The sequence below is a fragment of the Argopecten irradians genome, chromosome 14 (genome assembly GCF_041381155.1).
Source record: "Argopecten irradians isolate NY chromosome 14, Ai_NY, whole genome shotgun sequence".
NCBI lineage: Eukaryota > Metazoa > Mollusca > Bivalvia > Pectinida > Pectinidae > Argopecten > Argopecten irradians.
The window spans coordinates 21,190,169-21,262,257 of NC_091147.1; the positions used below are offsets into that span (position 1 = coordinate 21,190,169).

The 72,089-nt window shown below is 33.4% G+C and overlaps 3 protein-coding genes across 7 annotated transcripts in view; 1 reads left to right on the plus strand and 2 right to left on the minus strand.

Moving 5' to 3' along the window:
* Positions 1–16,742: 16,742 nt before the first annotated feature.
* LOC138307470 (uncharacterized) lies at positions 16,743–55,297 on the minus strand. Of its 5 annotated transcripts, none has more exons than XM_069248241.1 (17): positions 51,986–52,080; positions 51,169–51,207; positions 27,997–28,060; positions 27,432–27,592; positions 26,274–26,598; positions 25,888–25,905; positions 25,485–25,588; positions 24,970–25,043; positions 24,542–24,786; positions 23,999–24,322; positions 23,155–23,478; positions 22,436–22,768; positions 21,762–21,865; positions 20,872–20,939; positions 20,461–20,663; positions 19,868–19,885; positions 16,743–18,921 (listed from the first exon to the last, which is right to left on the minus strand). In XM_069248241.1, exons 3-17 carry the CDS (start codon positions 28,019–28,021, stop codon positions 18,368–18,370), a joined length of 2,880 nt encoding a protein of 959 aa, XP_069104342.1. In that variant the 5' UTR covers positions 28,022–28,060; positions 51,169–51,207; positions 51,986–52,080; the 3' UTR covers positions 16,743–18,367. The 5 variants fall into 5 exon arrangements, with proteins under 5 accessions (XP_069104342.1, XP_069104341.1, XP_069104344.1 ...); XM_069248240.1 differs by having other exon boundaries at positions 51,169–51,215; positions 51,986–52,057; XM_069248243.1 differs by having other exon boundaries at positions 51,193–51,207; positions 51,986–52,042.
* Positions 55,298–59,083: 3,786 nt separating this feature from the next.
* Positions 59,084–62,586, plus strand: LOC138307936 (para-nitrobenzyl esterase-like). The gene is made up of 4 exons (XM_069248864.1): positions 59,084–59,199; positions 60,699–61,017; positions 61,355–61,426; positions 61,989–62,586. Exons 1-4 carry the CDS (start codon positions 59,131–59,133, stop codon positions 62,582–62,584), a joined length of 1,056 nt encoding a protein of 351 aa, XP_069104965.1. The 5' UTR covers positions 59,084–59,130; the 3' UTR covers positions 62,585–62,586.
* Positions 62,587–63,665: 1,079 nt separating this feature from the next.
* The window catches only part of LOC138307870 (uncharacterized), a 9,743-nt gene continuing 1,319 nt past the window's right edge, over positions 63,666–72,089 (minus strand). The window contains exons 4-14 of the mRNA XM_069248790.1: positions 70,842–70,856; positions 70,532–70,546; positions 70,307–70,345; positions 70,066–70,095; positions 69,813–69,848; positions 69,232–69,279; positions 68,238–68,571; positions 67,879–68,064; positions 67,331–67,614; positions 66,120–66,658; positions 63,666–64,790 (exon numbers count right to left, since the gene is read on the minus strand). Of these exons, the coding sequence (XP_069104891.1) occupies positions 64,480–64,790; positions 66,120–66,658; positions 67,331–67,614; positions 67,879–68,064; positions 68,238–68,571; positions 69,232–69,279; positions 69,813–69,848; positions 70,066–70,095; positions 70,307–70,345; positions 70,532–70,546; positions 70,842–70,856 (1,837 nt within the window). The 3' untranslated portion in view covers positions 63,666–64,479. The remainder of the gene's footprint in view (positions 64,791–66,119; positions 66,659–67,330; positions 67,615–67,878; positions 68,065–68,237; positions 68,572–69,231; positions 69,280–69,812; positions 69,849–70,065; positions 70,096–70,306; positions 70,346–70,531; positions 70,547–70,841; positions 70,857–72,089) is intronic.

Consider the following 72,089-nt stretch of genomic DNA (forward strand, 5'->3'; position numbering starts at 1 on the left):
GAAGGAACTGACTGTTTACGCCTTTGCTCCTTACGCTGGAGAGAATAACATTCAGACATAGTATGCCCTACTTTCTTGCAGTAATTACAAACAGGACCAGAAGGAGACCCCACACCTGCCCTATGATCTGTTTTAGAATCAGACTTAGTCTTATCACCTAATTTAGGTTTGTCGTTAGAAGGGCCACTAAAGGTTGGGTTCCTAGGCTGACCAAATTTACTAGTACCTGTGGTACTGTTTTTGTCTTGAGAACTGTTTTTAACAAATGAGCCTTTGTGGGTGAGAGCGTAATCATCAGCCATTGTAGCTGCTTCACTAAGTGTTTCAACTTTTCTCTCATCTAAATGAGTTTTTATGTTTGAGTGGACACAACATTTAAACTCCTCTATCAACAATAATTGCCTCAATTTACCGAAATCCTCATCAATTTCTTTAGAATCACACCACCTATTAAATAATTGTTCCTTTTCTCTGGCAAATTCTACATGAGTTTGTTCATCTCTCTTTCTCGAGTTTCGAAATTTCTGGCGGTAAGCCTCAGGAACTAACTCATAAGCTTTCAAAATAGCTTTCTTGACTACTTGGTAATTTGAAATATCATCAACAGATAAAGAAGAATAAATGTCTCTAGCTTTACCAATCAAGACACTCTGAAGAAGCATTGTAAGCTTATCTTCAGGCCATTTCATACTATCAGCTATTTTCTCAAAATGTAGAAAATACTTGTCAACTTCTTTCTCTTGAAAAGGAGGAACTAACCTAATATTTCTACTGACATCAAAACCTCTGTTTCCTTGTAAACCCCTAAAAGTTGGATTACTTGAACCGTCTTGAGAAGCTAGCTCTAATTCTTTAATTCTAAGTTCTGTTTCAGCTTGAATTTTCTGCTTCTCTAGTTCTAACATCTGATCTCTCTCGATCTCTTTTTCTTTTAATTTTCTTTCCATTTCTTTTTCTCTTAACTCTCTTTCTTTGTCTATTTCTTTTTCTCTTAACTCCTTTTCTATTTCTCTTTCTCTCATTTCTTTCTCTATTTGTTTCATTTTCATTTCATTCTCTATTTGTTTCATTTTCATTTCATGTTCAAGTTCCATTTGTCTAATTTGGATTTCTGAGCTGACTGTTTCCTCTATACTATCTAATGCACTAGAGTCAAATTTGCCATTGTCAACAAAATATCTTATAATTACATTCCTAATTTCAGCTTTCCTCAAATTAGTTTTGATAGTAAGGCCTAAATGTTTACCCAATAATAGTAAATCCTTCTTACTAACTTGCAAAAGAACTTCCAGGGATGGCGCTTTAACAAACTGTTCTACCTGCATAGTAGTCATATTTATCTAGCTGTTGGTTTCAAATGTAAACTCAAAGTTTGTACACACAAATTTTGAAAATTTCTTAATTAATTTTTCAAAGTTAGATTCCACAAATTGAATATCGATCCCGGACGAGCCCCCAATTTCTGTCACATGAACGAATAACAGAAAGGAGAAACCAGCAGCTAAATTCAAAACACAATTTAATTATATATACAATATTATACAGAGATGGTTTACGATATCTAAAGTAATTGGTGGTGGTACAAGACTAGTACGATGATTTAAAGTGTTACTTATCTGTATGCGAATGTCCTGGTATAATCCTTGATCCTTCCAGGTTTCAAATTAACAATAATCACAAATCCACAAGGAAAATTGAATGTCCACAGATGATTTGTAAAGTTCCAGGCAATATGAATAAATCCACACAAAGTGTTGTAATAATCCACAGATAAAGTCACAATAGCTCTCCCAATAGAATCTTATATGGCGCTGTACAATTCTTGATATGTCTTATTACAGGTCTCATTACAGTTCTGATTAGCCTTGGGCAGCTGGAGTATATATAGCTAAACCGTAATTCAAGAATATTGGAGAACCTCCTACTTCTAGAAATATCTAACTAAAAACAGTAAACAAGTAAACACACATAACTTTCTGGAAATAGATCATTCTAGATATCTACTTAAAATCAACATGTTTACAAACATATTTGTTTATACATGATTATATTCTAGAAAGTTCTATAACCTAAATCAATGATATGACCTTCATAGGATGTATTGATAAAAAAAGCTATAGGAGTTATCTCCCTTATCTCATAACTACATGTATTTAGTGTCATACATAACAAATGGTACTAGCTTTAATATGAAGGCTTCAGTGCCGATTTGTGTAAAATCCATTTCCATCCTCAATTTTGGTCGACTAATGGCTATGTGTTACGGAACATTAATCCTGAATCTATCTCACGGAATACCGTTAACACTATATTAATTCCCGAACACACGCCTCACAGCCCCATTATTTCCATTTGGTTTGGCGTTTTCAAATGTCATGTCGGTGTGGTCTGATTGTCGTTTTCATCACTACAACACATCACGTTGGAGGAGCCAGAGAGGGACACTAGGTTAAGTTACGTCAAGAAGAAAATCTCCTGTCGTTGATGTTAGATGTATTATCCAATCTTGTCCAATTTAGTCGTACTGTAGCTCGTTTCGTAATAGTCAAGGTCATGCTATGGAATCAAGAAGAGGCTATAACACTTCTATGGAAGCATGAAACGAAACAAATAAGGATCATCTTATGTATTTGCACGTTACAGAGTTATCTTACTTTGCTGGTCGGTATTGATTATGACATGATGCGTTAGAGAAAACGAGTTATATAATAATGACGTCATAATGGAAACCTAACCGCAAGGGAGGTTACTCTGTAATATGCAAAGACAGAATAGACAAGAGAAAAACAATACCGGCTTCAAGGTATTGAATCCATTAATATTGAAAGGCGAGACCTTTTCCTACTATTATAGATACATGCATGCACACGTGCAGTTACAAAGAATAAAGGAAATAAACTTTAGTTTTTTTAAAGGAAATACACGTTATTTTTGTATTTGTTTTATACCAAAACATTTTGTCTCCCTTTTTCTTGTTAAAACATTTATTTTAAGCATTTTTCCATATCACATGTTAATGTAGGATATAAAACGATTTTATTGCCACAGAACAAATAACAACTATAGTCAGTGATTAAAATAACATCTAAACAATGGGTAGTTTTAACTGCACAACATTAAAATTCTAAATGTTAAATGTCGTATATCGAGCTGTACAACATTCAAAAGCCCGTTACGTTCCAATTTGCCAGTTTTAGTTTATTTATGGAATATCATAAACTTAGTTAAAATGAAATTATTTATTTGAGCTTGTTCGGATCGTAACGAAAGAATAAACGAGGATTTTATGGATAAGATATTTCCTGGAACTCCTTACGCCAGTATTTTCTAGCACTTCATTAAAACTGCATCACCAACAGAAATAGACATGCTCAGAGTAAGACATTTCTCGTAATTTCAGAAGCCGAATTTATCTAAAACTCCTTAAATCCAAATTTCCAACTGAGACAGAGATGCTGAAAATGAGATAATTTCATTAAAACTGATTGGCTTTATCACCAACAGAAACAGAGTTGTTGGGAGTGAGATGATTTGGTTGAAAACATTTAATCCTTAATTTTGAAGCTGAAATTGAATTTATTTTTCGTTTCCGATCAATTTGGCCAAAAAAGGCATATCTGAATTTCAGGTTATTTTCATGTCAGGTTTACTGTCAAGGTCCTTTCCTGGTAAATGTTCCACTTGCATCATGGTGTGCCTTGACTTGTACCCATCTGAGAAAATATCAGGAGTTGCAATCACACCGCTGAGGAATGTTTAGTGATATATAATCATTTGTATCGATACAAGGAAACAGGAATTGTTTCAACGAAACAGAGTTGAGGGAATATTCATCAAAATGTAACCATTGATTTGGTTTTCTTTTTATAAACATAGAATCAATATGGCCACCCAAAAGTAGCAGAGGCGGTTTAACTACTTCTAAACCATGAACTTACTGGATATAAAAGACCGCATCCAGTTCAAAGCAAGGAGCCTATGGCCTTCAGCATTCCGAGGCTACTAGGTATTTTGAGAAATTACAGATAACAAGTTGTTCATCTGACAAAAGGTCACATTTTAACAAGTATTCTTCATTATAGAAAAAAGAAACAAAAGCGCATTTCCGAGAGAAGAAATGTTGCTGAGAATGGGGAGATGCTTAGTCTGCATACCCCGCAGACTTACATATTTGCCGATAATGTATCCCGGAATTCAGTATTACAAGGAGAAACAGAGAGGTTTAAGAATGAGATACAATGAGATGAGATGAGGACTCGGTACGGTTGACTCGGCTTTGATCGGGCTACCCAGTGTTTTATGCACTCAACTAGACATGTACGTGGCTCGGCTCGGTTGAACTTGGCCCACATCACCAGGAGAGAAACAGAGAGACTGGCAAAGAAATGCTTTAGAGGAACGGACTCTTTCATCAAAAGTATTGATAGGAAAAACAAACGTTGTGAACAAGATGACTTCACTCATTTCGTTGAAACGGAATATCCCAGAGAAAAAGAGAGATTGAGAAAGAGAAAATTTCCTAGAAATCCGTAATCCAATATTTTCTGGAACTTCATGCAGCCCGCATCGCCAACAGAAACATAGTTGCTGGCATTGGGACATTTCTTGAAACCCAATAAGCCGCTATTTTCTTAATATTCTAAGATCCGCATTGCCGGCTCAGACAGAGATTCTGAAAATGAAAAAAAATCTTTGAGCTTGTTTGGATCGTAACGAAGAATAAATGGGAATGCAGTGAATGAGGTATTTCCTGGAACTTCTGAATCCAATATTTTCAGGATCTTCATAACGACCGCATCACCAACAGAAACAGAGTTGCTTAGATAAGAGCGAGACATTTCTTGGAAGTTCGTGAGCCAATATTTTCTACATCTCCTTAAATCCGCATTGCCACCTGCAACAGAGATGCTGAAAATGAAATTATTTCTTTGAGATTGTGCGGATCATAACGAAAGAATAACGAGAATGTTATGGATAAGATATGTCCTGGTACTCCTTTAGCCAAGATTTTCTAGAACTCCATTAGAACTACATCACCAACAGAAATAGACATGCTCAGAGTAAGACATTTCTCGAAACTTCAGAAGCCGAAGTTTTCTAAACATCCTTAAATCCAAATTTTCAACTGAGACTGAGATGCTGAAAATGACATGATTTCGTTGATACTGTTTGGCTTCATCACCAACACAAACAGAGTTCTTGGAATTGAGATGATTTGATCAAAAACATTTAATCCTTCGTTTTGAAGCTAAAATTGAATATTTTTCTCGTTTCTGGAAAAAATCCAATGCTCGCAAATAAATTTAAGTGTGCAGAAATCGGAATAGTCGATTTCCGTAAATAATTTGTTAGAAGTCATACTGATAGCAGAGTATAATGGAAAGAAAAAAAAGATATTGAGATAAAATCCGTCATTGCACATAGTTCGCTTAGCCAACATATACATTACCAAAGAGGATTAATTTATGTAAATTATCGAGAAAATGCGAATTGATGCAGGTAAACATTCATCATGACAATTGTGGATAGAAATTAAATTCCTGTATAAGGTAGATAGTATTGTTACAGTCAAACATCATTAACTAGATTGTGTATACGCATCCGATGATGTTTTGTAAACCAAATGATGGTATAACAATAATTCTCTTTTGCAATTTTATATAATTTTCTTGTTGTTTTTACTGATTGACAGATTGTTTTCGTTTTCTGCGTACATGTATTGGATTATTTGGTCCTGATATGTATTTGTTGTTCTATTGTGGTCATTTTGATACCTCATTTGTCTACTTCGGTTGAAAAAATGTCAATGTTATGACTATTTTTCATTTTTCAGTGAAATTCGAGATGGCGGCCATCTTGATGACATCATAACCGGAAGTTCATCCCAACTTATGCAATGTTATCATTTTGATTTGTGATCAGTGGGTCATAAGGGTTAAGAAAAATATTGGTTCGGAGATTTTTTTTTTTTTTTTTTTTTTGGGGGGGGGGGGGGAGGGGGTGAATGTGGGACCCTCATAGCCCATGGCCTATATATGGTTTTTTAAAGACACACGCAAAATCGAGACTATTTAGTTTTCACATTAGATGTGACAATCGCTAACACATTACCCCGCGAAAACGACCGGCAGGACAGTAATTTAAAAGTACGTTTCGGGTCCATTTGATAAGTACGTGATTGCAAATGAATATACATATAACATATGCTATTTAGCATTAGTTAACTAAAGTCATATTTCCTTTTTGAATTAATTTTCTACGAAACAGTATACTTCTAATCATTTTCGGTCACAAGCCGTAATCAAGTTTAAATACTGGTGATAATTTCAACTTATGAGTCTTCAGATTATCAGCCTTTGGACTGTCATGCTTTCGGTTTCGATTGTCTGCCGTCTAGGTACGAGTCTTTAAAGCACCCGACATACATGTACATACCTCAATGTTCCAGGGGAGATAATCCTAGAGTGTCAAGTGTAAATACCAAATATTAGAAACAAAATTTCAATATGACATGCTTTCTTGAAAAACATGACTTGATTAAATAGAAACAAAAAATAACAATTCATTGAAAGCCCACTATCTTTCCGGAGCAATGCATAAAGGCTTCTTAAAAAACACAATAACAACATCAGAAAATATATAGCGATGGCCTAAGATGAGCTTACAGCACCAAACAGCACGAAGTGCGAAGCACTTCTAAGGTAACACATACATGAAAATATAAGAAAAAATTCAATCATCAAAATTCAATCCTACACACCGACAGCTTCAGTTTGCGGCCGCCATTCTTTACCCACTGTAAAAAATCCCATCAGCGTGAATGCGATGCTTTGATCATGCTTTGAAGTCAGTTCATTATATGATCCAACGAACGTAATCTTCATCCGGCAGAAGCTCAGTGCTATTGCTCTTTATTTACAGCGTTCAAGTGACAGACCATCTTTCAATATCTGTTACGGAAATAAAAAAGTCTTTCTTCTCTTACGTGGATTTCCTTCTCAAAGGTCGGTTTTGGGACAAGGATAGAGTGTGAATATATAAATAAAAAAATAATTCGGCCCCATTATTTCCATAAATTGAACTTTTTAACAGTTTATAATTAATGGTTGCTGAAACATCTGGCTGTGCCCTTTAAGGCCTTGCCTTCAGTCATATTATATAATAAGAGTGGGGGGTCATTTCGCTGTTTTGCCGACTGAGGTGACAGTCACGTACCGCACGGTATTTAGGACGACGCGGGAAAACTAGATGACCCGCGTTATCAAAATTAACATTTTATTTATTTTAATCAAATTGTTCAGAGGGTGGTGATACGTGTATTATTAAAGGTAAGTTCATAACCTTTGCTAACATAAATTATTTCGTTTTATATTACGTCGCTTAAAGATACAGAACCTAGCGACAGCCAACATAAAGTTGACAAAATAAAAAAAATAACAAACTTTGTTTTTTCAACAAGTCCAAAAAGTATTAAAGTTTCGTATTTTATGGAATTGAGAATTTAAACATCTGTCTTCGCAAAAAGATCTTCGTTGAGAGCAACAAGATAATCATGGAGTTTTAATTTAGATCATTGTACAAAAAGGTAAAGAATATCCTCAGACCGTTAGTACACATACTAGTTGGGCGACACCTGAAGGATTGTCGCGGATGAAATGAGACGAAGAGAAATGTGAGATAACTCTTGGTGTTACTCCTTAACGGGACCAATTTCAACAGGTTATGGAAAATATACCTTAGTTTGAAGTCATTTCAGGATTTTAGTCTATTTGTCCTCTGCGACCTTGAATAAAGGTCAATATTATTTATTTAAACAACTTGGTAGTTCATTATATAATATATACTGGCAGTTAACATGAAAGATACATTTTAATTGATTGTCTATAAGGAAGGTAATTAAAAATGAAAAATCCTTTTAAGCTACATCCTCAATACTCCTTGAGTTACTATCACTGACGTAATATCCACCTCTTGGCTTTCTTATAGAAAAAATTGGAGCCACTTCAGAAGAAAAAAACTGACCAATCACAGGCTTGCAGAAATCATGTTTAGCTACATTCTCAATATACTCCAGGGTTACTATCACTGACATAATATCCACCCAAGGCCCCTCCTTGTTTTATGTAACATTTCTACTTTTCTGTACATACCCTCCTTGATTTGTGTAACATTTCTGCTTTTCTGTATGTACCCTGCACCCTCCTTGATTTGTTTAACATTTCTACAATTCTGTATGTACCCTGCACCCTCCTTAATTTGTGTAACATTTCTACTTTTCTGTACATACCCTCCTTGATTTGTGTAACATTTCTACATTTCTGTATGTACCCTGCACCCTCCTTGATTTGTGTAACATTTCTACTTTTCTGTATGTACCCTGCACCCTACTTGATTTGTGTAACATTTCTACTTTTCTGTACATACCCTCCTTGATTTGTGTAACATTTCTACATTTCTGTATGTACCCTGCACTCTCCTTAATATGTGTAGCATTTCTATTTTTCTGTATGTAACGTTTACCCTCCTTGATGTGTGTAACATTTCTACATTTCTGTATGTACCGTGCATCCTCCTTGATTTGTGTAACATTTCTACATTTCTGTATGTACCCTGCACTCTCCTTGATTTGTGTAACATTTCTTACATTTCTGTATGTACCCTGCACTCTCCTTAATATGTGTAGCATTTCTATTTTTCTGTATGTAACGTTTACCCTCCTTGATGTGTGTAACATTTCTACATTTCTGTATGTACCGTGCATCCTCCTTGATTTGTGTAACATTTCTTTTCTGTATGTACCCTGCACCCTACTTGAGTTGTGTAACATTTCCTTTCAGTATGTACCGTGCATCCTTCTTGATGTGTGTAATATTTCTACTTTTCTGTATATACCGTGCACCACCCTTCTTGATTTGTGTAACATTACTACTTTTCTGTACGTACCGTGCACCACCTTCCTTGATTTGTGAAACATTTCTACTTATCTGTATGTACCCTGCATCCTTCTTGATTTGTGTAACATTTCTACTTTTCTGTACGTACCGTGCACCACCTTCCTTGATGTGTGTAACATTTCTACTTTTCTGTACGTACCGTGCACCACCTTCCTTGATGTGTGTAACATTTCTACTTTTCTGTATGTACCCTGCACCCTCCTTGATTTGTGTAACATTTCTACTGTTCTGTACGTACCGTGCACCACCTTCCTTGATGTGTGTAACATTTCTACTTTTCTGTAAGTACCGTGCACCACCCTTCTTGATGTGTGTAATATTTCTACTTTTCTGTATGTACCCTGCACCCTCCTTGATTTGTGTAACATTTCTACTTTTCTGTACATACCCTCCCTGATGTGTGTAACATTTCTACATTTCTGTATGTATTATGCACACTCCTTGATGTGTGTAACATTTCTACATTTCTGTATGTACCGTGCACCCTTCTTGATGTGTGTAACATTTCTACAATTCTGTATGTATTATGCGCACTCCTTGATGTGTGTAACATTTCTACTTTTCTGTACGTACCGTGCACCACCCTTCTTGATTTGTGTAACATTTCTACTTTTCTGTACGTACCGTGCACCACCTTCTTTGATGTGTGTAATATTTCTACTTTTCTGTACGTACCGTGCACCATCCTTCTTGATGTGTGTAATATTTCTACTTTTCTGTACATTGTATGTACCCTGCACCCTCCTTGATGTGTGTAACATTTCTACATTTCTGTATGTATTATGCACACTCCTTGATGTGTGTAACATTTCTACTTTTCTGTACGTACCGTGCACCACCCTTGATGTGTGTAATATTTCTACTTTTCTGTATGTACCGTGCACCCTTCTTGATGTGTGTAATATTTCTACTTTTCTGTACGTACCGTGCACCCTTCTTGATGTGTGTAACATTTCTACTTTTCTGTACGTACCGTGCACCCTTCTTGATGTGTGTAACATTTCTACTGTTCTGTACGTACCGTGCACCACCTTCCTTGATGTGTGTAACATTTCTACTTTTCTGTAAGTACCGTGCACCACCCTTCTTGATGTGTGTAATATTTCTACTTTTCTGTATGTACCCTGCACCCTCCTTGATGTGTGTAACATTTCTACATTTCTGTATGTATGTATGCACACTCCTTGATGTGTGTAACATTTCTACTTTTCTGTATGTACCGTGCACCCTTCTTGATGTGTGTAACATTTCTACTTTTCTGTACGTACCGTGCACCACCTTCTTTGATGTGTGTAATATTTCTACTTTTCTGTACGTACCGTGCACCATCCTTCTTGATGTGTGTAATATTTCTACTTTTCTGTACATTGTATGTACCCTGCACCCTCCTTGATGTGTGTAACATTTCTACATTTCTGTATGTATTATGCACACTCCTTGATGTGTGTAACATTTCTACTTTTCTGTACGTACCGTGCACCACCTTCTTGATGTGTGTAATATTTCTACTTTTCTGTATGTACCGTGCACCCTTCTTGATGTGTGTAATATTTCTACTTTTCTGTACGTACCGTGCACCCTTCTTGATGTGTGTAACATTTCTACTTTTCTGTACGTACCGTGCACCCTTCTTGATGTGTGTAACATTTCTACTTTTCTGTACGTACCGTGCACCACCTTCCTTGATGTGTGTAATATTTCTACTTTTCTGTACGTACCGTGCACCCCTTCTTGATGTGTGTAATATTTCTACTTTTCTGTACATTGTATGTACCGTGCACCCTTCTTGATGTGTGTAACATTTCTACTTTTCTGTACGTACCGTGCACACCTTCTTGATGTGTGTAACATTTCTTCTTTTCTGTATGTACCGTGCACCCTTCTTGATGTGTGTAATATTTCTACTTTTCTGTACGTACCGTGCACCCTTCTTGATGTGTGTAACATTTCTACTTTTCTGTACGTACCGTGCACCACCTTCCTTGATGTGTGTAATATTTCTACTTTTCTGTATGTACCCTGCACACTCCTTGATTTGTGTAACATTTCTACTTTTCTGTATGTACCCTGCACCCTCCTTGATTTGTGTAACATTTCTACTTTTCTGTACATACCCTTCCTGATGTGTGTAACATTTCTACATTTCTGTATGTATTATGCACACTCCTTGATGTGTGTAACATTTCTACAATTCTGTACGTACCGTGCACCACCCTTCTTGATGTGTGTAATATTTCTACTTTTCTGTATGTACCGTGCACCCTTCTTGATGTGTGTAATATTTCTACTTTTCTGTATGTACCGTGCACCCTTCTTGATGTGTGTAATATTTCTACTTTTCTGTACGTACCGTGCACCCTTCTTGATTTGTGTAACATTTCTACTTTTCTGTACGTACCGTGCACTCTTCTTGATGTGTGTAACATTTCTACTTTTCTGTATGTACCGTGCACCCTTCTTGATGTGTGTAACATTTCTTCTTTTCTGTATGTACCATGCACACTCCTTGATTTGTGTAACATTTCTACTTTTCTGTATGTACCGTGCACCCTTCTTGATGTGTGTAACATTTCTACTTTTCTGTACGTACCGTGCACCCTCTTGATGTGTGTAATATTTCTACTTTTCTGTACGTACCGTGCACCCTTCTGGATGTGTGTAACATTTCTACTTTTCTGTACGTACCGAGCACTACCTTCCTTGATGTGTGTAACATTTCTACTTTTCTGTATGTACCCTGCACCCTTCTTGATTGGTGTAATATTTCTACTTTTCTGTATGTACCCTGCACCCTTCTTGATGTGTGTAACATTTCTTCTTTTCTGTATGTACCCTGCACCCTCCTTGATTGGTGTAACATTTCTTCTTTTTTGTATGTACCATGCATCCTTCTTGATGTGTGTAACATTTCTACTTTTCTGTACGTACCACACTCCCTTATAGCTCAGCGGATTTGTGCACAAATACATAAGAAATGTGCTATTTTGGTTACAAGCATGAAACTTAGTATGCTTCTAGATAAATATATTATAGGTAAATTAAGATTAGGAGCCATCTGAAATCATGTCTGTTTTTAGCTTTAGGCGCCATTCAAGATGGCCGCCATTCAGAATTTTCGCTTAAATAGAAAGATCGATATAGGATTGTCAAATATCAGTTAAATGCTACAAAAGAGGTTCCAAAATGCAGGAAATGATGCGTGTGGTATGATAGAATTCAAAATGATTAAATTTAAATACCATCAAAATTCAAAATGGGCGCCAAAAAAGGTAAAATTAATTGCATTTTCCAAAATCAGTGTCCAATTTTCAACATAACCTATTTATTCAATTCTTTGGTGGCTTATTGTTTTCAACATGATCCCAGTATTATTCCACAATAGGCAAGATGATTTTAATATTGGACGCTTTTCCGGTTGTGCCATGGTCAAAATGGACGCCATATTGAATTTCCGCCAAAACTTTAAAATACCAGTAATTTATCGAACATTTTAAATAAGATGCTATTCGGAATTGTTTTTATCACGCCTAACAAGCATTATCTTAAAAATAACGAAGGTGGTCATTATTATGAAGATGTTTTAGAAACATATGCGCCATTTTAAATTGATGGGTACACAATATTTTAATAACCAAGATTTCTTTGATGTATTCTATCGATTGCATTCTTGTTAGCACGTGTACCTAGTTTATAAAGGGTAAATATGTGAAAAATATTTTGGTTGACGAAACTAGCTACATGGTTTTTTAGTCTAGATCACAAAATCTATGTGATATGGTTACTTGCCCATATAAAACATATGGTTGTACTATGAAAAATACATCCAGAAATAACAAAAGGAAACTTCGCAATGCACAAAACGGCCATTTTCGTCCATGGTAATGACCAGGTTCATGAGCAAACCAATGCTATAATCAAGAGCGAACGAGGTGTTTTTGAATTTATACCAAAGCCCTAAGCTTTGAGGCTTTGGATTGTTGCAGGACCAGAATTAGTCATAATCACAACAGAATTCGAAACATCCATTAAGAACCCCAACACAGATAAATAAATACATAAAACATTACAAGTCATCACAAACATACTCGAAACTTGGTTGATGTGTTAACTGGAATCCCTTCATGCAGTCGTGGTCTTGTAAGACTCGACACAAGGGATATAGCCGACTTGTTGATAGTCACACAGTTCAGAATATAGACAGTGAATGTAAAGGCAACCAGAAATTTTAGGCCTTTACTAAAGATTACCTCGTGGACAGGTCAAACGCAATTGCAGAGCCAATTAGAAAGAACAAACTGGCCAAATTCAGCCAACCATCCAAAAGAGAGACATCTTAAACAAGTTTGCAAATATCCTCATTGAAGAAATAATCGCTTTCCTTAAGACTTTATATCGCTTGCCAGTCAAGACCTAGCTGAGAATCACGCCTGTCCACCATCACTCTGTCATCTTAAGTAAGGCTTGAAATCTGATCCGATTACCTCCAGACGTATGTGGAACCTCTGAGAACAGAAGATTTGAAGGAACAGTTATAGTAAACATTCTCAGATTAGTTTGTTTTATAACATTCGAAAACTACGCACAATATGTTTTTCCTGTCTTATCTGAACAAGAACTTCTCTCGCCCTGCAATCATAAGGAAGGCAACGCGAGGATGATCCTCCATATGACAGATGCTGTTAACGAAGTGTATGAAAAAATTCCCATCCAAACAGTGGACAGACACCGAAGTTGTTGCCTTAGTAGTAGCAGCTGTTACCAAATTCAGCATAAGCGAAGTATGGGTGGCCTTTGGAACTAAGAATTATCGTAACATCCCTGCTCATGATACTGTCTCCGCTAGTGGCCCCGAGAAATCATTAGCCCTTCCATTATTCCATGCCTACACCGGGCGTGACCCTGTATCAGCATTAATACACAAGGCACGAAAACAGCTTGGGATACATGAAAGATATATGGAGAAGCAACTCAAGCATTTCTAGAATTATCACAGTGACCAGAAGAGATACCAAGTGAGGTTTTCAGTACATTAGAAAAATTTTCACTGCTCATGTATGCTAAAACTATGCTAAAACCACAGATGAGGCAATACTGAAACTGTTAACAGAGAAAGGCAGAACACTGGACATGATCCCGCCAACTACAGGTGCATTTGAGCAACACACAAAAAGTGCAACATATCAGGGAGTATGCAACCAAAGCGATCATGGATTCACTGAGTCCTGACAAATAGGGATGGGTCATTGAGGATGGTTGGAAGCCGAAGGACGATAGTACCGGTTTCATGTAAGAGTGAGGGTGTTAACTGTAATACGAACTGAAGGATTATCACGGCGACATATTGTCAACTCGAATTAGGTCTTTTCCTGGATGTGAAACCTGCGAGTGGTCTTTAGAGTAAGTGAAGACTGGTATATTAACATTTCACTTATTATAGACTGACAGAAAATGTTTGCATTGTGGTATTTGGAAGCGTGGTTGGTATTCTGCGGTCGTCTTTCACCTTTCAAATTCCACAATGATTCGCATTTCTGTGTCAGGAATGCTACTCCAATAACAAAACCAAACGCAAGCCCTTTCACGACTCGGGGTTTCTCTTTGTGATGTCGAATTAGGTTGAATTAAGCCTTGAATGTGGAATATGCAACTGGTGAAGTCAGCTAAGTTTTAACAGACAGACTGGCAGTAAATGCTTAAATTATTGTTTTGGGTACTTACTTGGTGATCTGCTGTCGCCTTTTCCCCTTCATAAACCACAATGATTCCTATAAATTTCTCTATGAATAATCTGCTAGAAATCCCTACAACCATCATGCATGTAAAATTATATATAATATTTTTCCATCAAAAATTGAAACCAGGGGTTTCTTATGTGAAGTTGATGACCCTATCTGAGTGTCTGAGTCCACCCTTTGTTTGAACTCGGCCATGATTCATATGGGTCCATTATATTTGACGGATATTCCAATCAAAAGTAAAGATATAATTATTGTGAATATATTATACAATCGGTCTTTATCAACTCATAACTTAAAATGTAAATATGGTCCTATTTTGCGTTTTGCTGACTCACTATTTTGTTGTTTTGATGTTTGATGACAATAATGCAAATCATTATTTGATAACATATTTTCGGTGTAAATTAATACGTTATTCGACCATTGTTTGGTATTTTTAATGAAAACGATAATGAAAAGGATCATATATTTGAAGGAAATTGATATTTTTAGTGTTTGTAGCGGCCATTTTGAAAAATGGCTGCCATATTTGTCTAGGAATTTTTTTCAAGTGGCTCCTTATCAGAAATCACTCAGAATATGTATCTTAACATATATGCCAAGTTTCATGCTTGTAACCATAATAGCACAATTATGTCACCAATCCGCCGGGCTATTATCAGTGATTACCTTTCTATGATAATGATTATGCAATTAAAATGATTTTTAACGTTAATTTTGAGTGTGCATTGAATATGTCTAGACTATCATTGCAAAAACACTGGTCGTATTTCAGCTGCCAGATCAATATTAACACCAGTAAACAATAAACGGACATTTAGACATTCCTTGATTGTTGTGATAACACTGGCCTGATCACTACAAATCAATGCAAGTGTGAATGCCAAGTCACGTTAAACTCCGTGTCGGTACATGTAGAACTGATAAAATAATATTCTATTGACAAAGCATTGTTGATATAGTTTGTTAATGAAAAAGGCAAATCAAAACAATAGTACTGATTTTGTGACCTGGATTCGGACATAATATATAAACACAACACATATTATAATACATTGTCGAATTATCTTAACATTTTTTTGACGATTTTGGAATAATGAATATGTTTCAAAATTATACGTCAACGTTCAAGGTACAACAAAACATATTCTGCACGCATGAAATCCATAATGTTATTTTACTTAAACCAAATATGTTTACACGATATACTATACACGAATACTTTAAAAAAGATAACTTTTTTATCCTATTAAATTTTAAGTAAATAGAACCATAAACTTAAAAATGCGCCTTCCTCTTTTCATGCATCGAAATGTTAAAAGAATTATCGTCGACCTCAGGTCATTTAAGGACTCCTGTATGCAATGTGTTGCAGTGTATGAATTCCTTGTGCGGTAGTTGGATGTTTTTCTCCGGGTACTCCGACTTTCCTCCACCGACAAACCTGGCACGTCCTTACATAAATCTAGCTGTTAATAGGACACTCAACAGATAAAACCCAAACCCATGTGTGAATATCTGTATGTTTTGGAAGCTGCCGTATATTTGTTTTGTGTATCATTTTTAATAGTACAAACTCTTGCCTTTTTAGCGATAAATCATTGAATCATACCGCCGAAGTTACCAAACACACATATTATACTGACAACAGACACATACCTGTTACCTATCTTTTTGATAAAAGCTTAGCAAGAGCAGAAACTCCATTATATAGTCTATGGGGTAGAACCCAGTACCGTCCTCAAAATGACGAGCGCTCAGTTATCTAAAGTCAAAGTGAGGCCGCCTCAAGTAAGGTGTTAGGAATAAAAAAAAAGTCAATTACGAAGAAGGTCAAAGATAATATCCAATTATTAGCTGCCTTTTATAATCTAGCACCAGAAACTTTGCTAACGCGCTACCACCAGGGCATTTAATACAGCTTTTACATAGTGAGAGAGCACTTCCGATCAGCTAGCAATGTGCCATTATACCTAGTGACTTGACTGAATTGACTGAAATAACTTAGAGTGACATAACATATATTTGTGTGAAATAACAAAACATAATGAAATGTAAAAAAGATTTATTTCAATACAAGCATAACAAAATATATCGCAAAGGTAAAAAATATACAAATTGTCGTTCTGGTCCACGTTGTTCACATTATTTTTATGACGAAAACGATGCATTCGGACGTATAAATCGTGATCATACTTTATCTAAAAGAACTCTATTGCAATTGAATGAAATTTATAGAGGTACAAAGATAAGTTAAAGCACGATTGCACCTATTGCCTCCCCTTTCTACTTCAGGACAAATGAAAAACAAATGTTCCGCGAAACCAGAACCAGTAATCTTAACGAGAAATAATCATGACTAATAAATAATATAATCATGTATGCGTTGCTAATTCTTTCATACCTACACATGTAATAGTGGCTGGTCTAGGGCAATATACTCATGTCGCCTTAGGCTATATTGCATGGCTACCCATGCAATAAAGCCTCGTGACGTCATGGCGTCAAAAAATCTCTATTTCCTCAGTAAAATTTTAACATATTTTCACAAAATTGACTGGTTTTACTATAAAAGATGCAAGCAACGGAATTTGTGTTGAAAATATCACGTAATTTTTCTTGTATAGAAATTGACTTCCAGTTGTGGATTTCTTCGAATTTATTTCAAAATGGCAGGATGTTATAGTTGTAAAATTGCAATAAAACGTTGGGGTATGAAAGAAAAATACTCTTTCATATGAGGATATGAAGGATAGGGATATTCTACCCTCGGGATCACAAAATGTTGCAAAACCCTCGGCAAGCCTCGGGTTTTACTACATTTTGTGACCCTCGGGTAGAATATCCCTATCCTTCATATCCTCATATGAAAGAGTCTTATAATATAAGCTCGGGAAATGCTTTGTTATTTGATGAAGATATTTCCAACTTCAGATCTATGTACAATGTACATGTAACTTCACGGTATAACACATGTATGTAATCCTGCTGTATTGACTGTTTATGATATAGTCAATCAAATTTTAGAATACTTTATTTTAATTTTATTTTCATTTTTTACATTCACGTTCAGTGATACTTCAGGACTCCCTTTTCTCTGAGAAACACACTTGAAATTCATGACCTAATCATCGTCCTGTCCAAAATCTATGTAGAATACTTAACGATGCAACGAGTATACAGAAGGTCATGTATGCATGTGCGCATGTGTTTGGTTACATGTTTAGATTAGAAAATACAATAAATGTATTAAATGTTGACACTGTAACAATAAAGTTTTCCATATAAACATTTTTATGGATATGCAAATACTATAAAAATGGATATCGAATTAACAAGGATTTATGTACCGTATAAAAATGAACAAGAGACATAAAACGGTAAATCATGGTTAAAATCATTTTAAAGACAAGCTTAAGCTTATAAACTATACAGATAAAAATCAAACCATAGCGGGTAATATTAACCAAGATTAATAAAACAAGATAAAATAGATTCAAAGTTGATTACTTTCTGATATGTTGAGTTTTCTAACACAAAAGCTTCACCTAAATCACCGTTCTTATTAGACGTTTCAGGAAGTCATTTAACCATTACCCCCAACTTGAAAAAGGTGATTTGTTGCATTTGTCTACTGTAGCAATTTCTATAGGGCCAATCATTTAGTTTTTTTTTCTAATTTTCACACGATGAACCTTTCACGGTTGCTGCGATTCCAGCTAATACATTGAAATCCGACGCCAGGAAGATATAGGAGGAGTTGTAAGCAATCTGGTTCAGCTGGGCCCTGTCGATACCGCTTCCGATTCCAACGCAAGCGACGAGCACACCTTCGTTACGTAGCAAGGAACTAATTCCCGAACTATCGCCTGATCGTCCATCCGTCATGAGAATTATGACTTTGTTTGCTTCAGGTCGTGCTCCATACGTGGTGGTAAGCGAGAAATCTTTTACAAACTCTAAACCGGCCTTGATATCCGTTCCGCCTGAGGTGTAAACAATGGCATTAATCGCCGGGCCTATTCTTCCAACACTATAATGTTCATTGAGCCAGAATTCATTATTTGCTGCTGAAGAAAACTTAGCAACGCTGACCTGAATTTTTTCTGGACCTAATTCAAGCCCAGCGGTGTAATTTTGGATGAAATATTTCATAAGTACGAAGTTTGCAGATCCAATACTTCCGGAGGCATCCAGAAGGAATACGACATCTGTTATCGAACTGCAGTCTGTAAAGCATTCAATATCGTGTAGTTGTGTTTATTAGCAAGGGATTATATGTCGCGTAACTCGCAGTCAAGTTAACTTCCGGGAAAATTTATACCAGGGCATCTAATGGAACGATTGATAGGAAATGATAATTATTACATTATATCATATGTATAAATTATTTTTGTTAGAAATGGACAAATTCGTGATTATTTCTAACCGCAAATTTCTATTAATTAGGAAATAGTGGAATATTTTCATTCCGTAACATTAAACAACTACACAGATAAACATAGTTAAATCATTGGTTCCTTTAGTGATGTTGAAAATCAGACAAATTCATACAATTACATGTGAGCTTATGTCTAGCTTACACGTATTACGGAATAACATTTTTGGACCAATTATTCTTGAAATTTTATTCAAGAAATGATGCATGTTTGTACGGAAATAGTTCGTTTCTATTTCTATTTTAGAAAATGAAATCTAAATGATTGAAAAGGATATTTTTAATTGATTTGAATTTAATTGGTATGAAAGTGTATGACATATATATTTAATTGACGAGAATTTAATTGGTGTGACAGTATAGCACGTCTATTGAATTGATGTTCATTTAATCGGTATGACAGTATAACACATATATATGATTGATGTCAATGTAATAGGTATGGCAGTACATTGTATAACACATGTAATAAATTACCTTACCTGCGGAATATAGAAATAACGATAAATATAACCAATGTATGTAACAGATATAAATACATCCTTTTAATTATTAGTTATATTAAAAAGCACCCTACATGTATCCTTCTCGCCTCAGATTATTACCAATTAATCAAAGATGGATTTAATCTGCCTTTATAATTTGAGCATAAAACGCCTTCAGTATTGAACGATTTATATGAGTCACAAGTTCAGGTGTTTGATGGTTATATATTGACTATATTTAAATCAACTTACCATATGTAGTATCTTCACCTAAACCAAAGAAATAAACAATGTGTAAATGTGTGTTATTGATATGCTTCACCGTCTGTTAAATTAGGCTTTTACCCTTTCTCTTGTATAATGTGCATAGCATTTACTACACTAAAATATATATCATTTTATAGTTATCCATAATGGAGACATGTCAGTACCTACAGATCATATATTAACCTATATACTTGTGTTTACAGATTATTATAAAAGATGCAATACCAGATTTTTGATATGATGATTAAAACTTAACTTAAACGAAATCACACACATATATAAACTATTGTTAAAGAATGACAAATCCACTAATGTCACATTCTATTATAAACCAAACTTACGTTGCTTTTCCAGCTTATTTCCTTTGAAACTTCGAAGGTATTTACATATTATCTGCCCTTGCGAATATATATTGATAATGACGTCACGTTTTTTTAGCATAAAAACATACTTTTTAGGAGAAAACGACGTGAGTATCGCTCACACAATATTGACGTCATAATGAACACCTACAGGCAAGGGAGGGTAACTCTGTAATATGCAAAGACGTTTAAAAAAATCAATATAATACAATTTACCGGCGATAACGGTAACGGTGGCTGGATTCAGGTCTGTGAGTGGACTGTCCGGAAGTTGGTCAGACACACCCGGGAGAGTGTCTGTGAAAGCTGTTATGATGTCGGTGGGGGTCAGTTTGGTTTTGATCACATTATTCGAACCGTAATCGACTACCCAATCCAATTCTATGAACATGGCAAGTTGCACGTTGACACTGCCTTGCCTAATAAAACAAAAAACAGAAATGATTTCACTACAATGTATATAGCCATTTGCTAGAAAATACAAAATACAACTAACAATTCAACAGCAAACTTAAGCTCAGTAATATAAGTTGTAATTGAAATTTGAGTCTTTTTTCAGGAGACAGAACATTATCGTCTGTAAACCCATTTGTAGATGATAATTATACACTTCTAAAGTATACTTACTCGAGTGCTACTACTTTGCTTTTCTTGTAGTTTTTGTTTAAAACGCTTTGGCTGTACACGTAGTTTGTCTGAAAAATACAGATGATTCAAATTAAAACAAAAACAAAATTTAAAATTCTCAAAGGGTCTCAATAACTGATGTAATTGATATAAAGGTGTATAAGATCATAAGGTGTGTGTTTGTGGATAGTGCAAACGAATTACTATATTACTATATTATAGTGTTTCATGTAATAGTTGTTTCCCTTGACATACAAAGACAGACGAATATACGGCGACGCCAGCTAAGGCGACTATTAAAAGGTATTTGGAAGCTATTGGAAGACCTAAATGTAGAATACCTGCTTATAACCTTGAGTAGCCTAATAGTTGAAAATTTATGCAAATATATTTTAATCTTTTTTTGTTAGATACACAAAAAACATATTCAACAACGTTATGTAAATGATGATATAAACTACTGTATACCATCCTCGATAATCCAGGGGTTACTATCAGTTACGTTATATCCTCCCCTGGACTATCATGTAGTAAAAGTTAAGGCAGTCCATGAGTAAAAAATCTGAACCAATTACAGGCCTTCAAAGATTTTGTTTGAAGACTACAGATAGAGCGACAACCAAATTCAAAGCCACACAATCAACCACAGTGTACCGTTTTATGGCTCTTTTGTTGTACATCAAAGTACTTAATTACTAGTACCTGTTCTATTTTGTTGCCTTCAGATTTTCAATAAAATATTCTAGGGATGATTATAGTGTCAGCTATATAAATTTCATAATTATTTAAATTTTTACAAATTTTACATAGAGGGACCAATTGTTTTGAACAAATCAGTTGAAATGGTCCCAAAGCGTAGATTTATCACTGGGATATAAATAAACACTTACTTCGCCTTCAATTTTGTCAGCAAAGCTTTTGAATTCAGGGCTATTTGTGTCTGCAAAAGCTGGGATCCATGTTGTGGTTTGTAAGTGAAAGTTCCCCTTAAAATCTGGATGAAATATATGACATATAGGATTGGATTAGGGATTTCATAATCAAGGTATTAAAGTCATTATAAGTCATAAAATGAATGCATAGTGTTAAGAAACGGTATCAGAGCGCAGGATTATATACATAACCATAATACTCGATCATCTTATGAGATGGTGTCTCCTGGTCCGCTTTAGCAGGGACTCTGCAGTTAGGGTGTTAGAATTGTACCTGCTTCCCCTTTTCATGCTCGTAAAAGGTGACCAAATTTAGGATATTATTGTATCTCTTCTGAGTTTTTCCTCTGACCGAAACACACCACAGTTTATAGCAGAGGTTGTTTTTATTCCTGTTAGGTACCCAGTATAAATGAAGTGGGACGACTGTGTTGTCAGTTGTCAGTATAATGTGACCGGGAGGGTTGTTTTTGTTTCGTGTCTCTGGCGGAAAGCGTAAATGAGATATCACTATACAAATAACAAACTATTACAAAGAGACACAACACAAAAAAATGCACTCTCTCAACGCTAACGAGTAAAATAAGTAATGATCTTTTATATCTGATACCGAATGATATGATGCATCCTACCTGCAAAGTCCACCACCATATCAATGGAACTGCTGCTCTGGTTAGACGCCAGCTTGTCATTAGTGGCCACACATTGGAATTCTGTTCCATTTAGGTCCGAATCGGCAAGAAAATCGTAAGTCTGAGTGATATATCTATAACAGGAATCGTCAATGTCACCAACGGATAGTATCGGGACTTCATCGGACTTGACGAAATCAGACGAGTTCCTTGATTTTATGAAGAGGTCGAGGCTTCCTCCCTCTGTCGCCAGTCTACCGGAACAGTTTATACTGTAACGTTCCCCTTCCTCAACTGTGATGTTTCCTTCTAGTGTAACCCCACTGGCGATATCTATGAATGACATTATTAATTATTATTGGCATTTTAAAGTTATATGATTATCATTTAACTTGTTGTTCAGTATACGAAGTCACTGTACACATATCGGATAATTTAGTAAAGCATATTTAATCACATTAGTTCATCAAATAATATCAATAGTACTATCGCATTAACCAAGTAAGACAATTAGTTACATCATAGAAGTAAAATATTGCAAGAACTGGACTCAATGGCTAAAGAAGGAAACAACTACATGTTGTTGCAATTAGCTTTTTTTCTGATATCATATGCAGCATTTGGTACATATAATAAGCAGTACTCAAACATACAGCTGGACTAGACAGACAAAAACAATATAAAATTTGTTATATAAATTTGAAGTTATAAAGTCTTACCGGAAATGATAACAGTTGATGTTTGATTGATGACGTTTCCCACAAATCCAAACGTGCACATATATCTCCCTCGTGCAGTACAGTGTGTAGTCGTGTTTGGAAACAAAATACTGAAAATCATAACCTCACCGTTTCGCTGTAATCCTACTTGATACAAATCAATGCCCCCGACGACTGTTCCATTTGGATAGGCTCTACCGCGTATATCAGTATTATCTACGGAAACTATACTGAAATCTTCCCAGTCTGATGGTGGATAGCGGACGTTACAGTTGATGGTAAACTCCTCTCCGGGGGTCGTGATTGTATCATTCATTTCAATCTCTGAAACAATAATATAATGTACCATTTTCAAAGCACGAATAATGCTTTTGCTATCAAAACGTATCCGACGATGTTCAACAAAAAGCAAAGAAATCCAATGAAACCTAATAAAACATTATTTTCTGCTCATGGTGTTTTACATATATACATGTAAGTCCTAATGAATGCAATGTTGCTTTTGTCGTCTATACTGTCCCTACAGATATATATTCATTAGATTACAATCATCATGATATCGTACGAAAAACGCAGATTAAACACAGAAAATGTAAAACAGGTAAGCACGTATCTACATGCTGCTCGTAGTATTGGAAACTAAAAGGGAAAATGTGATCACAGGTAACTAATTATTAACGGCTGTTCGAAATACAAGCTACATTGTACATGACTTTTAAGTCTGTTGTTTCATTTAGCTTAGAATTTGCTAAATTAATTAGTAATTATTATAATATTATCATAACATATGTTGCATTTTATTGGCTTGGTTCCTATAATTATTTTAAAATTTTGTTTATCTTACCTGGAATAATGATGTCAGCTGTTTTATTTATAAGGTCACTGCTAAATACCATTGTACACAGGTAGCTCCCCCTCGTCTCAAGATGTGTAGTAATATTTGGGAATAATATACTGATAGTCATGTCCTCATTGCTTTGTTGTAATTCTACTGTATAGGCATTGTTACCCCTGACAACCGTTCCGTTTGGATACACTCGACCGTGTATATCAGCATTATCTACTGAAACTATACTGAAATCTTCCCAGTCTGATGGTGGATAGCGGACGATACAGCTCATGGTGATCGCTTGACCAGGTGCGGTGATTGAATCATTCATCTCCATTACTGAAACATTGATAACGTAATGACTATGTTTCAAAGGTTATCTTGATAGTGTAATACTTAATTAGTTTGTTGGTCATTATGTTATAGTATTCACTGGTTATTTAACTAGATTATAAAATGGATGAAGCAATGAAATGCAATTCGTCATTTCATAATGGAATGGATTTCTTTTTTTATGGGGGGGGGGTGTTAAAGAATAACATTGTTTACATTATTTACCCGGAGGAAGGTAAGGGGTTGTCGTTACTGAAGGTGTCGTTGGATGTGACGTCACAGTTACTGCGGTTCCGGCCGTGGTATAAGTAGCTGATGTGACCACGATAGATCCGGGCACCACTGTATACCGGCCCAGTGTCCCTACAGATCCTATATATACTGTGATCGCCATTATATACACATTGTTGTCCGGAATCGTGAAAACCCCGGATATGGTCAGGACAAGAGATGCTGTTATACTCCCATTTCTGAAAATGATAAACAAAAACAAATAAAATGTTAAATACTTTTTTTCATGTTCGTATAGTTATATTTATATCTAGTCTAAACATTATTGAAATGAACCTAAAATAAATGAAATCATTTTATATATCAATAGGTAAATGTATAGTTTTGTAGTGTCAACCAGATGTTTATTCAGTTACGATTACCTGAGAGATTCAAGTCTACATTCACGGAATGTATCCTTTGGAAAATCTGGATAAGATTTTATGGCTTTCTCAATCTACAATAGAAATCAAATTCAAACAGGTAGCAGCGACGGTATGGAGAAAAAAAAAGAACATAAATAAAAATTGGATACATATTGCTACCAAGAATATATATATATAGGATTATTGTTGGTAATACCAACAGAACAGACATATTGAATGTCTTTTCGAAACGATTTTTCCCTTTATCAAGTTAAAAAAATGAAGATAAAATATACACTTTACGGATATAGGGATTAGATGAAGAACGGAAAATATTGTTACGTTTTCACGGAATAGTAAAAGTATAGAAATCCTTTATAATATTAACGTGGTTGCCAAAATACAAAGTCAGTGATAAAATGTATGGAGGTAGCATTTTGGATTTGAATTTTCAAAAAAAAAAAAAAAAAAAAAGTTTTGCAAAAACTAGTATAGCCATCAGCGCAAAATACACAATAGAATAGAAGTTTTACCTCAATACTTAGTTCTAGTTCAGTCGACCTGAACACCGAAGAAGACGTGTCAGCCATGTCGGGAAGAAACCGGTCAGATAGTGTCAGGTCAAGTTTCACAGTTCCTAGTGAGAAAAGATAATCCATTATACTTTATGGACTATATCAAGATTGACCTTGCTGTCTACACAATCTGACTCTTTACGTGTTTACGTGTTTGGAAATTAGAAGGCAAATGAGGGATATCATGTGCCGCTCAATGGTCAATACAATATTTACATGAATATACCTCATTGCCATATGCATACATTTGATTTTTGCTTGGCTCATTGTAAATTTAGAGGTTAAAGGTGAAAGAGTGAAAAGTTCTAAATAACTAAATATTAGAGTAAATTGATATAAAACATGACCTAGGATTACTTACCAGTTGTGGAAGGTGTTTCTGAAAAATAAATTAAAAAAGATCACCGTCTTATTTTCTGACATTGACTATCTACATGTTTATTTTGTTTTCAAATCTTAATTGACATTTTTAATTTGTTATTTTATTTGTACTTTTAATGAAGTTTAAATCTAAATTCAAATAACGTTTTTTAGTCTCCTTTTTGTTATTTTGAGGTCGTTATAGGAAATCGTAATCATTCAAATGTCAGGTTGCTCAGGTATTATCGTCTGCATCTTATGTAATTTTAAGCAGTCAAAGATTATTCATTTTAATGCCAACACATTTCTGCAAAAACCAAAGTTGCAGATGTACGCAATAATGGATACAAGAACTTTTTCTATATAATTTGCCATATCTCTAATAACCTTCGGTGAAGATGTAGATAAATAACAGCGGTACAGCCACCATAACTGCTACAGTAAGTATTGCGAGAACCGAAACAGTCACACATGCGTTGCTTTTTCTTCTGTCAGGTGGTGGCAAATACAGTTTGATATCCCTATTTTGTCTTCTCTCCTGTGGTGGCAAAGGCAGTCTGATATCCCTGCTTTGTCCTCTGTCCGCTGGTGGCAATGATCGATTGATTTCCCTGGTTTGTCTTCTCCCAAGTGGTGGCAAAGGCAGTTTTACATCCGGGGGTTTGATTCGGCGGGGTTTGCGGTAGTCTTCATACTCGTCTCTTTTGTTTGGCTAACGAATTAAAACGAATGAAATAAACTATGATTATTCCAAGATATTACAAATTCATAAACGTCCTTTTTCAGAACAAAAAAGTAAATTTTCAAATTAGCTACAAAAATATAGGTTAAAACTGTTGAAATCAATACCGAACATGAAATTTACCATGTCTGCATGACCATAACACTTAATATAGATAATAAAATAATTTGTGTGTATATAAATGTTTGTTTAAAAAAGATGACATCAACTAGTCATTCCTGTTTTCCAGCAATCATTGCCAAACTTTGTACCTTGACCAGTGAATTGAAACTGATGAATATGTAAACCCTCGATATTTTTTTATGTATCTCATTCTATAAACTCACTGTATTGACAAATTCGATTGGTTCATAAAATTACGTGAACAAAACGTCGGGTATGTCTCCCTCAAAGGTCATATTCCACCTCTTCGGAAACGATAATTGTCATCAGACTATTTCGTTTTTACGTTTGAAAAAAGTCTAGTATTCTATCAACGTGTGTTGAAGTTAGTTACCACCTACATAATTTTGCCAATCAATTGAGTATTTCTTATTGACTATAGTCAGTATTGCAATGTGTTCAAATACTAAGAATGATGATTTCATACATTATCCAAATATTTCTTATCGATTGTAGTCAGTATTTCGATGTGTTCAAATACTAAGAATGATGATTTTTTTTACATTATCTCAATATTCGGAACATATTCTAATATACAGAATATATCCCAATATCTGGAACATATCTCAATATCCTAAACATATCCCAATATCCGGAATAAATCCCAATATCCGGAACATATCCCATTGACAGGAACCTACCTGTTTCCAGTAATTAGCCGGCATGTTGAGAGCCATCTTATACCAGGCAGGTGACACGGTCGCGATTCCAACAAAGTCGTCATAGTCTTCTGGTATTGATTCAGCCGTGTCGTTGTAGTAAATCCCACTAGATGTTTCAGCAGCTTCATTTACATACTCACCTGTTCATGCAAAAATAATATTATTAATGAGCATAAATGTAAGATGTATGAAACGATACTTGTACTAAACGTGTCGAGACCGATGTATTCACAGACCACTTATTGTTGTATTGCCTTGGAACATAAACTAACAAAGACGACATGATTATATACCAACATGTGCAGTTATGTGCAATTATATATCCTTCATTCATTCATATATCTGAACTGGCCGTTTTTGATTTTTTTTATAAAAAACAAAAAAATACTAGTGCAAACTACAATGTATGAAATAGTTTTGTTACAGAGCTCTTACAGTACTTAATTGTATATACATGCCATACTTACGAAAAATATAATTTGAAAAAAACCCAAACAAACGATATGGTAATAATAACAAACGTATTTACTTATAACTATCTTACTTGCTCTCCTTGTTTGCCGATCCATGACTTTCACTGCGCCGATTTTATTTCATGTTTTCCTTTGCTGTTAAATTATAAAACTATATCAGCATTTTAAAATCAGCATGGACAGAAATAAACGCTTAAAGATGCTCCACCGCGGACAGAGCATACATGACATTCATCATTAGAACAATAATTGGTGTTTAATATTGTATATATATGTCTAATTAACACAAAAAATAATATAAGATAATTTATTTTGCCTTTGGTGCATGTGCAATCAGTACTTCATTCCATATAGGATATAGTGCCACGGATTTTTTTCGGGATGCAATTAATTATCTTTTATATTTTCAACTTGAAGCAAAATTAGAAGCTCAAACTTTTCAATGGTGGTAATTGTGTAAAGTAAGTAACTTTTGTAACTGAAGAAAAATACTAAATCGTCTGCTCCTGTTTTTGATAGTGAAAAAATACCATTTGTCAGCGGTGGAGCATCTTTAAAGTTATATGTGCCGTAACTGAACAAAATTTTGACATGTTATTTTTTCTTCATGAATCTATTGAAAACCACAAGGTTTGATGAATTAAGCTGTGAAAGTCATTCAAATGACTTCCGATGCCTTATAAATATTAGCTACAACACATACATTATATACTGTAAAGTTGTTGTATCTTATACGTTATGTATGTTCAGATGGAAACATACCTGCAGATATCACATTACAATTACTAATAACACTGTAAAAATGTGAAATGAAATTGTAGACCACAATTTGGCTTCATGGTCTGACTGTATGTTCTCATTTCAATTCACTATAGATGTAAATATCATGATTTTTGACAGTACTGCCAAAAATCATTTTCAGCTCTTATATGTGCTTGTAAAATAAAAACCTATGGATTGAAAGTAGTGTAATTCTCAAAATAATGGTTACTTTCGGTAAAGAATAACATATAAAAAGCTCATCTTGATTCGTGAGTATGAAAAATACGGCACATATAACTTTAATATTCATTGTTTAACATAACACTATTAAGTTATTTTGATAAGCCTGTTTAGTATCGTTTGTTTTATTCACATATACTACACATTGTGTAAATAAGTCAAACTGGTGTGATAAAACAAAATCATTATACCTATATTTCACATATTGCATATCTGAAGCCCATCGCATTTTTAGAAGTCATTTAAATGTCTAGTCATTGGGAATACAATCAAGACAAACTATTTGATATTTAATGCGTCGATATTGTTTGTTGACAATGGGTAGATATTCAAATGACACCAAAAAATGCGACTACAAACAGTATTAATACGTAGATTCCAACCTAGGGGATGGCCTATATTTTTGGTTTAAGTATGTACTATAAAGGCTAATTTTTTTATAGATATACGTTCCATTTCGAAATTTGGTATCTCACTTTATATTGCATTTACGTTGCGTTATTGATCTTGGTATTCGCGCGTTTATAAAAAAAGGTTTAAAATTTCCCTATGGTTAAAACATGTCTGTAATATTTATTTTACTTAAATGGTACCTGACGTTAGTAAAAATGTTTACATGAATTTAAATGTTTTAACAAAGGCTGTCGCGGTTCCCTTTATATTCTACGCAGTAAAAAAACTTATGAATAGTGTGGCAATGAATACCATTACTTGATGTTACAAGTGCTCACAATGACGTATTACTACTCTCACAGCCAGGAATAATTTAGGACGGATCCTTTTTACACAGTGCTTTTGTATGGCGGTAGAATGCGTGTTTGCTAATGCCAGAAAATCCTTATTCCAACCAGCTTGATTTTAACTTGTTATACTACACATTTTATAACTACAAAATGTTATAATTAATTTTTCTTTGTTTTCATTCCAAATCTGGCTTTCTGATTGGCCAATATTTTTTTTGCATACCACTATGAAAAAAATCCGAGAATGGCGTGAAACCCCGACGTTATCGTGACGTCGCAATAGAGATATTGACGTTGCGTATTGATTCGGAAAAAAAATCCCTTGAAAAAACACTCTAATGTTACATTTAAACATACTTCATTTTATCAAATAGAAAATTATAAGTATTGATGTCAGTATTTTTTAATTTTATCGAGTTATGAAAAAAAAATTATGTAAAACTTTTGTGAGAATCCGCTACGCGGATTCACACAGTTTGCAAACGATTTTTTTTCATAACCCAATAAAGTTAAAAATTAGTGAAATGAAGGTATAACACAAAATTCAGGTTGTAAATATCGAAGCGCTTTAGGGATCAACCAACTAAATAAAAAAAGACCTTCGAGGAGGTCAAGGTCACGGTGACCGAGCCAGACAACACTGTACAGGGCTCCGATAAAGATCTATGTTTTCTTATATTTTGATGGAACTGTGCTACACAGCTTTTGGCAGTATGATGTCTGAGGAAGAGTTCTAACGAATACGTGTGGAAATTGGCACAGACTTACACGTAAAAGTTGATTTTGAAACACTTTTCTAAGAGACAATGATGTGACTCCGGTGAGATCTACTCACCCCACACCTGTATACTTCTACAGTGGATCTGGTGTACATACAACTGTACCTACTGTATATAATATTTACACTTATAGACTATAGTCATGTCGACTCCAAGAGGTACTTTCAACTCCAATAAGGGGAAATTTAAAGGACGTGATGAGAAATCTGTAGAGGAAAGTTCTTGTGGATATTTATAACAAACTTGAGAGTCTAATCACTAGTGACACTATGGAAAAAATGATACATAAACTCAAAAGTGATATCAGAAAAGAAAATGAGGACATGATTCAGAAACTTGAGAGTCGGATTTTCGACTTAGAGAATAGCAATGACAGACTAAAACAAACAGTCCAGAGTCAAGAAGAAACAATCATCGAGCTACAGAAGGTACAATGTGAAGTGTACTCTAAATACAATGACTTAGAGAGCAACACGGTAGGAAGAATTCCATCCGTATATCCGGACTCCGGGATACCTCAGATTCCGAATCCGTAGATGACTGTGTTAAAACTGTTGTGTCTTTTGTAAACCGTAAGTTGAACATTCCCGTACAGAGTGAGGACATTGACATTGCTCACAGGCTAGGTAAATTCAATAAAGATCGTCCAAGGAACATTATTGTAAAGTTTGTCCATAGACGGAAAAAGCACGAGATCATCCGCGCGAGACGACAGCTGAAGGGTACCGGCATGACTGTTTTTGAAGATCTAACAAGACTTAACCAACAAAAACTGAAAACAGCATACAATTTGAACTGTGTTAAGAATTCGTATAGCGTAGATGGAAAATTATTTGTGATTCTGGAAAACGGCAAAAAACGTAGAATCCTGTTTGATACTCCTTTGGAAGAAGATTTCCTGCTGAATGACACAAATTTCAGAAGGAATATATAGAAATATAGACCTACTTGTACAAGTACTTTCACAATCTGAAATACATGTAACTGAGATTTCATTACAAAAGGTCGGTAATGGACTATAGGTAGTGGACAGCACTACCGCCAGAGACTAAGTCTCTGGATTACCGATCCGCGATAAACATTTTATTGTGATTACTGTGAATTTTTGTGTTGTGCATAATTATTCTTGTTTGGATTAAAAAAAAATGGAATATTTAAATTTCTGTGAGTAAGGTAAGTGCGAGTTGATGTTATATTGAATTGTGAGCAAAAACTGTAACGTTAAATGTTCTTCGAGAGTAGTTTCCTCGATATGGGAAAACAAAAAACACAGATTTTGTGTTCATGTACAGTATACATAGTTTTTTCATGTTTGCTATTTTCATTTGTATGTCCATTTTTGTAGTTCTTCTCGATGGTAATAATTCAGAAACATGTATATTTATGTTTCTGATACCATAACTCATGTAAATCTCTGTAAGAGTGGCCTCCCTTTACCTGTCTATATTTCTGTTCCGTTAATTTCCTGTCTGATTTGTAATCAGAAATATATTTCTGTCGCAATGAATGCCTCTGAAATATACAGATAGATGTATCAGTCAAATTTTGCCCTCTATATTCAAATGTGAGTTGTATTCTTTTTATTATCAAATAAGGATTTCCCTTTAGATATTTTTTTTTCTTATCCGGATTTAATTTGGATAAGGTTTTCTTATATAGATTTGTACTTCCGTTTCCGGTATGTAAGTCTTTGTCATTGGTGCGTTTGATTTGAATACAAATATATGTTTCAGTTAATGCGCCAATATGACAAAGACACAACAGTAAAGTAAGCGAGCGAGCACGGTGTGGGAAGAGTAGTGACCGAACTAGGCCTACCATGTATATGTTTTTTATTGTATCCTATCTACCCCTTTTCTGTTCTCTTCTTTCCTACTCTGTTTTTCTAGATGGCAAGTTATACTTAAGAAATTGGAATTGTTGCAACAATAACGCACGTTGGAAATTTCTTTATATTTATCGTGTTCCACAGTACCTTCTCTACGTGATTTATTCAGTATGCCTACTGCAACCAGCTATTAGAAGCAAGCATGATGACATGTTTTGTAACTTTGGTTTCATAATTAGTTGAGAGTGTCAAGATACTATCAGCAAACTGTCAGGGTCTGTCGGATAAGTTCAAGCGTAAAGATGTCTTTGCATATTTAAGAGACAAAAGTTATAATATATACTGCATTCAAGACACACATTTTACCAAAGAAAAGGAAATACTAATACGCAATGAATGGGGTTATAACTGTCATTTCAATTCTTTTAAATCTAACTCACGGGGTGTTGCTGTACTAATTAACAATAATTTTGATTGCAGGATCAAAAAGGAAAAGATAGACTCGTCTGGTAATTTTTTAGCATTAGACTTGGAAATTGAAGGTAAAAATATAACATTAATCAATATTTATGGTCCAAACTCCGATTGTCCTGATTTTTTTACAAGAGTGGAAGATACTATCCTTGACTTTAATAATGATAAATATATAATCTGTGGTGATTTTAACTTAGTTATTGACCCTGAGCTGGACTATGACAAAAGCTATAAAAAAATCAATAATCCAAAGGCTAGAGAGAAAGTTTTAAATTTAATAGAAAATTTAGATATGGTAGATGTTTTTAGGGAACAGCATACAAATTTGAAACGTTATACATGGCGAAAACATTCACCTGTAAAACAATCAAGATTAGATTTTTTTCTTGTTTCTCGAAATATATTGTCAAGTGTTTCTGAAGCAAATATTGATGCAGGGTATAGGTCTGATCATTCTTTTCCAAAGATTGTTTTAAAATTTTATGACTTCAAAAAAGGTAAAGGGCTTTGGAAATTTAACAACTCATTATTACATGATCAAGAATATTTGAACCTGGTAAACAATACAATTAAATCTGTAAAAGCACAGTACTGTCTGCCAATATATAATCTTGACTCTATTGATAATATTCAGGATAGCAGCCTACAATTTATAATAAATGATCAACTCTTTCTTGAGACACTTTTAATGGAAATAAGAGGAAGAACAATATCATATTCATCTTTTAAAAAGAAACAAAAGAATTTAAGAGAAAACAATCTGAAAGAAGATATTAGTAAACTTGAAAATCAAACTACTGTTGATATAGATCTAGATGAATTGAATAGAAAAAAGAAGGAATTAGAAGAGATTCGTTTGGAAAAACTTAAAGGTAGTGTAATTCGGTCAAAAGCTTTATGGATAGAGGAAGGGGAAAAGCCTACACAATATTTTTTAAATCTAGAAAGTAGAAATTATGTATCAAAAATTATTCCAAAACTTGAGAAAGAAAATGGAGAGTTTATCACTAATCAAGATGAAATTCTTAGTGAAGTTAAATCCTTTTATGAACAATTATACTCTGTTGACAAGAACATTGAGGAAGTAGATTTAGAAGAATTTTTAGAAGGTTGTGAAGTTCCAAAATTAAATAATACAGAATCTTCGAGTATGGAGGGTCTAATAACGTTTGAAGAAGCATCAACAACTCTTAAAAATATGAAAAATAATAAAAGTCCGGGATCGGATGGATACACTTCAGAGTTTTTCAAATGTTTTTGGAGTAAATTGGGGTTTTTCGTTGTTCGTTCTATTAATTATGGGTACTTAAATGGTCAACTTTCAATCACACAACGTCAGGGCATTATCACCTGTATTCCAAAGCCAAACAAATCAAAATACTTTATTAAAAACTGGCGTCCAATTTCTTTATTAAACATTGTATATAAAATAGCTTCTGGGACAATAGCTAACAGGATTAAAAATATTTTGGGTAAAATTTTGAATTCAGACCAGACAGGTTTTATTTCTGGACGATATTTAGGAGAAAATACAAGATTAATTTATGACATTATGCAATACACTGAGGAATATGATATCCCTGGAATGTTGTTAATAATTGATTTCGAAAAAGCTTTTGACTCCGTTTCCTGGAAATTTATTGATAAAACTCTAATATACTTTAATTTTGGAAATAGTTTAAGAAATTGGATAAAAGTTTTACATCATAATGCTAGCTCTGCAATTAATCAAGGAGGTAATTTGTCTTCATTTTTTAATATTATGCGCGGTTGTCGTCAAGGCGATCCAATCGCTCCTTATATTTTTATCATCTGTGCGGAAGTCTTAGCTATTCGTATTAGAAATAACAGAAACATTGTTGGTATAAATATAGAAAATTGTAGTATTTTAAATTCTCAATATGCTGATGACACTTCTCTAATACTTGATGGATCTGAAAACTCTTTGAAGGCAGCTGTTACAGAATTAAATATTTATGCCAAAATTTCAGGACTTAAAATAAATACAGGAAAATCACAGGTTATTTGGATAGGCAGTAAAAAGTATAGTAATGATACACTTATTCCGAGCTTGAACTTACAATGGGGAGTTACTAAATTTACACTTCTTGGTATTGACTTTCATGTTGATCTTCATAAAATACCAAAAATGAACTTTGATAAAAAATTATGTAAACTAAAAAATTTAATACAAACATGGAACAAAAGGAAAATATCTCCTATTGGTAGAGTGTGTATCATAAAATCTCTCTTAATTTCTCAGTTAAATCATCTTTTTATTTCACTTCCAAATCCAGATGAAAATTTTGTAAAACATCTTAACACAGTTCTTTTTAATTTTCTTTGGAATAGCAACTCAGATAAAGTTAAGCGAGATGTAGTTATCCAAAATTATATAGATGGAGGTTTGAAAATGATTCATCTTTCATCGTTTATAGACTCGTTAAAGATAGGGTGGATAAGAAGAATTTTTAGATCAAATGGTAAATGGCAAATGATTCTAAAAACTAAAGTAAACTTTCTTTATCTGGCAAACTGTGGAAGTGAATATCTGAATAAAATTTTATCTAATTGTAAGAATGATTTTTGGAAGGATGTATTTACAGCATGGTTCAAACTAAGAATAAAGGATAATCAATTAGAAGCGGAAAAACACTCTGTTCTTAAGACACCAATTTGGTACAATAAAAACATTACTGTTGGAAATAAAACGATTTTCTACCAATCATGGTTTAGAAAGGGAATTTCAATTATACAAGACCTGTTAAAAAGTGTTTCTCCATGTTCATTCCTAACATATGATGAATTTTGTAATAGTTATGGTGTAATAAGTAATTATCTTCAATATAATGGACTGATATCCAGCATTAAAAAGTATCTCTGAAGAATATAAATTTACCAAATGAAATACTATTTTATCCAATTATTCCTTTTAGTCTTGAAATTATACTGAAAAACATTTGTGGAGTCCAAGATTTTTATAGAGCACTTGTCAAAAACAATACTGTAATAACTGGTCAAGCTAAATGGGGAACCTCTTTTGACTACGATCAAGAAACATGGAAAGATATATATAATATACCCTTCATCTCTACCAATAATACTAAACTTCAGTGGCTTCAGTTCCGAATCTCCCATTATATACTAACAACTAACACTTATCTTTGTAAAATTGGTCTCTCTAATAATCCTTATTGTTTGTTATGTGCTTTAGAAAGGGAGACAATCACTCATCTATTTTGGGAATGCTCTGAAGTTCAGGATTTTTTAGCTAATTTTGAAAGTCTTTTAGATATTCTGTTTATACCATTTGCAATTAATAAAGAAACTATACTTTTCGGAAAATTTAATCATAACGGAATATATCAAAGAATCGATAATGAAATTGTTCTTTTTATCAAACACTATATTTATAAAACAAGATGTTTACATGGTTCTTTAAATGTGACAGCTTTTTTAAACTGTATTAAAGACTATTATTATGTTCAAAGATATATAGCTTATAAAAAAGGAGAAAAAACTTTTAAAAAATTTACCAAAGACTGGAAAAAATGGATAAAGCTAATAGAACTCACAAATCCCTGACAGTTGCACATATCTTTTATTAAAATAGAATATATATTTATTTGTTGTCATACATACATGTGTCATGCTTGCTTTTGATCAGGATGTTGAGCAGTAATTTTTAATTCAATTGTAACTATCAAATATAGAATGACTATCTAACTCCTTGCCTCCTTCTTCTTTTTTCTTTTCTTTTTTTTTTCTTTTTTTCCCCTTCTTTCTTTCTTTTTCTTTCTTTACTTTTTTTTTTGTTTTAATCGTGTTTTCATTTAGTTGATTCATTATTCTTCATATAAGAATATATCTACATTTAAATATTATACTTCACGATCTCTCGTTTCTAGTTCATCCCATTATCCCTTCTTTCCTTCCCAATTCTTTGTTCTTTTTTATTTTTTTTCTCTCCCTCCCCTCTCTCTATAAAAAAAATCAAACAATGAAATTATAATGATGAATGAAAGAATGGCAGAGTGAAAGATGTGCATGGAAGATAACTATATCAATAATTCATGAATATGTGATTGATGTAAAACTGATGTATTGTTTGACAAAAAATAAAAAATTACAAAAAAAAAAAAAAAAAAGACCTTCGAAATGGCCCCTGTGTATACAAGATTGAGCCCAGGATAGAATTTTAACCCGGCCGCTGATTGGCTGGCTAATTATGAATTTCAAAAGTAAAAATGTTTTCTGACAGGTAATTATTCCTAGATAACCATGATATGAATTTGGAAATTCATATTGAGATTTAGGCTCAAAACATCAACTTTGATAATGAATAGGTAAAAGCATTAGAATTTCAGGATTTTTTTAGTGCAAAATGCGCCTGATTTCAGTAAAGTTACCCTGGTTGGAGTTTGAGCAGAAGGACCCAAACTTTTTTTTTTCTATTTAGTGTTATATGAGAACCTAGACTTTAATTATAGAACACAATAGCTAACTAATATTCCTTTGTTTTAATAATACAGCACAAAACTTTAACAAAGTTTAACACTGTGGTCTATGTAAAATTATTTAGTTGGTTGCTCTCTTTATATTGAGAATACACTCATGATCAGGTGTTTGGCTTATACATGTAGCTCCATAACATAAATACATCTTTTTAAGTTAATCATTACAATGCAATGAAAACCCACAGAATTCTTAATCCGTGAGATTCTTTTTTTATATGACAGCATTCTGCTGTTGTTTCAGCCAATCAAATACGGCGTTACAAACGGCGACGTCATTCTTTACGTTATGAGATGACGTAGGCTTTTTAAGTTGTTGAATTTTGTTTGTTCCGTGCACTTAAAATTGCGTCATGTGCTTTTATTGGTTGTTGATAATATTATACCTTCCTTTTAGGCGAAGTCTATAAGACAAAATTTTTTGTTGATATCTTATCATTCCTTTCAACCATCAACCTACATTAAAACTTAGTCTTAAAGCAAACAATGACTGAAGTAAATTACTACTGACACTTAAAATACAGGTAGTTATACAAAGAAATATAATGACAATGTAGTAATGACATTATGCTATCACCAGCGGTATATGTAGTCGGAAAACAGTTTAAGATCAGTCAACCTATTCACTTTATTTACAAGTTACAATATTCGTTCAAAAGACCTAAAGAATTAAGGATATTCAGATTTAAATGCAATGTGTATGAAGTCATAATATACATGTGGCCTTTAATTTACCGTCACGACCATGCGCTACAGTATATTTAATGACTTGTATATATGTCATTTATTGTGTGATCTATAAAGTCCGTACAAACTCCCTATCATTACACATGGTTAATTATCTTGTTTAAAGGGGATTTAGAACGCACACCATTGTCAAGTAAAGACATATCAACATACATTTGAGATTTAGTCATACTGCAATTATAAGTCAGGTCAGTATACATGTATCTTGTACGCATACTTTACATATTAATTGCATTATGTAGATTTGTTTTCCCTTTTTGACGTATGTAATACTAGGTTATACAGAGCTTATACTTATGTAATACTAGGTTATACAGAGCTTATACTTATGTAATACTAGGTTATACAGAGCTTATACGTATGTAATACTAGGTTATACAGAGCTTATACGTATGTAATACTAGGTTATACAGAGCTTATACGTATGTAATACTAGGTTATACAGAGCTTATACGTATGTAATACTAGGTTATACAGAGCTTATACGTATGTAATACTAGGTTATACAGAGCTTATACGTATGTAATACTAGGTTATACAGAGCTTATACGTATGTAATACTAGGTTATACAGAGCTTATACGTATGTAATACTAGGTTATACAGAGCTTATACGTATGTAATACTAGGTTATACAGAGCTTATACGTATGTAATACTAGGTTATACAGAGCTTATACGTATGTAATACTAGGTTATACAGAGCTTATACGTATGTAATACTAGGTTATACAGAGCTTATACGTATGTAATACTAGGTTATACAGAGCTTATACGTATGTAATACTAGGTTATTAGAGCTTATACGTATGTAATACTAGGTTATAAGAGCTTATACGTATGTAATACTAGGTTATACAGAGCTTATACGTATGTAATACTAGGTTATATAGAGCTTATACGTATGTAATACTAGGTTATACAGAGCTTATACGTATGTAATACTAGGTTATATACAGAGCTTATACGTATGTAATACTAGGTTATACAGAGCTTATACGTATGTAATACTAGGTTATACAGAGATTATACGTTATGTAATACTAGGTTATATACAGAGCTTATACGTATGTAATACTAGGTTATACAGAGATTATACGTATGTAATACTAGGTTATACAGAGCTTATACGTATGTAATACTAGGTTATACAGAGCTTATACGTATGTAATACTAGGTTATACAGAGCTTATACGTATGTAATACTAGGTTATACAGAGCTTATACGTATGTAATACTAGGTTATACAGAGCTTAAACGTATGTAATATACTAGGGTATACAGAGCTTATACGTATGTAATACAAGGTTATATCAGAGCTTTATACGTATGTAATACTAGGGTTTATAGAGCTTATACGTATGTAATACTAGGTTATACAGAGCTTATACGTATGTAATACTAGGTTATACAGAGCTTATACGTATGTAATACTAGGTTATACAGAGCTTGTACGTATGTAATACTAGGTTATACAGAGCTTATACGTATGTAATACTAGGTTATACAGAGCTTATACGTATGTAATACTAGGTTATACAGAGCTTATACGTATGTAAGTACTAGGTTATACAGAGCTTATACGTATGTAATACTAGGTTATACAGAGCTTATACGTATGTAATACTAGGTTATACAGAGCTTATACGTATGTAATACTAGGCTTATTATACAGAGCTTATACGTATGTAATACTAGGTTATACAGAGCTTATACGTATGTAATACTAGGTTATACAGAGCTTTATTATGTTATACTAGGTTATACAGAGCTATATACGTATGTAATACTAGGTTATACAGAGCTTATATACGTATGTAATACTAGGTTATACAGAGCTTATACGTATGTAATACTAGGTTATATAGAGCTTATACGTATGTAATACTAGGTTATACAGAGCTTATACGTATGTAATACTAGGTTATTACAGAGCTTATACGTATGTAATACTAGGTTATACAGAGCTTATACGTATGTAATACTAGGTTATACAGAGCTTTTTACGTATGTAATACTAGGTTATATAGAGCTTATACGTATGTAATACTAGGTTATACAGAGCCTTATAGTATGTAATACTAGGTTATACAGAGCTTATACGTATGTAATACTAGGTTATACAGAGCTTATACGTATGTAATACTAGGTTATACAGAGCTTATACGTATGTAATACTAGGTTATATACAGAGCTTATACGTATGTAATACTAGGTTATACAGAGCTTATACGTATGTAATACTAGGTTATACAGAGCTTATACGTATGTAATACTAGGTTATATACAGAGCTTATACGTATGTAATACCTAGGTTATACAGAGCTTATATACGTATGTAATACTAGGTTATACAGAGTTATACGTATGTAATACTAGGTTATACAGAGCTTATACGTATGTAATACTAGGTTATACAGGCTTATACGTATGTAATACTAGGTTATACAGAGCTTATACGTATGTAATACTAGTTATACAGAGCTTATACGTATGTAATACTAGGTTATATAGAGCTTATACGTATGTAATACTAGGTTATACAGAGCTTATACGTATGTAATACTAGGTTATACAGAGCTTATACGTATGTAATACTAGGTTATACAGAGCTTATACGTATGTAATACTAGGTTAATACAGAGCTTATATACTTATGTAATACTAGGTTATACAGAGCTTATACGTATGTAATACTAGGTTATACAGAGCTTATACGTATGTAATATCTACTAGGTTATACAGAGCTTATACGTATGTAATACTAAGTTTATAGAGCTTATACGTATGTAATACTAGGCTTTATGCTTTATACTGGTATTATGAAGCTTAATAAAAACAGGTATGTAATACTAGTATTGATCTAATACTAGGTTGATGACAGACTTATGTATGTAATACTAGGTTATTGATCTCGCTTATAGTATGTATTGATGAAAGACTAAATAAAAAACAGGTATGTAATACTAGTTTTATTGATCTCTCGGCTAATTAATACTGTATTGATGTAACTAAATAAAACTAGGTATGTAATACTACGGCTTAGTACTATGTAATTGGTTATACAGACTTAACAGTATGTAATACTAGGTTTTATTGATCTCTCGTATAGTATCTGTATTGATGAAAGGTTATAAAAACAGATGTAATACTCGTTTTATACTTCGGCTGTAGTATCTGTATTGATACTAAAAACAAGGTATGTATATGTACTAGTTTTATTGATCTCTCGGCTGTATACTGTAGATGATGAAATAGACTAAATAAAAACAGGTATGTAATACTAGTTTTATTATCTCTCGGCTGTACTAGCCTTTACGTATGTAATACTAGGTTATACAGAGCTTATACGTTGTAATACTAGGTTATTATAGAGCTTATACGTATGTAATACTAGGTTAATACAGAGATTATACGTATGTAATACTAGGTTATATAGAGCTTATACGTATGTAATACTAGGTTATACAGAGCTTATACGTAAGTATATCTAGGTTATTATAGAGCGCTTATACGTATGTTATACTAGGTTATTAGAGTCTATAGTATGTAATACTAGGTTATACAGAGATTGTAAGTCATTGTAATTACTAGGTTATATAGTACTGTATTCGTATGTATATACTAGGTTATATCAGGAGCTTATACGTATTGTTATACTAGGGTATATAGAGCTTATTACAGTATCGGCTGTATACGTATGATACTGAGTCTTAAGGATGTTAATACTAGTTTTTATATCTCTCGAGCTTAAGTACGTATTGATGAAAGACTAAATAAAAACTACAGGTATGTAATACTAGTTTTTAATTGATCTCTCGGCTGTAGTAGCTGTATTGATGAAAGACTAAATAAAAAAACAGGTATGTAATACTTTTTATTGATCTCTCGGCTGTAGTATCTAATAAAGACTAAATAAAAAACAGTATGTAATACTAGTTTTATTTGATCTCTCGGCTTAGTATCTGTATTGATAAAGACTAGGTTATTAATACTATTTTATTTGACTCTCGTGTAGTATGTAATTGATAAAGGTTAAAAACAGGTATGTAATACTAGTTTTATTGATCTCTCGGCTGTAGTATACTGTATTGATGAAAGACTAAATATATGTAATACTAGTTTTATTGTATGTTATACTAGGTTATATACTTATTGTGATCTCTGTAAAAACTAGGTTAAAACAGAGCTTATACGTATGTAATACTAGGTTATATCTCTCGGCTGTAGTAGCTTATTGATGAAAGACTAAATAAAAACAGGTATGTAATACTAGTCGTTTTATTGATCAGATATAGTACTATTGTTGAATAAAGACTAAATAAAAACAGTATTAATACTAGTTTTATTGATCTCTCGTATGTAATACTGTATAATGAAAGACTAAATAAAAACAGGTATGTAATACAGAGCTTATTGATCTATATACTAGTTGATGAAAGACTAAATAAAAACAGTATGTAATACTAGGTTATATCTCTCGGCTTAGTATCGTATGATAAAGACTAAATAAAAACAGGTATGTAATACTAGTTTTATTGATCTCTCGGCTATAGTACTGTATTGATGAAAGACTTAAAAAACACGTATGTAATACTAGTTTTATTATCTCTCGTATAGAGATTAGTACTGTATTGATGAAAGATAAAAACTAGGTATGTATATACTCGTTTTATTGATCTCTATGTAGTATCTGTATTGATGAAAGACTAAATAAAAACAGGTATGTAATACTACATTTTACTCTGATCTGGCTGTAGTATCTGTGTTTGATGAAAGACTAAATAAAACAGTATGTAATACTAGTTTATATTGATCTTCGACGTATGTAATATAGGTTTTGATAAAGAGCTTAAATAAAAACAGGTATGTAATACTAGTTTTATACATGATTATACTATAGTATCTGTATTGATGAAAGAGACTAAATAAAAACAGGTATGTAATACTAGTTTTTTTGATCTCTCGGCTGTAGTAGCTGTATTGATGAAAGACTAAATAAAAACAGGTATGTAATACTAGTTTTATTGATCTCTCGGCTGTAGTATCTGTATTGATGAAAGACTAAATAAAAAACAGGTATGTAATACTAGTTTATATTGATCTGTATGTATACTAGGTTATATTGATGAAAGACTAAATAAAAACAGTATGTAATACTAGTTTTATATCTCTCGCTATACGTATGTATTATTATACAATACTAAATAAAAACAGGTATGTAATACTAGTTTTATTGAGATCTCGGCTGTAGTATCTGTATTGATGAAAGACTAAATAGGAAACAGGTATGTAATACTAATTTATTGATCTCTACAGAGCTTATATAGAAAGACTAAATAAAAACAGGTATGTAATACTAGTATTATTGATCTCTCGGCTGTAGTAGCTAGATGAAAGACTTATAAACAGGTATGAGCTTATACGTATGTTTTACTTGATCTCTCGGCTATAGTAACTGTATTGACTAAATAAAAACAGGTATGTAATACTAGTTATTGATCTAGGTTATATCTGTAGATGAAAGACTAAATAAAAACAGGTATGTAATACTAGTTTTATTGATAATACTGTATTGATGAAAGACTAAATAAAAACAGGTATGTAATACTAGGTTTTATTGAGCTCTCTACGTATGTAGTATCTGTATTGATGAAAGACTAAATAAAAACAGGTATGTAATACTAGTTTTATTGATCTTATACTGTATGTAATCTAGGTATTGATGAAGAGACTAAATAAAAACAGGTATGTAATACTAGGTTTATTGATCAGAGGCTTATACGTATGAATAAAGACTATTAGTTTTATTGATACTATGTAATGAAAGACTAAATACTAGGTTGTAATTGATTATAACGTATGTAATACTAGGTATACAGTAGCTTATACGTATGTAATACTAAATTAAACAGGTATGTAATACTAGTTTTATTGATCTCTCGTATAGTATGTAATACTAGGTTAAAGAGACTAAATAAAAACAGATGTAATACTATACTGTATGTATATAGTTTGATACAGACTAAATACAGGTATGTAATACTAGTTTTATTGATCTCTCGGCTTATACGTATGTAAGAAAGACTAGGTATGTAATACTAGTTTTATTGATCTCTCGTGTAGTACTGTATTGATAAGACGTGTAAAACACTAGTTATACTAGTTTTTATTGACGGCTATGTATTGAATGAAAGACTAAAGTAAAATACTAGGTATGTAATTATTTTATTGATCTCTCGGCTGTACAGAGCTTATAAAGACTAAATAAAAACAGGTATGTAATACTAGGTTTTACTAGGTAATAAAAACAGGTATGTAATGTTATACTAGGTTTTATATCTAGGGTTATACAGTATGCTAATAATAGACGTAAATACAGACTAGCTTTATACTCGTATGTAATACTAGGTTATTTCAGGGCTAAATAAAAACAGGTATGTAATACTATAGGTTATATAGTGCTTATACGTATGTAATGACCTAGACTTATAACAATAGGTCTGTAATACTAGTTTATTTGATCTCTCGAGCTTAATACGTACAATAGGTAATACAGAGACTAAATAAATACAGTATGTAATACTAGGTTGTTATTGAGGGCTTTTAAGTATGTAATACTAGGTTATACAGAGCTTATACGTATAGTTATACTATGAAAGACTATACAGGCTATGTTTACGTATGTCTCGGCTGTCTAGGGTATTATACAGAGCTTTTACAGGTATGTATTTACTAGGGTTATTGACAGAGGCTGTATTCGTATGTAAATACTAGGTTATACAGAGCCTATACAGTATGTATTACTAGGTTATCTATAGAGCTTATACTGTATGTAAATAGGTTTTTTAGAGCTTATACGTATGTAATACTGGTTTTATAGAGCTTATACTTATGTATTACTAGGTCTGATATAGAGCTAAATATGGTATGTAATTTAGGTATTTATATTCGTAGCGTATATCTAGGGTATTCCTGATGCTTATACGTATGTAATTCTAGGTTATACAGATGCTTATTCACGTATGTCTATACTGGTTATACAGAGGCTTATTACGTATGTAATTCTAGTTTTACATTGCATTTTTAGTATGTAACTAGGTTTGTATATGAAAGCCTTATTACAGTCATGTAATACTAGGTTATTATTGAGCTTATACGTATGTAATACTAGGTTATTGTGCTAAATAAATACAGTATGTAATACTAGGTTTGTAAGATCTTATACGTATGTATTACTAGGTGTATTTAGAGCTTATACTTATGTAATGTCTAGGTTTTATAGTAGATCTCGTCGGCTTAGATTATACTGTATGTAATACTAGGTTTATATAGAGCTTAGAAGTACGTATGTAATAATAGGTTTACAGATCTCTCGCTGTATACTGTATGTAATGAATAGGTTATTATAGAGCAGGTATACGTATGTAATACTAGGTATTTATAGAGCTTATACTTATGTAATAGACTAGGTTATATAGAGCTTATACGTATGTTTATACTAGGTTTATAGGAGCTTCTACGTATGTATTAATTGGTTAGATTAGAGCTTTTACGTATGTAATACATAGGTACTATATAGAGCTTATACGTATGTAATACTAGGTTATTTAGAGCTTCATACGTATGGTAAGTTACTAGGTTATACAGGGCTTATACCGTATGTAATTTCTACGGTTATATAGTGCTTAATACATATGTAATACTAGGTTATACAAGAGCTTATACGTAATTGTTATACAGTACTAGGTTATACAGAGCTTATACGCTATGTAATACTAGGGTATTACAGAGCTTATTCGTATGTTATTACTTGGCTTTTATAGTAGCTTTATTCGTATGTTTTACTCTGGTTTTATCAGAGGCTTTTACGTATGTAATAATAGGTTTTATAGAGCTTATACGTATGTAGCCTATACTAGGTTATACAGAGCTTATACGTATGTAATTCTAGGTTATTAACAGGGCTTATACGTATGTTATACTTGGTTATACAGGGCTTAATTCGTATGTAATTACTAGGTTATATAGAGAGTGTTAACGTTTGGTATACTAGGTTATATAGAGCTTATACGTATGTAATACTAGGTTATTTACAGAGCTTATACGTATGTAATACTAGGTTATTACAAGAGCTTATACGTATGTAATACTAGGTTATACAGAGCTTATTCGTATGTAATTCTATGGTTATACGGAGTCCTTCTTACGTATGTAATACTAGGTTATAACAGAGATCTATCACGTATGTCTAATACTAGGTTATAAACATGGGATTATACGTATGTAATACTAGGTTATACAGAGCTTATACGTATGTTAATCTAGGTTATACAGAGCTTATTTACGTATGTAATAATAGGTGTATACAGAGCTTATACGTATGTAAATACTAGATTATACCGAGCTTATACGTATGTAATACTAGATTATATTGAGATTAGTAAGACAATGATAATAATGGTTTGATACAGACATATACGGCTTATACTGTATTTATATATTACTAGGTAAGGTTATACAGAGCTTATGCGTATGCTTATACTAGGTTTCTACAGGGCTTTTACGTATGTAATACTAGGTTTTACAGGGCTGATACAGTTTGTAATACTAGATTGATACAGGCTTATACGTATGAATACTAGGTTATATAGAGCTTATATACGTTTGTAATACTAGTTATACAGAGCTTATACGTATGGATTATGGTTATACAGGGTTATACGTATGTAATACTAGGTTATTTAGGAGATTTTTTCGTTATCGGAATACCTAGTTATAAGAGCTGATTCGTAGGTAATACTAGGTTATTACAGAGCTTATACGTATGTTATACTAGGTTATACAGAGCTTATACGTATGTAATACGTAGGTTTTACAGAGCTTATACGTATGGTATTACTAGGTTATATAAGCTTATTTGTATGTACTTTCATGGTTACTTACAGAGTGTGTTCGTATGTTATACTAGGTTATATAGAGCTTATACGTATGTATTACTAGGTTATACAGAGCTTATACATATGTAATACTAGGTTATACAGAGCTTTATACGTATGTAATACTAGGTTATTTAGGAAGATTTTACGGACTGTAATACTAGGTTTTTCTAGAGCTGTATGTATGTTATACTAGGTTTTACAGGGCTTATAAGTATGTAATACTACGGTTATACATGGCTTATACTTTATGTATTACTCTAGGTTATACCAGGGCTTATACTTATGTAATACTAGGTTATACAGAGCTTATACCGTATGTAATACTAGGTTATATACAGAGCTTACAACTTATACGTATGTAATACTCTGGTTATACAGAGCTTATACGTATGTAATAATACTAGGTCTATACAGAGTTATACGTATGTTAATCACTAGGTTTTACAGGGCTTATACGTATGTAATACTAGGTTATACAGAGCTTATACGTATGTAATACTAGGTTATACAGAGCTTATACGTATAGTAATACTAGGTAATACAAGAGCTTATACAGTATGTAATACTAGGGTTACATAGAGCTTATATCGTTTATATGTGTAATAACTTGGTGTATACAGGGCTTATACGCTATGTAATACTAGGTTATACAAGAGCTTATACGTAAGTTAATACTAGGTTTATACAGACGCTTATTCGTATGTAATACTAGGTTATAATGAGAGTTATACGAATGTAATACTAGGTTATACAGAGCTTATATGTATGTAATACTAGGATTATACAGGGTCTCTTAGTTGTATGTTATCTAGGCTTATACAGAGCTTATACTAGTATGTAATACTAGGTTATACAGAGCTTATACGTATGTAATACTTGTTTAATACAGAGCTTGTATACGTATGTAATATACTAGGTTATACTAGAGCCTATACGTATGTATTACTAGGTTATACAGAGCTTCATACGTATGTAAATACTTAGGTTATAACAGAAGCTTATACGTATGTAATACTAGGTTATACAGAGCTTATTACGTATGTAATACTAGGTTATTCCAGAGCTTTATACGTATGTAATACTAGGTTATTTAGTGATTGTACGTATGTAGTATACTAGGTATATATTAGCAGAGCTTATACGTATGTAATACTAGGTTATATACAGAGCTTATACGTATGTAATACTAGGTTATACCAGAGCTTATATTCGTATGTAATACTAGGTTATTATATAGAGCCTTATTAAGTATGTATATACATAGGTTTATTACAGAGCTTTTTCGTATTAGGACTTTACTAAGGTTATACAGAGCTTATACGATATGTAATAATAGGTTATATAGAGCCTATATACGTATGTAATACTAGGTTATACAGAGCTTATACGTATGTAATACTAGGTTGTTATACAGGGCTTATACGTTCGTATGTAATATACTAGGTTATACAGAGCTTGATTCGTATGTAATACTAGGTTATACAGAGCATTATACGTATGTATAATAGGTTATTACAGAGCTTATACGTATGTAATACTATGTTTTATACTGGGCTTTTACGTATGTCATTAATAGGGTTATATAGAGATTGTACGTATGTTATACTAGGTTATATAGAGCTTATACGTATGTAATTCATAGGTTATACATGTGCTTATTTACGTATTGTAATACCTAGGTTATACAGAGCTTATACGTATGTATATACTAGGTTATACTCTGAGGCTTTTTACGTATGTTAATGTATTGGTTACTACGGAGCTTATACGTATGTAATACTAGGTTTTTCAGAGCTTATGTACGTTCATGTGGAATACTAGGTTATACTAGGGCTTATACGTATGTATATACTAGGTGTATACAGAGCTTATACGTATGTATTTCTAGGTTTACAGAGCGTTATACGTATGTAATACTAGGTTTATACAGAAGCTTATACGTAGGTGATACTGGATTATACCGAGACTTATACGAATTGTTATTATTGATTATATTAGCGTTGACGCAATTGATAATATAATGATTCAGAGCTTATATGTATTTAATATTACTAGGTAATACATGAGCTTTGCGTATGTAAATACTAGGTTATACAGAGGCTTATACGTATGTAATTACTAGTTTATATAGAGATTGGACGAATTGTAATACTATGTTTTACTGGACTTTTACGTATGCTTATACTGGTTTTACAGCGAGGCTTTATGTAATACTAGGTAATACAGAGCTTATTTATGTATAGGTACATAGCTTTTTCGTTTGTAATGTATATGCTAGATACAGAGCTTTAAGTATGTAATACCAGGTTATACAGAGATTATACGTATGTTATACTAGGTTATACAGAGCTTATACGTATGTACTACTATGGTTATACGGAGCTTATACGTTATGTAAATACTAGGTTATACAAGAGCTTATACGTATGTAATACTAGGTTATACCGAGCGCTTATACGTATGTAATTACTAGATTATACAGAGCTTAGACGCAATTGATAATGAATGATACAGATGCTGTATATGTATTTATATTTTTCTAGGTAATAACTAGAGATTATGCGTATGTAATACTAGGTTATACAGAGCTTATACATATGTAATACTAGTTTATATAGAGATTGTACGTATGTAATACTAGGTTTTACAGAGATTTATACGTATGTAATACTAGGTTATACAGAGCTTTAGCTTATACTAGGTATGTAATACTAGGTTATATAGCTTATAGTATGTAATACTAGGTATACAGAGCATTACTATGTTATATAGACTAGAGCTTATACGTATGTAATACTAGGTTATACAGAGCTTATACGTATGTAATACTAGGTTATATACAGAGCTTATACGTAGGTAATACTAGGCTTACGTATTATACTAGAGCTTATACGTATGTATATACTAGGTTATACAGAGCTTATACGTATGTAATACTAGGTTTATACAGTATGCTTAGGTTATATGGGCCCTTATACGTAATACTAGGTTATACAGAGCTTTTACGTATGTAATACTAGGTTATACAGAGCTTTATACGTATGTAATACTAGGTTATACAGGCTTATTACGTATGTAAATTACTAGGTTATACAGAGCTTATACGTATGTAATACTAGGTTAGCTATAGGTTATACAGAGCTTATACGTATGTAATACTAGGTTATACAGAGCTTATACGTATGTAATACTAGGTTATACAGAGCTTATACGTATGTAATACTAGGTTATACAGAGCTTATACGTATGTAATACTAGGTTATACAGAGCTTATACGTATGTAATACTAGGTTATACAGAGCTTATACGTATGTAATACTAGGTTATACAGAGCTTATACGTATGTAATACTAGGTTATACAGAGATTGTACGTATGTAATACTAGGTTATACAGAGCTTATACGTATGTTATACTAGGTTATACAGAGATTGTACGTATGTAATATATGTACTAGGTTATACAGATCTGATACGTATGTAACGTGACGCTACCCAAATTGGAACACTTTTTGAAGATAATTGTAAAAACTTTCTTACTTGTGGTTGAATCCAGACTTTTTTTTCTTAACATTCCACATATAGATGCTTTTATTATTAATTTAATGATTTGTTTACTTGTCAGTAGTGCATATATTTATAAATACAGAGCTTGGAATTATGCCCGGTCCAGCCCTGTGTTTTAGCAGGTTTGAGTACCCAAAATGGAACATCTCCTAAATAAAGTTTGATTAATAAATGCCCAGGCATGCTAAACATGTTTGAATTCATTAAAAGAAAGTTCAAACATTTTTTAGTTTATTCAAGTCACATGTCTTTCAAAAATATTCCATTCAGCATCTATTTTTCTTATTTCAAAATATATGGTGTTTTTAGGGTTGTCGCACGACGTCGTTTCCGGAGTTTTTCAAAATTTCGTTATTTTCATTTTTGAATACAGATAATAAGCAACTGGAAAGAAAATGACATATTAGAATTGTCACAGTTATTAGTCAGCACCTTAATTTTTGTTCAGGACCGTTATTGTTAGTTTAGATTGTAAACTGGAAATACTGTATCACATATTTTAAAAGTGTTTCATTTTGGGTAGCGTTTCAAGTTGGGTAGTGTCACGTTAATACAACATTGTAGGTAAACAGAGTTTATACGTATGCAATACTACATTGTAGTTTATACATAGCTTGAACCTACATTATACATGTACTAATGTATACGTACAAGATAGATAACGTTATACATCACCTCACAGATCTTTCCCTAAGTAATTGAAATTAAGAAAAAACTATATCAAGTGGAGCTACATAATAATGTAATTTTATGTGATTTGCAGACATGAGACTCAGACATAGGTAGCTTCAGACATATTAATAGCTGCCTGCATATCAACAGACTTTTTTTACAGAAAATGGTGTCGTCTTTAGAGCTACAATTGGTGCCTATTACTGCTAATGGAGCAAAGTAATGATTATGCAAACCATTATTAAACGTTTGTTTGCATTTTTATCGTACTTGTTTGATATCGCTTACCTACTAGGCAATAAAACTGAACCACATAAAATATCTAATTCTCATCGAGGCATTATTATTTTTACATAATACATATGGAGGTCTTTCTGAAGGGAATCTATACGGCAAGTTCCATAAATTGTGAATTTGACGTCTTTGTGAGCGGTACGGTAGATATTAAGGATGGTAGTTATGTTTGTTTTGGACAAAAATATTATGTAAATGCATGTAAAATAATTGGAAACATACAAAAAAGTATAGAAAAACTCGGCCGAGTGATTTTCGGAGGCAGTGCTCCACTACGACCCATAGGGACCAATTCGTACCCGGCCGAAAGGTATAGTAGGCCCGGGTACGTATATTCGTTCTAAGGACATAGGTAGCTTCAGACATATTAATCATTTGCCTGCATATTGAATGTCCATCCGTGATCAAGACTAATTAATTTTATCCTATAGTTTTTGCTTTTGGAAGCAATATTGCAATTTATCACGATCATAAATATATAAATAATACATTGTTTTTTTACCTTAACGACGCCCGTCTTCAGTCCTGCTATGCTTTGTTGATTAACATGGATAAAGAAATTCCTTCCGGGTTTTAGCAGACTAATGTTTTGTAGGCTATATTTAAATTCCAATTGAATGATATACATGGTGTATATAAAATGTACACACTTTGTCACCTAATTTGTTTCGTTTCATGCCAAAATACATTGTATCTATCACAATGGTCTTATACACAATCATTTACTGGATGAAATCATTAACAATTTTCCAAGACACAAAACGACACTTCGATGGCTATTTGTAATACAAATTGACAATAAAAAGTACCTAAAAAGTAAAATAATTTATTGTTTGGAACTTTTTTTCAAAAATGTAATTAGTTGGAATTTAATTAAAGTTTAGTGGAATTTTACTGGGTCGATCATCAGTGACCAGGTAGCTCCAGTCTGGTAGTTACATTTTCCCCCTCTTGTTACATGTATTAGTTAAGGAGATGAGCTTCAAACTGTACTATATGTGTGAGAGGGTACATCAACGAGGCCCGTTAGAGCCGAGTGATGTTCCCTCTCACACATATAGTACAGTTTGAAGCTTATCTCTAAATTAAAACACAGTTCCTTTTGTCCTAATAAAACCCTACTATACAAAGCGTTCATCATTTATAAACCAGGTGGGTAGAAATGCTGAAAATAACAACAATGTACATTCGTCCATATCATTCTATTCATCACATGTCATACCAGTAACAGGTAAAGCATGCTCATTTTCACCCACGTGTTTCTGAGTGCAGTCAACATTACCAATGCATTCATCACATATAAACCTCAAACCTGGTGAACCTAAAATACCCATAGTCACCCTTTTATAACGAATATTATTCATTTCTGAAATGTCTTCCGAGGATGGACATAGCCTTGCTCTACCAGGACAACGTCTTTACTGGTGTTTACATGATTACTGATACTAGAAACTGAAAGGGATTTACAATGTACATGTATGATTTAGGGTTTTCTTGCACATCTGACTAAACAAAATGAAAAAAAAAATGCTCTAGAAATGGATAGGGTAAAACAAACATCAGCTTTGCTTTACCTGAAAGAAACTCGACAAAATAAAGTATATATATCAACTTTGCTTTACCTGAAAGAAACTCGACAAAATAAAGTATTTATAACAAATTGAATGTTAAAACATGATATATCAGTGCAATGGGCCATGAAAAGGATTTTTTGGATACCTTAAAAATTGAAAAAAAGAAAAGTGCTAAAATTATTAGGATATTACAAGAAATTCGATACAGGATATTTATTTGTGTGTTGGTAAACTAAGCAACATATGAGAGTTAATTAACCCCAAAGAGTTAGCGAATATGTCCATTGGGTTTACAGGAATATACTCAACTATTATAACAGACGTGGCTGGTAGGAGCTTACATAATGTAGGAGTGAATGTGGAAAAAATGTTGGATTCCAAATGGCCGAAGATCACCCAATGTTGTATATATGTACGTGCAACATGGAACACGCTCGTGTGCATGTTTTGCTGCAGAAGAAGTGACAGTGTATATTCAGCCATAAAAGAATATAACCATCGAAAAATAGTGCAGATGCATTTAAAAAGGGTTATTTTCAAAGGTGGAATTAATACATTCAGCTTGAAATTCTGAATATTGTCAATAGTGTCTTTGAATGATATGTGAATGTTGTTTAAGATACAAAAATGTATTTCTTATAAAAGTGTGTTAAAACTCTTCTGGGATTGTTTATGCCTTGACACTTTGAGCTGTGCTCAGGATTTACCCATAACTGGTTTATAAGTGACTGTCCAAAAAAATGATCACATAAAAACCCGGGCAGCGGTCCAAAATCTTAATAAAACGGGCTACAGGTCACTTAGTTATAGACCAATTATGGGTACATACTGTACATTCAATGAAATATAGCACAGAAAGAACAAAAGGATTTACGCTGTGTTTTAATGCGGAATAAAAAGGTGTATGCAAAACAAATAACTGATTTAGCATATATTTGATTTCATTAAAGGGCCACTACGTCCGAAACAAAAAATATGAAACATTGAAATTAAATAGTATCAATCATAACCATAGAATAATAATAGCAAATAGCATAGATAAAGTGACAGCACTAGGCCAATGTAAGATTGAGAACGTATAAATTTGATCTTTGCCGTCTGGCGCAGTGATAAACAACTTTAGGACGACGGCGGGAGACTAAAGACGACCCGTCTATATGTTGTTAAGGTAAATCCGGAGGTATGGAAATGTATTGTTATTTTAAAAGTCACATATTTGAGGAAAGTCGATGATGTCATTTCGATATGTTGTTGTTCCTCAGAAATCAGGAATTGTATATTTATTTAATATTGATATAATTATGATTATGCTAATGATGAAACCTTTGTCCAATGGAAAGTTCTTCCTCAATTATAGTGTATCCTTGCCCAACATTTCGTTTTTATGGGTCACATCCAAAAACCCAAACAAAACACCAAAACTATAATCCTGTTACGTAACAGAATAGTTTACGGGACGGCGTAGAAATCAAGATATGACTTGTATCATATTAGTACTACTATCATAATTAGCGTAATTTATTTGTATTATTTTTTGTTTACATAAACGGGTATTTGCGATAACGTAAAATAGTATATTTTTTTAAACATGAATTTTCTAATTTAATTTGGCTATTGGAAAATTCAAGCTGGTGTCTTTTGAGTTAAAACACAATCAACAGCCAGTTTCTATCTACTACATTAGTAAAGGAATTAAGTAACTTAGTAATCACTTGATCAGAGTGAGCTCTAACATTAATCGTGTTGTTCACATCCGTTGGTTATTCTGTCTTTACATATTAGTTGTGTTAGTGTTATTTTGGACTGAAAAAGGCCTTATAGTGGCTGAATGTATATTCCATAGAAATTATTTTTGATTTTACTTTGAATTCCTTTTGGCCTTTTATTTCGGATTATTAACATACTAGCTTTATACCGTTTTATCTCATTACGTATTAAAACGCTACCTCCCTCTACGTCATTATTTTGTGAACGGAAATCACGTCGAAAAGCATGACATTACACTCTGAAACATATGACATTGCAATCAATACCTACCCACAAGGGATGATAGCTCTGCAATAGGCAAATACGGGATAGTAATGTGTTGGTGCAGTACAGGCTCCAGAAACAAAAATGTTGAAAAATGAAATAATTTACATACACATATCTAAATGGGTCAATCGGTTATATCTACATTGACAACACCAGTCTTCTATCTGTTAAAGCTGTTGTTAGTTGCAATATAAACAAACCAGTTGCTTCCTGGTTTAACATTGTACTAAACACGTGGTTAAGGACTATATTTGGAGCCATATTGAATGGACGATCATTAAATATTTGCATATTAACTATGTACACGTCTCTGTTAACTATTTAGTACCGCGAAAAGCGTCAGTTAAATCAAAATTATGTAATCACATTGCACACAGTTGAAATGTATGGTCAGGTTCAACTGAGGTTGGAATCAAACATGCTAAAACTTAACGCGATATTATTGTATTATAACAGAACAGTAATGCTCCAGATTAATAATCGTGTTGAAGGAGGGAGGACATCACAGAATTTTAGAAAACCTCTTTTCATTGTTATGTCAAAGATCGGAAATGTGAAGAATTGCTTGGCTTATCATCTGTTTAATCATTATGCGAATCTCAAGTTTCAATAGCTGCATACAAATGTCTTTCTTATTTTCGTCATAAAGACTTCCATCAATTCGATAATTGACACACAATAACACGACAATGACGTACAATTCAGATATATCTACACTTGCATGTAGTCTTGTTCACAATACAAAAGTAGTAGCCGATTTTGTTTACCATAACTGCATGGTAAAATTGAACTTTGGACTTGCGTATGAAAATGTTCTATGCAACGTAACGGGCTACCTTTTTTAAAAAGAAACACATGGCTTTGTTTACATTTTGACGCAACATTTCGTGTATATTGTTGTTGTTCATAGAATTTTGGGAAAATGTAAACAATACATATATGTTTTATATTTCTATATATGATACAAACATTTTTTAAATTAACAATCGTATAAAGAAACGGGAAAAATTATCCCGACAGGGGCAACGTGCAGTGCATTCCTTTCTGTTAAAAATGATGGATGTCAAATGTCAAATTACCTCTGTGTCTATGTTCGTCCTATGATCGAGTCTTTGGGGTGGACGGGCATGAGACCTTCTGACAGAGGTCAGTTATTAACATACACTCTTGTCTTTGTTCTTTGAGAATTTAATCGTGTGTATTATAAAACATGCACCACTAGTAATCCACGTGTTGACAGTTGTGCGTTACCACACAAATACATTGTATCCATTTAACACAAGTGAAGTTGTTCCATCTATCGATGGTAATAGATCTAAGCGTAGATTCTATAATCAGATGACTCCCAAGGATGTAATATTGTTAAGTCAGACGACAATCTCAAACACATTGAGCTACTTGAACACCGATGTTTTGACAACTTCGGCAAACTCCAGTGTGTAAGCGTGCGTCAGCTTCACCTCGCTGCACAATAACGGTCACCGAGTTCACACATATGGCAGAGTACAAATACTTTTTGTTATTAAGTTATATATTATTTTTTGGCAAAATTGTATATATATTAAGTTCTAATCTGATTAAATAAGATTATCTCTGAAATTTACGTTTTTTGTCGTGTTTATTTTACACTAAAATATTGAACTTTTTTGTCGTTGCGGATAAATAATTCTACCTAACGTGAAGCGTCATCAATCGCTGTTCAATGAGTAAGCTCCTCCCACTTTTGACCGACTTTTATTGAATAATTACGTCACTTGCATATGACGATTTTATTTCATAAAATATAAATAAAAAGACGTGTGAGTGTAAATATAGGGATTGGATTTCTCTTTTATGTTAACCATGCTTGTATGGAGCAATTTCTCTAAGAATATATTCAATATGGGGCGCTAACCCGCCCCATAGAATATATTCTTAGAGCAACACAAACATGGTTAACATTAAAGCAAAATCCAACCACTATCATGCGATGACTGGTTAGTTTAAATTTCAAAATTAATTTGAGCATAGACAATATCTTTAAGTACATAAAAGAAATGCTGTCGATGCTTAGGTCTGTCAATGCTGCTCTAATCTGATAGAAGTACACATAAAATGATAAATGATGATTTCCCTCTCTAGTCCGAAGGCTTAAGTCCCATTTTTGGCCGAATCGTGCACTTTGTAATACAAGTATGAAATTTGGTACACCATTACTATGACCTAATGCAAGGTATTTGAGAAAGTATACTATATTTTAGTGAGATTAATGTAATTAGAAATTTTAGCAAACATTGCAGAAAAATAACAAATTTTGTAACTTGATAAACACACTAACCCCCTATTCTTATGCTGGTTTTAGAAAGAGCAACGTGTTTTCTTTTGAACTGCCAAGTTAATCATCATAACATTTTCTATGAAGCGTTAAATATGACAGAAATAGGATGAAACGAGGCATTTTCATTTTCAAAATATAGGGGGTTGAGGTAACTCATACTGCTCTTCTGAGCAGACAGAAAAAATAAGTTGAATGTGTGATATTTTTATTTTCTTCGGTTTTGTCCGTTTTGCAAATATCCATACATGGACTAATCAGGCAACTAATTTGGAAAACATTGCATTAGTTTTTCATGCATATGATCAAAACAATGAAATTACGGTAAAATCGCAATTTGCGTCAAATAGCTATCTTTGATTAAAAAAAGCTCAAAATCAAGCACATCGTCATGTTATTATTATTCCATTTCCAACTTTGATATGAACGTCTACATCCAAAATTCTATATAAGAAAACAGTTAGACATCAGAAAAAATGACGTTTTACCAGAGCAGATCTTAAACGCTGATCACATTGAAACTGAGGAAAGAACACCACTTAGTAGGGAAGGTACTGTTAGCCTTAACATTTTCTGAACTGTCCAAAATAAAGACTAGCCTTGAACAATTAGAATTACTCATCTTTTAAACACGTATAAGAGATAAACTATTGTTTCAACCTTACTACGACTGCTTTCCTTGACACTGAAATACATTTTGTTTGTTTTGTACACGTGAAGTGCACCAGAGGATCATTGACTCATATTAAATACATGTAATGTAAGTAAAGTATCAAAATATCAGGTACCGATCAAGCAGTATAATATATAGTACATAGCATTTGAACATAAGCTACACTTGATTGAGTTCAATAGCCAATTAGAGTATAGTTCCAGATTATATATGACTTATACTGCAATAATGACACTGAAATTAAAGGGACTTGAACGTCATATTTAACAAATTCTTTCAAAACATATTAGTCGCATTCATGATAATTAATACTAAAATTTAATGGTTACCCGATTACTAGGCCTGTTTCTCAGCTGGAAAACTACGGTGTAAATAACAATTTAAAAATATGCTTATTTCTTTCTCTCTGTAATTTGCTGCACTTAAATAGATGTTTTAGATGTCAGTGTATCTATTCTGGTGTTTCAGATGTCAGTGTATTTATTCTGGTGTTTCAGATATCAGTGTATCTATTCTGGTGTTTCAGATATCAGTGTATCTATTCTGGTGTTTCAGATGTCAGTGTATCTATTCTGGTGTTTCAGATGTCAGTGTATCTATTCTGGTGTTTCAGATATCAGTGTATCTATTCTGGTGTTTCAGATATCAGTGTATCTATTCTGGTGTTTCAGATATCAGTATATCTATTCTGGTGTTTCAGATGTCAGTGTATCTATTCTGGTGTTTCAGATATCAGTGTATCTATTCTGTGTATCTATTCTGTTTCAGATGTCAGTATATCTATTCTGGTGTTTATGTGGCCTTCTCCTCCAAGGCGTCACGCAAGGCTTCCTATTTGGAGATGAAAATAGTGCTAGCTTACCGCGACCTGCCTTTGCTCAAATCCACGCCGGGATTTTCTGCAAATGAGAAACTTGCGCGTGACACTAATGTCGTTTACGTCAGTTTGAACTATCGTCTGCAGGCTTTCGGGTTCATGGCACTGGACATTTTAACTCATGGACATTTTAACTCAAAACTCTAAAACAAACACGTCCGGTAACTATGGTTTCATGGACCAGATCCGGGCTCTGAAATGGGTCAGAGACAATATTCGAAATTTTGGAGGAGATCCGAACAAGGTGAGATATGTTATTATGCATACAACAAAAGAAATTGCATATAGGGATTGGATTTCGTTTTTATGTTAACCATGCTTGTATGGAGCAATTCCTCTAAGAATATATTCTATGGGGCGCGTTAGCGCCCCATATTGAATATATTCTTAGAGGAATTGCTCCATACAAGCATGGTTAACATAAAAACGAAATCCAATCCCGATATTTACTCTCACACGACTTTTTATTTTATTTATGCAATAAAATCGTCATTTGAAAGTGACGTAATTATTCAATAAAAGTCTGTCAAAAGTGGGAGGAGCTTACTCAATTGAACAGCGAATGATGACGCTTCACGTAAGGTAGAATTATTCATCCGCGACGACAAAAAGTTCAATATTTTAGTGTAAAATAAACATGACAAACAAAGTAAATTTCAGAGATAATTTTATTTAATCAGATCAGAACTTTAAATAAATATTCAATTTTGCTGAAAGTTAATATATAGCGTAATAACATAAAGAATTTGTACACGGCCACATGTGTGAACTCGGTGACCGTTATTGTGCAGCGAGGCGAAGCTGACGCACGCTTACACACTTTAGTTTGCCGAAGTTGTTAAAACACCGATTTTCAAGTAGCTCAATGTGTTTGAGATGTCGTCTGACTTGACGATATTACATCCTTGGGAGCCATGTGATTATATAATCTACGCTTAGATCCATCGATAGATGAAACAAATTCACTTGTGTTCGATGGATACAATGTATTTGTGGTGACGCGGAACTGTCAACACGTGGATTATTAGCGGTGCATGTTTTATAATACACATGATTAAATATACTCAAAGAACAAAGACAAGAGGATATGTTTATAACTGACCTCTATCAGAGGGTCTCACACCCGTCCACCCCAAAGGCTCGATCGTAGGACGAACATAGGCACAGAGGTAATGTTTACATTTTACACCCATAATTTTTACAAAAATGAAAGCACGTCGCCCCTGTCGGGATATTTTACAGTTTTTTATACAATTGTTAATTTAAAATTTTTTGAATCATATATAAATATAAAACATGTATATATTGTTTACATTTTTCCAAAATTCTATGAAAAACAACAATATACACGTAATGTTGCGTCAAAATGTAAACAAAGCCATGTATTTCTTTAAAAAAAAAAGTAGTCCTTTTACGTTGCACAGAACATTTCCTTACGCAAGTTCAAAGTTCAATGTTACCATGCAGTTATGGTAAACAAAATCGGCTAGTATTGGCGTATAGTGACCAAGCCTAGCAAGTGTAAATATATTAATATGGTTTAACAAGTGAAACAGCAGATAAAATCAAAATGTAAACCTTCTGTTTATTCTGTACTACGGACTTATCTGCACTTGTGGGTATTTCGTTTATAAAATAATGGCGTGACAATGGACGCCTACCAGCAAGAAAGGTAACTCTGTACATAATACGCAAAGATGGTACATACAATGTATATATAGATTACGTTTCTGTTGTTTGAAGGTTACTTTATATGGACACAGTGCAGGTGGTACCAGTGTTATGGCTTTGACTGCATCTCCTCTGGCTAAAGGACTATTCCAAAAGGCACTGATGATAAGCGGGTCACCTCTACTATACAAAACTTTAGCCGAGGCCTCCGCAGACAATTTAGTGTTCCTTAAAAACACAAACTGTAGCACATTAACATGTCTACAACAGTTGTCGGCTGAGGAAGTGACGCAGGCTGTACCATGGAACGTGTTCCCGTTCTGGGGAATGACCGATCTGGTCGATATCCCTGTCAAAGGAAAACTTGACGGAGGATTGGCTATCATAGACGGTATTTCATTAAATATTTTCTGTTGAACTTCAGATGGTGCAACAGCGTGAATACCACTAGCACATGCTGAAACTTTTTTTCTAAGAAACTGAAATTGCATTTGATTTAATTTTGCAATTAATTTTCAATTAAATTATCTGGATATATGGCTTCCAGAGCATATTTTGAGTTATTTCCTTTGGTAATAATGTCACCAATTTCGTGCAAATGTCAACTATAAGTAACCTAATTAACCTAACCTGTAAAAAGAGAAATAGCATGTCCCATCTTCTAGTTTATCTGGTACCAGAAGTGTTTTTATTTTATGCTGCCATTGTTCTACCTCTCACCACTCCAGGTCTCGTCCTCAAGGAGTCTCCATTTGATTCATGGGTGAATGGACATAGTAATGACGTACCACTGATGATAGGTAAGTGTTTTAATATGTACCATATTTATATATAGAAGGTCATACAGATCAAAACCGGATAACGCAACTTCAATAATGACTGAATACTGATCAAAGGAACTGCATTTTGATTCAATCTGCAAATTCATTAGACTGGTTAAATTGGAATTTATTAAGAAAATATCAATAAAATAACATTTTTTCACAAAACATGCAAGAAAAAATATGTCGACGGATACTCTCTGCGTCATATATTCAACAAAAAGAAGGACAATCTGGTTGATTTGCAATATATACCGGTACATATAGACATTTAATATCACTGCATTTCAGGGTTGGTATGAAAACAGGAATGTCAAAATATGGAACTTTACTGTCTGTATATACAAATATATGTTATGTTTCAGCCGTAATAACGTATATGTATTCAGAGGACTGAGCCATAATAGAACAAAAAATCAAGACATCTTCGAGTTTGTTTTACATCGTGTAGCAAGAGATATAACCGTAATGCTATTGGTATATATCTTTTACATTTAACAACCGAGTATTGGTTTGCAAACTATCATTTTTTTTATTGTAGGAACTGCTGCTCAGGAAAGTGACTATTGGTTTTATCCAAAGGAATTTACAGATGAATCAATGTATACTGACTATGTTTTACGCAAACTTGGAACATTTGGAACCGACATTGCCAAGATGGCGTTAAAATTATATCCGACAGGCAAAAAATCCGTAAGAGAACAATTCACGTCCATGGTGTCCGACGCACGCGTAGGATGCGGAAATGACGTCATGGCGCTATGGGCCGCGGTTAACACCAACTCTTCTGTGTATCGCTATGTTACGACGTCACGACCTTCTGTGCCAGTCTGGCCTTGGGGATTCCAAACGAACGCGTCCTTATCTTTCACTGGTTGGGACATGTTCGCTTTTTTCGGACTTATGCCATATCCCATAGACTACCCCTCTTCTAGCGATGTAATGTTTACATCCAATATTCGTAGGGAGTTTTTGTCCTTCGTCGAAACCGGAAGTCCGTATTCCAAAGATTGGCTTCCTTATCCAGAAAATATAGCACTTATGTCAAGCCAGACCACAGCGGCAGCCGGTTACCACTCACAACAATGCAATTTCTGGATGCAGAATGGTTTCTTCAATTATTCATGGGTTAACTAAGATGTAAACAATAAACTTCATTTATCATTTGTTATATATATAGCGTGGTGTCTTCTTTTCTTCCTCTCTTACTCATACATATGGTGGTCCTTCAATTCCGACTTTTCATATTACAGAGTTAGCTCCCTTGCGGGTAGGTATCCATTGTGATGTCATTGTTTTGTTGGCGCAATTTATGACGCTGTTTTCTCCGAAAAGTATGACTTTACCCTTGCAAACGCATGACGTTACACTCAATACATATCCTTGAGGGCAGATAACTCTGTAATATGCAAATGCAGAATACATGTACAATTCCGTCTTTGCATATTACAGAGTTAGCTCCCTTGTGGGTTGTTATCGAATGTTACGTCATTATTTTGTGAGCGCAATTCACGTCGTTTTCTCAGAAAAGTATGACGTTATACTCGCGAATGACGTCATAATTAATACCTACCCGTAAGGGCAGTTAACTCAATCTAGACTGGCCACCAGACCCGAAGTTGTTGAAAAGACTTTCTCAACAAAGTTCTTCACTATTATTACTTCACGTGACAAAATACTGGATTCTGATTGGCTACACACATGGGTACTATTTGCAATAGGGCACTATTGAAGTGGCGCGAGATTGAGCTTGATTGTATTGAGACGTCACCATATCATGACGTCATTATAACGTTGCGCTTCGACCTAGACGTCAAGATAGCGGAGTGCGGAGATGGAAGCAAATATTACTTTTCTACAGAAGACAGCTCACTCATGTTCTATATTGCTCTACTGTAAATCTTCATGAAGCTGAATCCTGTTTTATAGAAACACAGATTTCTGCGACAATTTATATTGTGTACTTTTAATGTAACAACGTGGTGTGGAAAGAGACTAATTCACCTACCACGTGATACCCGATAACGTTTGTTCGGGACTTATTGATGATGGAATGACATCAAAAGATGATATCCCGCATATAACAATATAACATACATGTACTTATGCTGATAAAAAGACATTGCATTTGAATTTATAAAAAAATCATCAAATTACATTTTACTCATAGTCAACAATGTTTTTTAATTAGTAATGATGAATTGAAAGAATTAAGGACGATAGAATATCTTTTTCTGTTTTTTATTAATGCTGGACACGAGTTCCATACATGTGAGCTTTAAGATATGTAATGGTTACAGAGTATAGTACAATACAGTATAGTAAAGTAATAAGATTGCTGGCTTTCTTGGAAGTTTGGCATCATATCCGTGTATTTAGAATTACCACATTGAAAGTCCTATATATAATTTACTAATATCCATACAAATTATTAGATTAGTTATGTCGTTTCAATAACGCGTTTAATGTTAAATTCCAAGACATCCCTCAGATTTCAGAGGTAAGCTACGACATTTTTCTTTTCATTTAACAGTGAATTTAGAACAATGATGCAATCATTAAACGCAATTATGAATACAGAATCTAAAGAGATGAAAGATGCACTACAAATTCTATAATTGCTTTTTTTTATAATAACAAGATAAGGATGTCTTTGTCTTCCAAGATAAGGTACAACCAACGTACACAGTTCTTTTTTAAAGTTAATGGCCCACTACCTTTCAGGAACGGCTTTTGGCAAAAAGACGTCAATATTTCACTTCACCTTCTGAACAATTAAATCTAATTTTAATACCACAGGGTTGTTTATATACATTCGCCGTCGTTCGAATTACCGCGGGTTAGTTGATTATGACTGCGGCAGACGGCAAAACAGCGAAATGAATCTTCATTGCTAACATAGCTTATGCAAGAAATCTTTTTTGTGTTGAATTCTCATCTTAGGTCAACGATACGAGTGTTCTTATGTTGCTATCGTTTCAAAGAAACTTTCATATTTTCTTTTAGATTGGAATTGGGCCTAAAATTCATTTTCATTTGAAATCGCTTTTTCTCAATCCTCTTCCCTCTTTGAACACTGCTTTACATATCTCAGCAACACTATTATTATCACAATTTTCCAGAGCTTGCGTCAACTGTGCAAGGTTCTCTTCCGGTCCTTTCGTACTGGATTTCAACCATTTATCAAAAACTGAGAACTTGAATTCGTCAGGCTGATGAGCGTGAAAGAAACGAAGGTCACCGTACTTGACCATAGACAGACCTAGTCCTGTGGCTATACCCAGTAGGTCATTGATGTCAATGTGCTGTACCAAGGTAAACAGGCTTCGACTGTCGAAGAAATCTAAAATAATAACATACCATGTGATGTATATAAAGTGTATAATCATGAATTAGCAGCAAATTGCAATTATAAATATAAATGTGTATCCTAATGTAAAAAAAGTTAGGTAAGAGTCCTGATCAATGTGATTGTTTTTCTTTGAAGTTCTTCAAAAACGTTATTTTAAGCAGGGGTAACTGAATTCGAACAAATAAAAAATAACAGGAAGCGTTCGAGTGAAAATCCGCGTTGTGTGTCTGGAAAGGGTATCGCAACAATGAAACACGCATTATAAGTATTGCAACAAGGTACCTCTCCTACCAACGCAAACGATTATGCTGCTTTAATCTCAATCAAATCAAAACGACGAACATCCATCAAACAGAGAGACACGCACACGGCCTGACAGACGGAGACAAACACCAGCAAGGGACAACAAAAAGCAACACTTGTACAGTGTAGTAATTTGGATGGTGTATTATACATTTAAATACTAGACTTTTTGTTTATAAGCAAGATCGACCGACCATCGATAATCACCATTATTTTATGTAGCCTAAACGGTCATCTGAGTTCTGAAACATTTGTTAACTATTTTGGCCTTATGCCTGAAGTACAATATGTGCATATACACATCATTTTTTTTAATTATCCCATTATAATTCAGTCTCGGTTTTAACGAACACTTTGATTGGTTTACAACTTTACTTTAATAGTCATAAATGGAAAAAAAAGTCGTCGCCATAGACAACATAGCTCCTGATTGGCTGACATAACATTGTAATGAGATCCCAGAATGAATTTGGAATTTTGAAGAAATTGTGCAAAATACATAAATTATAAGGATTGACTGGATATGATTTTTATGTTATGGAGATGTTTTATAAGAAAAGCATTCATCGTTTTGTGCTATATCTCCACAACATAAATATCCAAACTAATCCTAATTGCAAGTCTGGGTAATTTTGTTCATTATATTCATTTCATATTGATAACTCCAAACACGTTAGACTCAAATACATGTACGGCAGGAATATAAGATATCATACTCAAACAGAAATATTCACTGTATAAAACTGATACACTTTTACAGTTTTAAAGGAACATATCCAATATACATGTATTGCATTGTTGTATATTTGTAGAGTAAACCCGATAGACCTCGAGGCGAAATTTTCTTTGAAAGGGCGATCTTATGATTCTTCAGTATATGAAGAGTATTTGATTCTATCAAATCTGAAAACCGTGAAAAAAATCCTTCATGAAAGGCTACCAACAGGAGAACCCCACCCACCCATAAAACTTAATTAAGGGAATCAATGGGGATGATAACTATAATAGTTTAGGTACCTTTAGGTCCATCATCCTCTGTTGAGGCCTGAGAAGAAAGTGGCAACACCACAACTGGATTGAAGTATGCAGTGTGCAAGTCGCATATTTTCTTTGCCCTTGACTGGAACGTGACGATTGCCAATTCATTGACATTTAGTTTAGTTTTTATTACTGGAAAGTGTACGAAGTTGTTAACTGCTTTTGGTTGATAAACAATAGACTGATTTTTTGCCACTCCTTTATACATTGTCAAACCTCCTGATGCTTCTAGCTTGACATATATTATGGTTTTCTTCTTGAAACATTTCCCTGGGGATCTGCTATGCGGAGGCTCTTTTAAACCATCTTGGTTCACTCTTTTCGCAGCAACATCTTCCACAGCGCGTTCCGGAACAACTTCCGCCCATAACCTCCACGAATCGTTCGTCGGTCCCTCTCCCAGAAACACCAAAATACAACAAGAACGGTTGTATCCATATACGGAGCAGACACAATCAGATTCAGAATGTGTCTTCTCCTTTTTATTGGGTTTCTTTCTTTTGGCGATTATGCTTTTACTTAAAAAGAGTAAAAAAATAGCATTAATTTTACACCGCATTTTTACATGTAAGTTAAGTGTAACAATCCTTTGTTAGATGCACAGACCAAAACACCCTAAATAGTCTAGGGTTGCTTTCCATTATTTATATGTAACGACAGTGAGAGTAAACACTTGGTATATTGAGGTTGATTTAACGACAGTGAGTAACGACCATATGAGTATCAAGGATCAGGGTGGATATAACGACAGTGATAGTAATCCCTAAAATATTGAGAATAGATCAAACAAGAACCGATAATAAATATTAATGCTACATCATGATTATAAATCAATGTTGTCACTAATTTACACAATATAACTTGTATTTCTTGTATTAAACTTGGTTAATTGTCTAAAACTTCAATAATTCCATAATTCGCAATTATGCTTTATAACTAGTGTAAAACTGTACTATGTAATTATGAAATATCAAACATTTACCTCAAAGTAAATGGCAATACTGCTTTTAAAATTATCAAGTTTTAAGTATCAATATATTTCACATTAAATACATGTATCACATTATATATATCGCTTTATCATAATTCATAGAATTTTACCATATGATAAACGTTAAAAATGCTGCAATTTGTACAAATTCCTCTCTGTTCAATATCATTTTACGTTATATAAATGTAAGTGATCTTACCCAGTGAAAAGAGATGTTTCAAGTTTTATTTTATTTCTTCCCACTTTCCTAATCTTGTTACCCTTTTGGTCAAGGCTGATGGTGCCATCCTTAAAGTGGACTGCCATCAGGTCACATGCTGCAATGTCGTCTGAGGCTATCATTTCCATCTGCAGTTCGACGCAAATATCCTTTTTAAATGGTTCGTCGTGTTCGATGTGAAGGATATCAGTAAATCCCACGATCGATAACTCTGCCTGTTGTCGTTTCATCTGCTGTATGGCTGAACGATCAGCGGATTCTAACTAAAATACATATATAGAGTTATATACACAGATAGAAGCTGCGAATTATTGGTTCATGTTGTAATAACTACCATTTCTGTATACGTGAAGATACGTACTATTCTGCGACCCTCAAACTTACCAAAATTTTAAACTAGCTGTACGTCATATTTTCATGTTACTAAACTATTTACCGTATTCATATTTGACAAAATGTAATATTGTCCCTACAATTATACTACTTATTCGTAATTCTTGACATCATGACTTAATGCCGTTCGTTACCGATACATGGACTTGCTGGTTTCCTTGCACTGCTCCTTTCGGGAACCGGATCAGAACATCCCTGTTAGAGGCAAAGCGGAATTCTGTTCCATTTGGACCAACATCTACATCGTACTCTTTTCCTCGGGAAGTTACACATATAAAGGCCTTAGTCGGAGTAAGAATGGTCGCTCCGACATCTCCGTCCTGATACGAAATTAGTTATACAAATTATAGTGAACATGAACTAATTCAAACATCGTATTCATTTCCGCTCAAAACGGTTTTACGATTTCCTATAGTGGATACATTTTACAAGTAATTGCTCGCATAACATAATTTTAAGCTCTGTGATATATATAATATATACAGTCACTTACTTTGAGGTCGCCATCAATTTTTTTCCATCCATCATCGTCCCTTAAGTGGTAATAATAGGACACGTACTTTCTTCGAATATCAAGAGTCGATATGACCTTGACCTTTCCATTCGTTTCCTTGACGACAGTTTCCTTATTGTCTTGTGTGTGTAGCTGTATGTACTCCTTAACTTCTGATTTGTCCAAGGAAAGTCTTGTTTTGTTCTTCAAAGGAGTCGTGTTTAAATAGAACACATCCGTCTCCAGCTGTTCGTTGGCCGATAACTCTAGATCTGATATGGTGTTTGGATCTACAGACTGACATGTAACCAGAAGGAGATCGTCAGTCTGGATACTGAAATAGAAAAAAATATGTGAAATGGGAGCGCTACCAGACAAAATTCTTACGTTCTATCAATTATATAAAAAGGAAATCAATTGCATCTATTGTCACTTCAACGGGTACACAAGTCCTCTTATTACATGGTGCTAATATACGCCATAATTATGTTGTAATATTCAATACAGAGTTCCTTAAGTGTGGAAAGCATTAATTTCCACCCCGTAGAGAGAGTAGGCGGTGACCCCTTTGTTCCAAATATAAGAGATTAAATCAATAACACATTTAAACTCCATGGTCAACAGAACCAATACCAGTATGTGGGAGTAGAGTTGAAACATAATGTCCAGACTTCTTATTTTTGCGCACACTTGAACTAGAAAAGCAGTGCTAGGTTTTGGTTATATGAGTCAAAAAGTTAATGGCTCGCTCAATACAACCATGCAAACCTAATGCATTTACGTAGCACCCTTGTAAAACGCTATTTATACAATTTTACTATTTTACATATATTATTCGAATACCCAATCCCCGATCACGAATCCGCTGTTATCTTATTATGAAAACAATATGCAAAATCTTTCCTTTCACACCTCAATTTCAACTACATCTTGAGTGTTATGTGTTCAACATTCGCTCGGTATTATAATGTAACTCAGGTAAAAGTATACTTACGGAGGCGCTGTTTCAACACCAGACAAGAGATCCAGTCGTACCTGTAAACTAATGATAAATGCACAACATCATCAGGTGTGAAACGAGCAGGAATATGACAATACTATTACAACCAAACCAACAGTTTCATGTCCTTTGTATAATTCAAATTTGCTTGTAACGAGCATTTTCATTGGCTTAAAACTTTATTTTTATAATGCCATAAAGGCAAAAAATGGCCATTTTTAACATCGCTTTTAATTGTCTGAGATGACATCGTAATGATTTCGCAGATAAAAGACTCCCAAAATGACTTTTGCATACTATCTTTAGTAAATTGAACTACAGTTCTATATGGATTAATTTGATAGCTTTTTATGTTATGGAGATATAACACAAGTATCTGAGTGTACTCTCAACATAAACCGCTTAGTGTTATACAATGTATCTGCATTACATAATAAAAAAAATTCAAGTTAATCCTTATATAAACCGTAAATATGTGTCTATAACCAGTGATTGTCAATAAAGGGAAATAACTCGTAAACATTCAGATTTCAAACATCTCCTCTAGACTGTACCGACTACGCAATTTAACATACCCATCCATTCGTTCCAAAACACTCGGCTCTGTTTTTCTGTAGCAAAAAAAAAGAGGTTACCAGTGTTAGAATCAGATATGACGTAAGAATTAAATGAAATACAAAAATACGCCACCCCGCATAGCAGTATAAATAAGCTGAATTTATTACTTTGGAATTTCTTATTCTTATTTGATTTCTAGTTCCAATAGGTTTATATAAATATCGGGTATATATTTCTCGTAAAAATTATTCAATACAAAAATTATCTCACTCATCACATCTTTGGCGGAAAGCTTGTAATCTGAAATGTAAAAATACGAAAATATATGCATTCTGTTACAATGATATACAATACAAGTCAAAAGTTATGAAGTTAAAAACTGAAACTGAACCAATGCATGTAACAACACGGAAAGAGGTTAAACATTCGCGCAATTAAAGTGATACATATGTGGAGTTAAATTTTACAACCAATTGAAAATTGAACTTTAGATAATATGTGGTATACGTACTGGGCAGCAACAGCGGAAATGTCGTCTTGGATAAAAAATCTGGGAAATAAAAAGAGAAAAATCAGAATACCATACTATAACATAGAATATTTCTCGACGAAACTTCAATAATATTTGAGATTTATTAGCATTTTATTAAAACACAGTGTTATACGTTATCGACTTATTACTATTAACGAAAACAAGAGAACAAATGAAAAACAAATCTAAACCTAACTTACTTACCTAGACAATGTTCGCCTGTAAACGTATTAATAATAGAATTAGGATCAAATGTAATACATTTACCCGATACATACTTGGTAGGTTTGACAGAACATAATTCAAGATTAAATGCACATTTCTATTTCCTTTTAATCATAGAACAATTGTTATCATTTTGAATGTATACTGTTTTGTGATGTAATCTTTGGTTTTAGAATTTGTATTTGATATAGTTTGCTAAAAGCAATGACATTTAATCAAAACTTCAATTAAATGTTGAAAAGACTTATACAATATGTAACCTTTTACATACGTTATATTGTATACTTACTTATGTTGTTCATACCTGGAAGATAAAAAAAAAGAAATTGCATTTGATTCCTGCCACTTGTATCATTATGGTAAAAAGCGTAATACGATTTATATATAATGGTAGTCTTTACCTGTATTTATAATATATCGAATGCCATAATTTACTATGAAGTACTAGGCAGCACTAGGTTGAACAAATATGAACAAACATCTGATGAGACATCATGTGCTGATTGGATTGTAAACTACGTCGAAATGTGCTGGATTTTTATCTCGCAGGAGACGAAATATAGCTAGTTTGGATTTTGCTGTTTTAAAATGTTTTTCCTAATAATACAGGTTCTATTTTCCAAAACCGTAAACTACTTTAGTAGAACTACATACGCCTTACTGGCGACATGCAATATGTATTTGTACGCATAACTACAACAGATCAAAGTATCAACGAGAAGATAATGTCCTTCAGATGCCCCTTCAAAGAACGCATGTACTCGCCTCGCACCTGTGTAGTGTGCATTGTAAAAATGTTTGTTTACTTATACAGAGACCTATTCAATAAATTGTTGTTTTTTTCACTAGGAACCCGCTTACTGTTTTCACATGACAATTTTCTTTATTATAATTTATACAATTACAGTATATAGTGTATACAAAGATTTTAAGTTGCAGAGTAATTTTATAATACCTCTATAAAATGTCGTCAATGTCTTTAAATTGTCAAAAACATCTGAGGTCAAAGGTTTTACAAAGCAATCTTTATCTGTGTTTTACCCAATACAACAACGCAAATGAAAGGAGTCCATTAACAACAATCCGAAACCCCCAACCCGACCCCGTCATTATCACAGATGTGATTATCGACTAATAACTGACATAGGTTTAACAACTCTAGAGCAATCGGTAATATTTTTGGAAATAAATAATATTTTTTTACAGTTAAGATACTGCAACATATAATGGGACTTTAAAGTGTGAAATCAAATAATTATATTTACATGAAAAATAATAGGATTTATTACATAATTTGTTTATACCAATCTATATATGAAGAAATATAATATTTTCAACTATTACACCGACCGTTCAATAAAACCTTGTTATATTGCACAGTTCGAAGTTATATTGCACGCTTCTATGGAAACGTTATATTGCACGGTTCGAGATGTTATATTGCATGGCTTTAGGAACACCTCGTTGTTGTTGTCTAGTTTTGTAGAAAACTTCCGAGGAATTGCGAGTAAGAGTGAGTTACGTTATTATGACGTCA

Excerpts from the sequence above, each read along its gene's own strand:
- LOC138307470 (XM_069248244.1), bottom strand. The coding sequence starts at position 28,021 with ATGGATCGGCAAACAAGGAGAGCAA. Across the intron at positions 24,787-24,969 it reads TGTAGACTTGAATCTCTCAG|AAATGGGAGTATAACAGCAT; the intron begins GTAATCGTAACT and ends TATCATTTTCAG. Across the intron at positions 24,323-24,541 it reads AACCCCTTACCTTCCTCCGG|TAATGGAGATGAATGATTCA; the intron begins GTAAATAATGTA and ends TCAATGTTTCAG.
- LOC138307936 (XM_069248864.1), top strand. The coding sequence starts at position 59,131 with ATGGACCAGATCCGGGCTCTGAAATGGGTCAGAGACAATATTCGAAAT. Across the intron at positions 59,200-60,698 it reads TTGGAGGAGATCCGAACAAG|GTTACTTTATATGGACACAG; the intron begins GTGAGATATGTT and ends TGTTGTTTGAAG. Across the intron at positions 61,018-61,354 it reads AGGATTGGCTATCATAGACG|GTCTCGTCCTCAAGGAGTCT; the intron begins GTATTTCATTAA and ends TCACCACTCCAG.